This window comes from Bidens hawaiensis, unplaced genomic scaffold (assembly GCF_021521415.1).
Source record: "Bidens hawaiensis isolate Kalapana, Puna unplaced genomic scaffold, B.hawaiensis_p1.1 tig00042816_1, whole genome shotgun sequence".
Lineage (NCBI taxonomy): Eukaryota > Viridiplantae > Streptophyta > Magnoliopsida > Asterales > Asteraceae > Bidens > Bidens hawaiensis.
The window spans coordinates 73,007-135,553 of NW_027497577.1; the positions used below are offsets into that span (position 1 = coordinate 73,007).

Sequence of the window (62,547 nt, forward strand, 5' to 3'; positions counted from 1 at the left end):
ATAAGTTAAGTTTATACAAAAGAAATCCGAGCCATCGAATTAACATAGCACTTCGTCATTTCCAAGCGCTATCATTGTTCACTTGCAAAATGTAAGAAAATACGTCAGCAACGAATGCTGGTGAACACGCTGACGCAAAAATACTTTCTTTTACTTTATTACCCCTCGAGACTACGCCTGTCTCGGCCCAACGTGGCTTAGGAATAACAAAGTCAAATAACACATTATAAACTAGAGCCTTTACGCTAGGTCACCTCAGCAAACACCGCAACGTTCGACTTAGTTAAGTACCCGTAAATATACACATGAGGTCGTACTCCCTGCAGGAGAGCGTCCTACGACCAAGGGTGGTGCGATGTGCCCATTCACCGCATAGTACCACCTATGTAAGGATCCAGGCATACGTATACCACAGCCTGAGGGCTAGGTTCATACTCACAGTTAAAATGGTTTTAGGAACACATAGTTCCTTGTAAACAATTTCATATAACAAGTTGACTCATTTGAAAACAAGTTTAAAAAAGTTGGGGGCGTATTCACCTTATCTCTTTAGGATCGGCTTCACTCACCGTCCAAGGGTCTTTCCCTTTCTTTATCTCGCACCTATAGTACGAGTATAAATATTTGTTAGTCGGATACACAATCCGGCTTAAGACCTTTAGTCTTAACTCAATCCTCGATGAACCTTTAGTTCATTTTCTTTTACTTAAAAACCTTTAGTTTAAAAGTAAATTATAAACCTTTAGTTTATATTCAAAACCCGAAGTTTCTTCTTCTCCAAGAAACGTAATCATTTTCTTTATTATTTAAGAATACTCTTTATTCATTAAATAATATTATCATAACAAAAAATATATATGCATATATACTTACACACATATATATACGTAATTTTTCGATATGTTAATTTTCACTTTTAACGCACTCAATATATTAAATTTTCAGATAGCTACAATTGGATTGGCTGCAGCTGAAAACCCACTCGGTGTCGTTCTTGGGGGCATTTTGTATGTTAAGTCATCTTCACTTATTTATCAGTTCTCGACTAGCCGACTTCTGTAAACATAATATTGATATTTTGTTATTATTTTTGTTTTTTTAGAGGTCAAGCTTTGTGTCAGACTGCTGCTGTTTTCCGAGGGAAGAGTTTGGCTACACAAATATCTGAAAAATTTGTAATTTTCTCACTGATTTCTTCGATTTTTCGCTCTCGTTTTCCTATTTGTGACGAAAATAATACTTTTTTATTGAATCTGATGCAGATTGCACTATCGGGTGGCGTTCTGTTCATTGTGTTTGGAATCCAGTCATTCTTTGCAACTGTTGAATCATAATTTGCGGTATGCGGCCAAAACTTTTTATAGAGTTAAATGTCCTTATCATACATGTGGCTTTCTCAATTATGCAATTGTAGTGTCCTTTTTGAATTTATTGACTAGATACTTCACGTTTAAAAAAAAAAATACTATATTAGTCTTTTTTTCTAACCCCGTCTATTTTGTCCGTTAAGTCGGGGGTAAAACGGTCATTTTTTGTATTTTTTAAAATTTTTCATTTTTATAATTCTGGAGTTTAAGTGTCATTTTTATACCTGAGGATTGTCCAACTACGCAACTTCGATACATTTTTAAATTTTTTGCAACTGAACGCTTGATGTTTAAAGAATCATGCAATTTTCGTACTTTTCGCTAAGCTCGTCTATTTTGGTTGTTTAGTCTAGGGTAAAGCGATCATTTTGTAATTTGTTTTTATTTCTCATTTCTTTTAACCCTTTATATCAATTAACATGATAAACTGATATAAAGGGGTTAAAAGAAATTAAAAAATTCAAAAAAATAATTACAAATTGTTTGTTTTATCTCTTGGCTTAACGAACAAAATAGACGGGGTTAGCGAGAAGTACGAACTTAAAACGTCAAGTGTTCAGTTGCAAAAAAAATGAAAAAAAAAACGTACTGAAGTTGCGTTGTTAGCCAAATCTTAGGTATGATAATAACACTTAACTCCAGGTTTAAAAAAATGAAAATTTTTATAAAAAATACAAAATGATTGTTTTACCGCTAGACTTACAGACTAAATAGACTAGGTTAGAAAAAAAGTACTAAATAGCATGTTTTTAAAACATGAAGTATTCATTTGCAATAAATTCAAAACCGGTATTAAAGTTGCGTAATTGAACAAACCACGAGTATGAAAATGACACTCGACTCTTTTTTCAATTACCAAATTCAATGTTTCTTTTTTGATAAGTTTTGTGTTGCTTTTGTACAGATGACAGGAAACGGGGGTGTCGGTGTCGAAGAGACATTGTTTTGACATTCCATTAAGACTTATAATGTGCAAGTTTTAAAGAATTAGTTGAAATGATAATCAAAATTAGATTATGCAAAATATTAATGACATAATTATGGTGATTGATAACTTTATGCCGCCTTTGCCACCGTCACCTTGGTATTTATTTTAAACATTTTGTGCATGACATGTTCTCTAGCTTTTGATATACATGTATGCAGTAACGGATCAAGAAAATCATTTTATTGTCTTCACCATGTTATTGTCAGTAGGATCAACAAATATGGTAATCATATAAACATTGTGCCGATTCAACTTATGTTAAAGGTCTAAAACAACTTGAAAATCCCCTTCTCTTTGTTTTGTGCACGCTTTATAATCCCTACGGTGTCACTTGAATATTAGATACATATATAACATACAAATTCTGTAGCCGTGATAACGGTACTAAAAACTAGCTCCACCTCTCCCTACAATGCGTGTTCAAACGCTGCAAATTAACGACTTCTGTCATGTTCTATTATTTGGTCCTCAATAGCGAATCTGGCCGAATGTCCTCAAAAGCTGCGGGATCCATTTAGGGTAGATGCCTTAGAATACACCAAACTCATTAAACTCCTATGAACAAGTTTCGTCCCAAAGATCGGACATGGTGGGCCCCAAGAGCAAGAAAATCCATTCAGTTTGGGTGCCTTAAAATACACCTAAACATTTAACCCCCCCCCCCCTCTCTCCCGAGAGTGAGTTTTAGTTCCCAAGAGTGGAACAAACATCTCTCAAGAGTTGGATGATTCATTCAGGTTGGGTGTCTTATGAGTACACCAACTATTGAACATTGTAAGACTACCGCGAAAGCTTTATAAGCATCACAATGAGAAAGCCATGTTATAGTTAAAACATTTTTCGGGGCAAACCATCTTATCCGCTGAAGAAACACTAATCGACCCCGGGCAGATTACGGATAATCTGGGGGTTAAATAGATGTTTCCCATGAGGGGTTAGACCCAGCAAAGATGGTTCTTCCGATGACCTGCAAAACAGACACCGTGAGCTCGTCACTGAGAAGGGGGGGTTCCTCCTTGTGACCACCCTCCGGCGTGAGAATCAGACTAGATTGCTCTTGAATATAAATGTATATTAAGATATTGCTAGAGCAGATATCAGGTATATGATATAAGATATATGATAAAAGATAAGATGAGACGATCATACCATTTGGGGTATTTATAGCCGAAGGTAGGTTTCCAAGAAGGTATGGCCGGCTTCCCTGTTCACCAACAGTGGGCTAAGCACGAGCCATGCTGGTTGGTGGATAGGCAGCGGCTGACAGTGACAAGGCCAGCTGTTTACTGTTCATTTTCTGCCGGCTATGCACTGTTCCACCAACTGCAGGCTATACACGTCCCACAGTAAGGGTTGGTGAGTAGGCAGCGGCTAATAGTGACATACAGTACAGGAACATGCTGCTCGCCATACTGTTGTCAGTGAGCTGTCGTATCTCTGGTCAGATCTTTTGCCCATACCTCGTCATGTACAGTATAAAAGATCCTCCGAAGATACGGACTGGCTCATTTGGGCGGGAGTATTCCCCCTCCCGCCTCTGTGCGGGATTGCTCCCGGCTTTGCTCATTCCTTCTTCAGGTGACTACTGAATTATTATGAGAGCTAAGTCCTTGTGCGTGTAGCCTTGCTGCGCGGGTGGCCTTCCCTGATGGCTTGTATCCGCAGCTGCGGGAACAGGCGGAGTACTTTACCATTGGGAGGCATTTCCTGCGGGAACAGCTTGCGTACTGCGCGTAAGGACGTCACGTCTCTGAGCATGGTGGGTCCTGCGGATCCAGTTGGTTTCTGCGCAGACGTCTCTCTTCAAGGTGAGTCCTGCGGGTCCAACTGGACTCTGCTGGGACCTACCTCTTCAAGTCCCCCCAGTCCAATGTTCTTCTCATGAATGTTAAATAAGTGAGGTGAACTTTTGGACTTTAAGCAAAGGGTTTTGAAAAGGGTTTGGTTTTAAGGTTTTCCATGGGGATTCTTCCCGCGGAAGTCCTAATGTCACTTGCAGAAATTCCCGACTTTCCTGCTTGATCTTTGGGTGTGATGCGGGTAGGTCTGTAACCTCCTCGCAAGTCAGGAGCGTTGAGTTCCACTTGTGTAGATTCTCCCATGAGGTTTTGGTAGTTTTGAACATAGTGATCAATTATGTTAAAACAACCAATTCTATCTTGGAGCTTCAAACAATGTAGTTCTCGACGTTCCCGCTATGCGGGGATGTTTTTCTCGTTTCCGCAAGCACTGCCCAGAAGAACCTTCTTGGTTTCAATTCCCTGCGGAGCGCTAGGTATGTGAAGGGTTTTGCCTTGACACTGTACCCGCACTCGTCTTACGGTTACTTTACTTCCAAGGTATTCCTCGCGTCAATTCCCTGCGGGTGCTAAGTATGTGAAGGGTTTTGCCTTAACACTGTACCCGCACCCGTCTTATAGTTACTTGGTCGCCGAGGTACTCTTGGCTTCAATTCCCTGCAGGTGCTAAGTATGTGAAAGGTTTTGCCTTAACACTGTACCCGCACCTGTCTTATAGTTTCTTGGTTGCCAAGGTAAGGGGTATTTTCCCGCTTGCTTTTGAATCTTTTTGAATTTTTTTGAAATTCAAGGTAAGGGGTATTTTCCCGCTTACTTTTGAATCTTTTTGAATTTTGAAATTCGAAGAGTTGGTGAAAGGATAAGAACAGTGACCTGTTGAAGGGACGTCAGCGTGTTCTGACGGTTTCTTCTGACAGTTTTAGAACGTGCAGGAAGTTATGGCGACGTAACAGTATATGGTCATTCCAGACGCTTTTTCAGGCGCGTGGGCGCGACTTTTCGGGCGCGTGGCCGCGAATTTTACGGCACGCGTCCTGTCAACAGCTGTTGCCAGGCTATTCTTTGCCACGTGTCATAGTTTCATTGCACCTGCGATTTCTCTCTCTTCCGCATTAAATTCATCGCATTAATTGCGATTAGTATATAAAGGGGGAGAGGGTTCATCTTAATCCACACTTTCACCTTCCTCTTCTTCTTGCAAACGATTTCCGGCGAGTAATTTCTGCCAAGCATTCTTCTGAAATCACTTTTCTTTACCTCCAAACCATGTCTTCTCACGATTTTGAAGCTGCTGCCGAAGAATCTGAAGTGCAGATCCCGATGTCTTCGTCTGATAAAGACGATAAGAGCACTGCTGGCGAATGCCAGTGTGCTCTTCCGGCCGACCTCTATCGGTACGTCGTCCGGAAGTTCATGCTCGACCCGTTCGAGCCTGAGTTTCCGGAGCCAAACCAGACGGTGTACGATGCCCCCGAGGGCAAGATAGGGGTGTACGCTGCATTCTTCGTTTATGGGAATCTTAGGTTCCCATTGACGAAGTTTGTATACCGTGTCTTGGAGAGGCACGGTGTTCATCTGACGGAGGTACACCCGTTGGCGATCGCCAAGATCCGCCACCTCGAATGGGTGTGCCTCATTCTGGGCGTGGAGCCCCGTGTTGACCGCCTGATGACCTATTCTTGGAGGTGCATCCAGGGGTGGTATACCTTGGTCAATAGGATCAAGGGTCTGAAGATCTGCTCAACCGAGCGCAGTCTTCGGTCGTGGAGGAGGGAGTTTTTCTATATCTCTGCTCGCGCCATCCCCATTGCCATGAAGTTCAAAAATGGGCAAGCACTCCCCAGCCTTCACGCCTCCAACTACCAGGAGGCCGAATGGTTCTCGAAGATTTCCCGAGTCCAATATCCGGTTTACCGCTTTGCGGAGTCCGGGATGAGCCGGGTGTGGAAGGAGGCGTCAAAGGTTCCCATCGTCCTCGAATACGGTTTGAACTCTGTCCCTTACGGTATGTTCTGTCTTCTTTGTTTATATAGGTTTGTCTTCTAACTGTTTGTTTCTTTTATTTCAGAGGGGAACGATTTGCAGTCGCTCCTGCATCCGCGAGAGGCTGATGGCCCCGCTCGGATGGGTACTCGTGCTCTAGATGAGAACGAGTTGCCCATCCTTGAACAGACGGCGGATCGGTTCGTGGAGGCCTACCCGCCAGGCCATGAGATCCTGAGCGCCAGGCGGCCAGGTAAGGCGTTATTCAACCCTCGACCTCTGAATGCTGAAACCTCTGATGGAATTCCTCTAATCTTGTGTTCTGATGAGGAATCCGCAGATGGTCCTCCGTTGGTGCGGAAGAAGGCCGCTGGCGGGAAGGGCAAAGCAAAGGTTGCCTCCACTGCCGATCAAGGGGCCCGGTCTGACTCGGCCGGAAGCGAGGAGGTGGCGGGGAACCCAGGTGGTGTTGAGACCACTGATCCCCAGGCTAGGACTGCCGCTTCCGCACAACCAAGTGCGGCGACGGTGGCCGGCGTGAAGAGGCCGGCTCCGTCGGGTTTGTCCCCGCCCGTTCGCGCCTTCAAGCTCAAAAGGACCCGTGAGTATAAATCTTATAAATTTCTTAAACTGCATAGCTTTCTGTCGTACTTATACATCTTCTTTGCGTAGGCGTGGATGCTACAGCATTCCCGGGCGGAGCGGGAAGGAGCAGCTCCTTACCCATGACAGTAGGCTTGGTCAGCCTACCCGAGGTGGTGACCCAGGCATCTGCGCCTGTTTCAGTTGTTGGTTCAGTTGCTCAGCCGGTTGAGCCAACTGTTCCAACTGTAAAGACGTCTCCGCCGACTGTCAGTGCCATATTCACTGATTCAGTCACTGAGCCGGCGGTGAGTGTTCCTGCGGGTTCTTTCGCAGCGGCGGGCCCGGCTGTGAGTTCACCTCCTGTGAGTTCACCACCGGTGGTTCCCGCCACAGCAGCCTCCACCACGCCTCCTCCGGCGCCGGCTACTACGGCCGGCCCTTCAGGTACGTTTGGAGCTGGAGCGTATAGTCAATCCTTGCCTCCTTCCCATCTGCCTGACCTCTTGAATGGATTTCCCTTGGGTTCAGGTGATGGGTTTGGCGGCTATCGGCCTGTTATCGACCCTACAGGTGCGTAGGGTGAATTTGGCCTATTTATTTTTCTTTTTCTTTTTATATCATCTTTTCCTAACTGCTTTTTGTTTTTTGCAGTGTCGGATTCCAATGAAGTGTATGTTCCACGATGGAACATCCGCCGAGGAACAACCCTTCGCACGCCTGTGGAGTGCGTGGAGTGGGCTCGTCACGCAGCTTCCAGCGGTGCGTTGGGGGAAGCCATGGCTAGCTACCAGGAGGGTAGGCTAACCAATGAGCTTCGTGTTCTCCTGGCTCGGATGCAGCCGCGCGTCGAGCTGCTTTGTCGTGAAAACGACAAGTTAAAAGCAGCTCGCATTCAAGAAGTAGCTCAGGCGCGGGCTGTCCGAGAGGAGAACAAGAGGCTCTCCGCCCTTGCTGCGGAGAAGGAGAAGGCCTTCAAGGCCCTTGAGGTTGAAGTTCAGGCCCGTCTTGAGGCCCATTCCAAGGCTGCCCAAGCTGTTAACGAACAGCTTCGGCTGGCTAAGGAAACTGCTAGGGCTGAAGCTGTTGCTGAGCTTCTGCGCGCAGAGAATGAGGAGCTTAAAGCCAAGTTAGAGAGGCTTCAGCAGGCTCATGATGCCTTGGCCGTGGAAGATGCCAAGAAACTCCAAGAGATCCTGGACCAGAGGGGGTGCTTGACCACACTGAGCGGAAGCTAAAGGGCGTTGAAGAGGCTGCGGCTAAAGAAGTGTTGCTTGCCAACCTTAATAAAAGTGAAGCCGAACGCGCCCGTAACCAAGCTCAAGCTGCCCTCCAGGAGGCTCTGGTTTCCAAGGAATGGCTTCTACGAGAAGCGTTGCCGCAGGTAAGCTTAGCTTCATAATGTCTTCACGCTTTTCCTTTGTAAATAGAAAAGGTTTTTGATACTTGTATTTTTTCTTGTAGGTTGTGCATCGAGTCTTCACGGACACATCATACGACGATGCCATGAGCGCAGCCCTCAACGCTTCTTACGAGGAAGGGGAAAGGGTCGGTTTCCTGCTTGGTCAAGGGTACGTTGAGAAAGGCATCCCGCCTTCCAACTTCCCTTTATATAATGTTGATACTGGAGCTGCATATGACCAATCAGTGAATCGGTTAGCCGCCTTCCCGCATCCAGTGGTGGAGAAGGTGAATGAAGTTGCTGCTGCTGATGATGGGCTAGCTATCCTTAAAGCTTTCCTTGGACCGCCACGCTCTACTGATGGTCCGGGTCCAAGTGGAAGTGGTCCTGAAGCTTGATACTGAAGATCCCTTCCCACTGTTAGGATAGGTTTAGCTTGTATATATTTATATTCTTGTAGGCGGGTAGTTACCCGGCCATTCTTGTAAAGAATTATTATGAAATATAAATCTTTTTTCACTGGATTACTTGCTTTGTAAACGTTATAAGTTGCTCATGCATACTTTAGTTTAAATTAGCAATTGTCCAAGTGTTTAGAATAAGTTAACCTTTGAACGTGGTAGATAATAGGTTGAAGTTTTGCTTCCTCCTTCGTGATTGTGCGGGTAGGACCGTCACTTGCACTTGGTAGGATGGCTAAATTTTACCTATATCTGACCTGCGTGGAGGTTTTCCTCGTCTTTTTACTTAGAAATTTTCTAAGTGTTTTGAATAGGGTAACCGTTCGACGCGCGGTTGTCAATAGGTTAGTTTGGTTTCCTCTATCATGATTTGTGCGGTTAGGACCGGCACTTTCATTTAGTGGGATGACAAAACTTTACCTATGACTGACCTGCGTGAAGGTTTGCCGTTTTGTGTTTATGCGGGTTTTGCCGCCTTCCACAAGCAACGATTTCTTTACACTTATTTATGCGGTGAAAACCGGCATCCGTGTTTTGAATAAATTAACCGTTCGACGCGCGGTTGTTAATAGGTAAGTGTTCAGTTTCCTCTATCATGATTCGTGCGGGTAGACCGGCACTTTCATTTAGTAGGATGACTGAACTTTACCTTTAACTGACTTGCGTGAAGGTTTTCCGTTTTTTGGGTTTATGCGGGTTTTGCCGCCTTCCCCAGGCAACGACTTTCCACGTGATTATGCGGTGAATACCGACATCAGTGTTGAATAAATTAACCGTTCGACGCGCGGTTGTTAATAGGTAAGTGTTCAGTTTCCTCTATCATGATTCGTGCGGGTAGACCGGCACTTTCATTTAGTGGGATGACTGAACTTTACCTTTAACTGACCTGCGTGAAGGTTTGCAGTTTTTTGGGTTTATGCGGGTTTTGCCGCCTTCCCCACGCAACGACTTTCACACTTATGTATGCGGTGAATACCGGCATATCCGTGTGGAAAGTTCAGTATAAATGTAAAATCATCAGCGTCAATGTGATAAGGAGAATCATTTCCATTAGAAGTGGCTCTAGGCCTTTTTCTTTACAAAATCAGAATTGATCTACATGCAAACTGTGTAATTGAGCTCCCTTCCATGTTGTTGGGAGGGGAGTGCCATCGAGCCGATATGCACCTGGTTCGGGATCTTGTTGTTTACGCAGTATGTAGTTTCCAACATTGAAGCTGCAATTTTATTCCTGTTTTCCCCAACTGGGGTTCTACACGCATCAGCTTGCTCAGCGTTCGTTACGCCACGAGGTGCGAGAGCGTCCCATCTCTGACAAATGCTTCGACGATGTCTTTCAAGTCTGTGCATTCTTCAGTGTTGTGGCCTTTTGTCCTGTGAAAGTCACAGTATTTGCTCCGATCAGCATCGTGGCGATGTCGGATTATCGGAGCCTTTGGCCATGGGAGTTCCTCAGTGGCGAATATCTCGGTGACGCTTTTGGTGAGTGGCGTCCATCTGGAGTTCCGGTTCGACCGTTCGTTATCCCTTCCGCCTAACCGATGTTGCAAGCCGGATGAGGTGTCAAAGTTTACCCTTGACTGCCAAATGCCTTGCTTCCGCTTTTTGTTCAATCGGGCGTTAAGGACATTGTCTTCTCTTGTTTTCTGGGTGTAGAGGTTTGTGCTCTGTGGAAGATCTCTACCCAGTTGCTTCTCCGTTTCCGCGAAGCGTTTAGCTGCGGTCATGATGCCATCCCATGTGGATGGCATGCCATCTTTACCCGTTAGGGTGCGGATGAGCTCCGGATATTCGGCGCCCTGGATGAAAGCAGCGCGAACAAGATCTTCGCTGATGTTGCCCAGACTCAGCTTCTTTGAATTGAAGCGCGTGATGAAGTCTAGTAAAGACTCATCTTCCTCTCGAATGCATTTGAGGATTGTCCATTGCTCTTCGGTATACTTTCGTTGTTGGCTGAAGTGTTGGCTGAACTTCTGCTGGAAGTCTGCCCAATCGTAGATGTGGTGGACCGGCAGACGGTCAAACCACGCTCTAGCTGCCCCAACAAGCGTCATTTGGAACATGTAACACCACGTAGGTTCCGTCCAACTACTGACGGTTGCACCCGCTATGAACCTGTTCAAATGATCGTCTGGATCAGATATACCATCGTAAGTGCCGATGTTGGGCATCTGTTTGGCACTTTTTGGGGCGATTGCTTCCGCAATGTCCCTTGCAAATTTGGACGTTCCCGCCTTTGCAGCAGTTGGTGTAAATGTTTTGGAGAAGTCACGTGGGTTTTCACCCGTGTTTTTTGGTTTGAAGGTTTCTCCAAAACGCCTTCTTGGTTGGGAGTTCGTTTCCTTACGCTTCCCTTTCGCCTTATGGCGAGGGTTTACGTCGGTTTCGGATTCCTCTGAATCATCGTCCAAGTATTCTCCGAATTCCTCAGCCTGTTGGAGTGAACGTAAGCGTTCGTCCAACTCAGCTTGGAATTCTTTTTGATGTGCTTCTGCCCATGCTTTAACTTCATCGAGTGTTTGGCAGGGGAGCCTCGTCCTTTGTCTTTCCACCTGGGTATTGATGAATCCCAGGGGATGATTATTTACTGCACTTGCCCCGGCTTGGGTAACCGGGGTAGTGTTTGTAAAATTTACTGCACTTGCCCCGGCTTGGGTATCCGGGGTAGTGTTTGTAAAATTTATATTTTCGCCGGTGTTCCTCCCAGTAGCTGGGGTTGTGGTTACCGGGGTTTCTTTAACCATCTTTTCGGAAGTTTGAAAAAACTAAAAAGAAATGAAGTTCTAGCTTTTATGCACGGATGGCGCCAATGAAGAAACACTAATCGACCCCGGGCAGATTACGGATAATCTGGGGGTTAAATAGATGTTTCCCACGAGGGGTTAGACCCAGCAAAGATGGTTCTTCCGATGACCTGCAAAACAGACACCGTGAGCTCGTCACTGAGAAGGGGGGGTTCCTCCTTGTGACCACCCTCCGGCGTGAGAATCAGACTAGATTGCTCTTGAATATAAATGTATATTAAGAGATTGCTAGAGCAGGTATCAGGTATATGATATAAGATATATGATAAAAGATAAGATGAGACGATCATACCATTTGGGGTATTTATAGCCGAAGGTAGGTTTCCAAGAAGGTATGGCCGGCTTCCCTGTTCACCAACAGTGGGCTAAGCACGAGCCATGCTGGTTGGTGGATAGGCAGCGGCTGACAGTGACAAGGCCAGCTGTTTACTGTTCCTTTTCTGCCGGCTATGCACTGTTCCACCAACTGCAGGCTATGCACGTCCCACAGTAAGGGTTGGTGAGTAGGCAGCGGCTAATAGTGACATACAGTACAGGAACATGCTGCTCGCCATACTGTTGTCAGTGAACTGTCGTATCTCTGGTCAGATCTTTTGCCCATACCTCGTCAGGTACAGTATAAAAGATCCTCCGAAGATACGGACTGGCTCATTTGGGCGGGAGTATTCCCCCTCCCGCCTCTGTGCGGGATTGCTCCCGGCTTTGCTCATTCCTTCTTCAGGTGACTACTGAATTATTATGAGAGCTAAGTCCTTGTGCGTGTAGCCTTGCTGCGCGGGTGGCCTTCCCTGATGGCTTGTATCCGCAGCTGCGGGAACAGGCGGAGTACTTTACCATTGGGAGGCATTTCCTGCGGGAACAGCTTGCGTACTGCGCGTAAGGACGTCACGTCTCTGAGCATGGTGGGTCCTGCGGATCCAGTTGGTTTCTGCGCAGACGTCTCTCTTCAAGGTGAGTCCTGCGGGTCCAACTGGGCTCTGCTGGGACCTACCTCTTCATCCGCTTTTGGGCTAAACGTGATATAGGGATTGACATGTCGTGTGTATGGTCGAATATACTCTGTTGTTAAAGGTACCGTATTATTAAGACCCTAATAACTTATGTAGAGCTAGCTATTCTCTGATGTAAACAAATGTTATGAGGTAATTTAGCTAACATTACATATTTACATCATACTAGACTAGGATACTTTTAGTGTTACCTTTGTATTAAACTTATTTAAACCCAAGTTGACCCGGTTTCTTGTAAGCCGAAGTCAAGGTTGGCACATTAAGATTTAAGTCCAACGGACACTAGAAAAAGAAAACTCATTAAAAAGGTCAACTCCTCATTCCATACACACATGATTTATGGGTATAATATTGAAGTAGTACTCTCGAAGCAACGACTCTGGGGTCCTCTAATGAGTTTATTGTGGATGCAACGTGCACTGTGACCCGATGATTGGAGAAAAGAGATTACATCACCACTGAGACAGATCTGAACTAGACTACTCGCTTCCTTGCACCTACTACTCAAGTCCTTGGCGTTAGCTGCATATATTTAGATTTCTTTTTTAATGGATGTCTTGTTTCCATCTTTAGATGTCTCGGGAAACTTTTTTGGGTTGAGTCACCGAATAATTAGTGTTCACTCGAGGATCAACAAATAGATACGACGACCGTGCCAAGGACTCGTGTGGCTAGTGTCAAGGACTCAGATAGCAGTACTGAAAGGGAGTGAGTGGTCCGGTTTAGATATGTCTCGTTAGGAGTGTAATCTTTTTCTACCTCTATCATGTCACAATGCAAACAACGACAACAAACCCGTCAAAAGGTCTTGAAAAGGGCGTTCGATGCTCAATTCAATATTATACTAGATCACACACACACACACAATATATATATTTATATATATAGGGTCTGGATTAAATACAAATTAAATTATAGTGCTAACTGTGAGAATTAAGAATTAAGTAGATTAGTTACATATACAAGTAAAGTAATTATGTAATTACATCACAGTGATTACACTATGATACTATGATGTAATTACATAATTATTTTACTTGATTCTCACAGTTAACACACTAATTTAATTTGTATGTTAACTTTTCTCTATATACATATGTGTGTTTAGGGAGGGGGGGTGGGGAGGAGTAACCTGTGTTGTGGGCTTCTCGGATTTTTACAGGAGTCTCGGCCCTCGGGCATTTATTCTAGTGAACCATTCTTGATTTGGCCTTTGTAAAATTGATCCCAACCTGGGTTGGGCCTGACATGCATGGTGTGATCAAAGTATCTCATCTCCAAATTACCCATGGAAATCACAAATTTTATCCATTTTTAGTGCATTCTCATCAGAGTCTTTATGTCCATCAATCTATATAATTTAACTCAAAACACTATTTTCTTTAAAACTTAGATTTATTTTCTAGAAATCACGTATATCCAATTCTCTCTCTCTATCTTACTTGTAAACAATTATTTTATTGATTTTTTTCGGTTTTATACACTCGACAAAATTCTATATATTGATAAATAGTAACCCTTTAAACTAGAGAGTCACTATTGCTTTTATCAATTTTCACATTTATAATTAAGGTTTATTGGAGGAAGGTTTTAGATGCTTTTTTTATTTATTTATTTCATTCTCTATGCTATAGAGAAAATATAAGTTTAGTTGAATGTGAGAGCTCTTACTTCAATTTCAGGTTTCCCGTCCCTATATATTTATGACAACTACAATTAAACCCCAAATTTGAGGTGCACTATTCATCTACCGTGCATTTTGATCGTCGATTCTCTTTCAAAGTTCCATACCATTTCACCGTTTCTCTCTTTGAAACGCTGCTTCACTGGATAATGAATCCTCAGATGGTACAACCCCCCCCCCCCCCCTTCTAAAGGGAGGTTCATTTCTAATCAAAAAGTGGAGAACCTGGGAACCGTGGATAACGAACTCTGATTTCAATCATTCCAACGGGGTTGGAACTCAATCCAGTAGTGGGCATCACGAAAAAAAATCCAATTTGCTAGGTTTTGACTTGTCATATGTAACTCGTTAATGAACACATCGTGTTTGCGTTGAAACCTTTAATTTATTTCTATGAACAAAAAAATAAATTTGATACGGTTAAAAAGCAAATTCCGTTTCCGAGACCCGTTTAACCCCTTTATGACCGACAAACCCACTGATTAATACGTTTACAGTCCATTTGCAACACGTTAACATGTTTACAAGCCATTTGACTCGTTTATAAAAGGATTAAATGTCGGAATTTTGGATTTGTAACTCGGATTATCTAAGTGTCTCGTAGCACTTTCGTATTGAATCTTTAGTGGTTCTCTAAATAAATCATCCGGAAAATATTTTCAAATTCATTAAAATTAATCATTTTTCCAACTTATGATAGTCATGTGACAAATCAGAAACTTTATTTCCTGATGATTTTCGACATACTAAAACCATCACCAATGCAAAATATGTAAATGCATGCCACATAATCTATTATACCTTCTCATAACATCTCAAATGCAATTCCCAACTCATCCTTTAACTTTTTATGAGAGATTTTGTAAATTATAGGATATGGTTAAGAGTATTTGTGAATTAATGAGAGAGAAAAGTTAGTGATTTTTTGTAAATTTGGAAAAACTTGTTTTGCACCCATTTATTTTTTAAAATTTGTAGAAATTGTGAGTAGATGAGAGAAACTGTAATAATAAAGACTTAAAAATGTATTATTTAATTGAACAATAAAGACAAATGCAGTGTTTTTTAAGATAATTATAGATATAACGATGATGGACGAGCTAGGAAGCTCTTAGCCAAGGATTTTTCCTACACATTCTCTCTAGTCTCTCTCATCCAACTCAGCATCCATGTCACAAATGCAATCTAAATGTATTGAATTGTATTTGGTCTAATAATGATCGACCCCAGTCAGAGGCGTCAGAAGCGTTGCCCCTTGAAACCTGCTAGGGGATGTCGCCCTTTGAACCCTGCAACTAGGAGCACTACCCCCGGACCCTCGTCAAGTGGGGCAGCAATGGAACCTCCTTTGTTAGGGGCGCCCCTAACATTTTTATAAGCTAAGACAAGTGTGCACCCCGCATCTCTCCTAACTTGTTTAATGTGTATTATGATTTACATTGGTCGACAAGTCAATCCGATTACACTAAAATATCTAACATTAAACATGTCGTGTTGGGTAAGACAATTTCATGTTTATGTAGACGCGCTGATGTCCAGTGGCGTAGCCAGAAATTTTTTCCTACGGGTTCGGAAAATTTCGAGGGACAGACAACCGATTGTTTATCACTTAAGTTTGGGTTTTCTACGGGTTGATGTTGAAATACGGGTTCGATGTCAAAATACACTAATATATAAAACTAAAACAAAATTTTGTACCTGTTCGGCCGAACCCGTTCCCTTAAAGCTGCCTATGCCCAGGCCCGGCCCATGGGCCAGCCAAATAAGGCAATGGCTTTGGGCCTCCGCCTCCAATTTTATTTGGGTTATGCACTACATCTTTTAAAACTGGTTTTTTTTTATTAAGAACTTGTTGATGGGTCAAGTTGAGTGAGGCCCATATTATTAAATGGTTCATCCTTGTATTACGGCACCCATAGTATAAAAAATAAAAGAAAAATAACGACATAAGCTAATGATGGCCGATGGTTAGAATCTTGATTATTTATAGTTAGATTTTTTTATAATGTCAAATACAATTTAAAAATTTGAATCGGGTCAATCTGAAAGGTTAAAAAAACAAATATTTTATTAGTTTGTTATTGCCAGTCCCAAGTCCGGAAAAGGAGGAGGGTTTACACAAATGAATTTTTTAAAAAGGCCTTAACCTTTGTTCGCTTTAGACCTCCACAAACGTTGAGACGGCCCTGCCTACGCCCCAGCTGATGTCTATAACACGAATACATATATAAGTCGTATTCGGGTTTCTTGAGTCAACTCGTCGACCCGAAATTCACAAACTTGGCACGATTTACATGCCTATTTATTCAAAAATACACATACCATTTGTTGATCAAGAATCTCATGGATTTACCTGCAGGTTGATATTATTAGGTTATGTCATCTAAACAAACCCAAGTGACGTGATCAACAAGGATACAAAATTGCTCTTACATTTTCTCCTAAGAAACATGTTGATGGATATTAACGAATGTAGCTAATTATATCTACCCGTAATATAAAACTTATTGTTTTTGGAAGTTTATTATCTGCAAGATGATAAACCTAAGTTCACACAAATTGTTATATAATATTTTAGCTTATCTTTACCCACGAAAACGATAGTGATATACATATTTTTTTAAAGTCAGTTTGTACTAAGCGTTTAGATTAAAAATTAGCCGATATTGTCAACGAGCACTATGAATTGTTTCTGTAAACATGACTTGGTACATAATTATGAATTCTTCCAAGAAACACTGTTAAATACACTTTCGGGATATTCAAGATATTCATAGCTAAATGTTAAAACAACTGTTGTTAACATCGGATGATCTAACTATCTAAGGTTTAAAGAACCTCACATATTTGATAAAAACAATATATGTTTTCAAACTTTAGCTTTTTATCTTTGAACAACAATTACAAAATCTTTGTTACATGTGAACATTTGACTGATGATCAGTTTAACGTTTTATTTCATTTCCATCGTTTTTAATGGTTTCGCGTAGTTTACGAGTGAAAGTAAGGATTTGTTTAGTAACGATGAACCTAATGATCTCCTAGGAAGTAATGAACATTTTTCTTAGGACAACAATAAACTCTAGAAGCTCATGAGTACTTTAATGTCTACTTATTATGGTTTTTCGGAGGATACGAGGTTGTGTAAAAGTAGTTTGTGGACTAATTAAGAAGATGATTTGTGTTTAACAAATCTGTAGATTAATAAGTAAACACTGAAAGTATGCTGGTTTATTTATGGTATTTGCCATTAGGAAAAAAAAGAATAAATAAAATACAAGTCCGATTTGATCGAGATGGAAGGGAGGTGATCACGTGTGGACGGAGTATGGAGTATGGACAGTATGAGATTATTAGGTGCTGCGGCAATATTGCTGGAGCTGATTGGGGTCGGGAAGGGTCATTCGATCTTATTCTTTTTTGCGTTTCAGAACATAAATTACGAGAATTTCGAACGATCCTAAATTCATTATTCATTGAATAAATTTGTAGATGAAAAATGTTTTCCTAATGTATATAATATTTAATGATAAATTCATTAACAAAAATGAAAAAAAATCGTTCATCGACTACCAAGAATCTATTGATTATAACTATAGCTTAAAATGCATGGGTTGGTGCTATAATTTTATTTAGGGTTGGAATGCTAACTTGTGCCCGCTGCTACTAATTCGTGTTTAACCTTAATTTATATAAAAATATATGTGTACAAACTCAAGGTTCGGTAAGACCTATATTTCTAAGGGCAAAGGAGTGGTTTCCCATCCCGAAATGGCTATCCAATTTTGCTATGGTACCAATTGAGGCGGGATGGTGCTCCGAATCCATCCCATCTCATCCCATCCCAAAATTTATCTTTCATCTTGAAATTCATTTTCGCACACTTCCACTTTTATTTTGTTCTTTATGGATATCAGGATAGTCATGCTGACCGATAGGGTTTCTTATTGGGACGAAAGGGGTGGGGTGCTTGTTTCCGGCGGTCCAGATGGCATCTTTCCACCACCACGCACTCACTATCTTCACCCTAATACGATGCATAGTTTGAAAGAAAATTTCTCTGTTTAATCAATTAAACATATTACATTTACCTAATATGTAACGATTAATGTAAAGATTATAATAATTAATTAGATGAGCTAATCCAATGTCTTAACAAACCAACAATCTAGTTACACCTCTAAATATCCTCTATCTACGTAGCATGCCCAATTTAATCCTTTACTTGTTGTCCTCTTACATGTGCCATAATATATATATATATATAGGGAGAGGATCATGAGAGAACTTTATTTTATGGAGGGAACTAGAGAACAAATAATGAAGTATTTTTAATTTAATTAAAAAAAAGTTTTAAATTTTTTTTTCTTTCATCCTTTTTATATGTTGTTATTCTTCACCACAAAAAAATATAAAAATAATAAAATAATAAAAAAAATTAACGAGTAACGCATATATGCAATACACCGACTTTTTTTATAATGCATACGTGCAATAGTGTGCATTATGATATTTGAAATAATGTTGAATAGCATATATATAGTTGTTTGTATTGTTTATTTGCAATAGTATTATATTATATACAAAAAAATCGATATAGTGCATATGTGCATTAGTGTTGTATTACATATATGCGATAATGTATTTGCATACAATTATTAGTGTCGTATTTGCATATATTCAATAGTATGTATTGGATAATGCAATTGTGTCGTATTATATGCAATAAAACACTATTGTATATATGCAATATGCATTAGTGCACATATGCACTACAGTACTACACCGACAAGTTTTTTTTTTTTTTTTTTTTTTATCAATATCATCTTATTAGAAGGAGGAAAGAAAAAAAATCATAAAATATTTTTTTTAAATAGTTAAAAATAATTCTAACTAGTTCTCTAGTTCTTTTTTTAAGAGGAGTTCTCTCTAGATCTCACCCCTATATATATATATATATATATATATATATATATATATATATATATATATATATATATATATATATATATATAAGGGTTTAAATAAAAAGAAGAAGTTTCCTAAGAATGGTAAGAACCAATAGAATTTTGACGTTTGGCATTAAAACCTATGGTGAAAGAATAATTCTAGGAAACTATGTCGGTTATGATGCTCAAAGAGTGTTTCTAGGAAACTATGACGGTTTTTGGTAATTTTAAATCTCAACCATTGATTGATATGATCCAATAGTTATGATTTATTCCTAGTCTTCCTAGGAAACTACTTGTTTTTATGATAACCCTCCCCTATATATATATAAATATGCAAATGTATATCTGTGATATGCAGGTAAGGTTTATTTTAATTATAAATTGAGTACAATGTTTAGTTGTTGACAAAGATAATTTGGCCCTTTACTTTATCAAGGGACGTATTTAATTTTATTGATCTTCACAATAGCAAATCCTGTCATGTTCTTCCATGCCTTATCTATTTGCATTTTATATATTATCTTTCTCTCTATATATATATATATGCAAGTACAATTAAAAACCGTACATTTTAACACAAAAATTCTTTTAGTGGCTTGACAAATACAGTAATGGATATATTTAAGACCATTTTCACAACTGTAAATACCAGGTTTCATTAGCAAACAACGTACTACAACAATTAGGTTAACTCTACACACTAGTTCAAATATAGTCGAACATTTTAAAGTACAGAAATTATAACCAAACATGGAGAAATATTTTGTAACAATCTCTTAACATTTACACTTAAATGATCAATAAGTAGTTAAAAGGAGGTTGTGGCACTAGCTTGTTGTTCGTTTACCTGACTCTTTATGGTAATTGGATCATTTGTTAAAGTAATACCTAATCTCAACAACTTTAAGTTTTTAACTAATAGTGTTGATTATTTATTACCAAAATCAAGTACTTTTAATGGAAAAACTACCAAAATATTTTACTGAAATTCCAAGGGTAAATCACAAGTTGTTGTACGTAAGTGATGACATATGTTATATTTATTTTGAAGTACTATGTTTTTTTATAATTTACTAATTTAGTAAACAATATTCAATCTTGTAATAAAAAAGTTGTCCGGATATTCAATTCATGACTTGAATCTAGCATGAAGACTGCCGACATTTTAATTATAAGTACTATATAACCAAAACACAACATGCTCATTTTCATATGACCTCTCAGTATGTACAAAGATTCTCCCTCGAGATAACGACCCCTTTATGTAGACATGAATATAAGCCGACCCTTTACGTTGTACTGGTTCAAAATCTAAGCTTCGAAAGAACACTGTGTTTTTTTTAATCTTCTTTATCGATGTTTTGACTCACTGATATTACAATGGAATCGGTAGAATTTGAGCGATAAAAATTAGAACAAAATTAAGAAGTGGAATTGCCTTTATGTAGACATAAATATAAGCTGACCCTTTACAATTCAGAAGTATAATTGGCTGCTTGTTTCCGACGAACTCCTTTGGCCGTTAGTTATGATGGATTTTCGAAGGATTACCTGAAAAGAATTTAAAACGTTTATCAAAATAACGCCTCTTTTTTAAATTTTGTCAGTTGGTGGGAGAGCATTACTTGTGGACTATCCCTCGGAAGTCCTTGTTAATATGGGATTGGATTTTCAATAAGATTTCCACATGTTCTTTTTAGGTGGTTGTTGATGCGTGTCCAAGTGCTTGTAACTCCTCGTTGTTATGTTGGTAATCGAGGTAATTTGGATTTCCAATAAGATTCTAACCTAGGCTTTTTAGCCAATTGTCGGTAACCCATGCATTTTAGCCGGTAAGATTCTACCCATCATTGCAAGCATGGTTGGAGGTAATAATAATAATAATAATAATAATAATAATAATAATCCACCAACATTCATACACATCCATCTTGTTACATAAACAAACATTCTTTATTGTATCTTTAAAATTCACAAAAATTAAGATGTTACATAAAGGATTTTTCGTCAGAAAATTAGGGTTCATATAAAATACAAATTCCAACTTTAACCGATTATCTCTCTCTCTCTCTCTCTCTCTCTCTCTCTCTCTCCAACTTCTGATATTACCGCACAATTACTATCGCCGACACTGCTATAACACCTTTCTCTTCAACCAGCGCTATCACACTGACACTACCACATCGTTACCTATGACGTCAATGAAACCCTCTATTTTCAACATACTGCTTATTATCATCGTGAATGGTGTAAAAACCTGATAAATTTTAATTTTCTAATCCTTAAATTGTTGTTGATTTGGTTAAATTGTTAGAGTTTATGTTAAGTTATTAGTTGATTTCTTATATGTATGCATGTACTTGTATGATATGATATGTATATGTTAAATTATTAGTTAATTTTGTGTATGCATGTATGATACATATGTGTATTCGTATTTTTATGTGTATTTATTCGCATGCACATGCATATATGTGTTATGTATTTATATGATTATTGTAACACCCTTGGCAAACACAACATCGTCCCACTCTTAGACTATCCCACATCAGCCGTGAATAAGAGAGATCCTAGGTTCATAAGTGATGTCCTGCCTCTTAACATCACCAACGCGTTTTTGGCTTAGTTGACTGTGAAGCACATTAGGTGGAAGTAGTACTAGGATGGGTGACCACCTGGGAAGTCTCTACCAAGGCAACCAAAAACAAAGCCGTAAGTTCCCGGATGGGCAACCCATCGGGGGCAAAGCAGACAATATTGGTGGTACGAGAGGCCGGGGTGTTACAGGTGGTATCAGAGACACTCTTGTGCCGTTCGGGATGATGGGGCATGCCTCATCGAGGACGATGAGTCCAAGGGGGGGGGGGTTGTTTGTAACACCCTTGGCAAACACAACATCGTCCCACTCTTAGGCTATCCCACATCGGCCGTGGATAAGAGAGATCCTTGGTTCATAAGTAATGTCCTGCCTCTTAACATCACCTACGCGTTTTGGGCTTAGTTGGCTGTGGAGCACATGAAAACTCCACGGTTAAGGGCGCTTAGGTGGAAGTAGTACTAGGATGGGTGACCACCTGGGAAGTCTCTACCCGGGCAACCAAAAACAAAGCCGTGAGTTCTCGGATTGGCAACCCATCGGGGGCAAAGCGAACAATATTGGTGGTACGAGAGGCCGGGGTGTTACAATTATAGTGTGTATGCATGCACACATGCATGTGTATATGTAATTTTTTGCGGGAAATTTCTCTAAATAGCCATTCTAAGAGAGAGAAAGTGTGTTTTATCCATAAATCCTCCAATATTTTTAAACTAGCCCCAAAATTTGGACTGAGACGACACACTGAGAAAATATCTGACCAGATTTCTAAACTAATAGTATTTTGACACGTATAAAGATTTTTGAAAATTCAACCAAAAATTTAAAAATATTGAGGGACCCGTCCATATTTTCTCACTAAATCTTGTTCTCAAAATCAGTTTTGCCAGACGGTTTTTTAATGTTTCATATGTGATCCCTACAAATTCTAAAAACATGGAAAAATGTGTCTTTAAATTATGTCTTCCAAAACGCATTGAGATGAATATGTTCCAATGAGACGATATTTTGGTTTTGAATTATAGGTTGAAATCTCGTCCATACAGACAAGATTAATTTTTACTCCATCCACATCGACAAGATTTATGTTAATTCCGTCCACACCGACATGTTCGCCCATTGAATATAATTTTCATTATTTTTCTTTTTCATGTTTGTACATAATTTCTTTCATCTTCTTCCTCCTTCATCCATTCACCCATTGATAAGCCTTCATCTACGTCCATTTGAGTTGCCATATACCACCATAACAAACAACAATATTTTCAGCTTTTTAATTAATTTTCATAATTTGTATTAAGCTTCCAGATTTTTAATACATTTATATTAAATTTCCATATTTTGTATTCATTTTCATATTTTTATTTATTAAATTTCCAAAATAATATAAATACACTTTTTTAAATATTTTTATTTGAAATTATGAAACCGATGAATATGCCCAAGGGCGGATCTCTTTAAGGGCATGGAGGGGTTGTGGCCCTTCCTGTTTTCCTAGAAGATACCCAGTTTGGACTTTGGATCAACCTGCAACTACTTTAAGGAAGAAGAACAGTTTATCATCCAAATTTGTCTGGGAATATAATATTATAAATAAGTTTGTTTATTTAAGGCTCATTTGGTCTATAGACTGGTTTCAAATTTCGATAATACATCATAACTTGTTGTTGACTTTTTAGTGATGGTTTTATGTTTTTAACATTTCGATGAATATGTTGTCAAATGATGAATATGTTTTATTTTTTATTAATGTTATTTTTTTATCTTAGTTTTTATTAAAAGTGTAACTTTTACTTGTATTTAAATTACATTACATGTATGTATACTTTTAAAAAAAATATATGGGTGAGGTGAATTTAAAAAGCGTTAAACCATTTCCTTGGATGAGGTGGAGTAAAAGACATTAAAGTGTCTTGCTTATTATTCTCGTTTACCTGAGCTCTCGAACCTGGCATCTGAACAAGAATATCATTAATCGTTTTTGTAAGAATTAGTTATTCTTATTTCCTGATTTATGATGTTAATTTGGTGAAAATATTTGTTTTTTTTTGTGTAAAAACTTAATTTTTTGTGTAATATTTTGGCCCCTCCTGTGTAATTGTTCAAGTTCCGCCACTGAACATGCCGAGGGAATTTCCATCATTGTTTTCTTAAGCAATCCCTCGTTGAACCATTGGTAATCATTGGAATTTCCACCATTGGATTTGCCGAATAAGACTTTCCAGCCACCTAACATGTTACCGTGGGTAATCCTTCGCTAAAGTGTTCGTTGTTAATCTTTCGAAATTAAATTACCCATACCCATATCACCAGTAGACCTTCACCGGCCGACAAATACTCTTCAGTGATGACTTTTATCGACGAAAGTATCTGACTATCTGTCAATGATTGTCATTTGTTTAGTAGTGAACATTGAATCATACCAACAAAATACAGTAGAATTTAAGTAGATGCCATGCGAATATTTTCAAACAAGACAAGGTTGGAGAATTGAAAAATGGTTCTAACTAGAATGATAATGTAAACAATTGAAGAAGTATATACTTCTCTATATGGTAATTAATGACATTGACAAACATTATGCTACTTACCTTAGAATATCCGAATATTTCCTTACTTGTTTTTCATTTTGTTTACGATATGCCCCATATTGTTAATTTGATAATATTATATTTTCTTCCGGCTTAGTAAACAATAACATAAACAAAAACAGTAAACAATAAAGTATTAACTGTTACATTTGTTTATTCATTATATTCATCTTCTAACATATGATATAAACATAACAGTAAACAATAAAGTATTAAGGGTGTATTTGGTAGCCTCTTAATGTTCTCATTAAGAGGTTACCTCTTAATCGTTCAGAGTTAAGAGTGTTTGGTTCATAAAATAAATATATCTGAATGACTGAATGGGCTTCTTACCCATTCAGCTTCAAAAGCACGCTGAATGAAAATAAGACCAAATATACCCTGCCCTTTACCATTCCCATCTTCATTCACGTTCATACCATGTCTGCCCTTTACCCTTCCCATCTTTATTAAACTCCATAGCAGTTCCACGGCACAAGGTCGAGATTAATTTCTTTCTCTTCGAACGCAAATAAGAGTAGGTCGACGGTCGATTTCCGGCCTACTACGCACGCAGCGGCCGTCTCCAGTTGATTTCCGGCCTCCAGGTACTATCTCTGCTCGATTCTAATCCCTATCCACGTTGATTTTTGTTATCAAAGTAAGGTTTGGGTATGGTTTGAATGCATATATGTTTCTGCTTCAAACCTTTAGGGTTTAGGTATGGCTTGTATACATAATTTTGGTATGATATCAATAATTTGGGCTTCATATATGATAGTTTTGAACTGTGTATATACATAATCTTTTGCATGTGTATATGCTACTATCATGCGTGCTACTATCAGGCGAAGAAGGAAGAGGATGTTAAAAACTGACTTTTGTTGTTTTGTAAGGTAAAAGAACAAATGGACATAACATAATATGTATACTATAAAACTGACTTTTGCATGTGTATGTGCTGTAATCTTTTGTTGTATTATAAGATAATACTCAATATTAAATAGAAGTAGCTACAGTACTACTCTATAAAAGTACATGCAGTCCATCAACACTTTTAATACACAGATATGCTTTTAATTTGTTTGGTAGAATATATGGTTGGTATAGAAGAATAATATGTATAATCTGTCATGTATTTGGTAGAATAAAATAATAAATAGACCTGACATAATTTTCTCAATTCACATATATTTGTTTGTTTTAAAGTTTGTTTCTTTATATTGGATATGTGTATTCGTATATGTTTCCGTGTGAGTGTATATAAATATGTACAAATATGACAGATTCATAGTCAAAAACAATATAGAGAGGCTGAATTTAATATTTTCATAGTCAATTTGTGTTTATATATTTGTACTTTTGACTTGTGTTTTACTTATTTCTTCAAAGAAATGGCACAAAAAAAGGGTAGGATTAGTTGGAAGCAGGATGGTCTTGAGAAAACATTTCTTGAAGCTTGTATTGAGCAAATAACACTCCATGGACGTGAAGGAAGTAGCCTTAAACTAATATCATGGAGGAATGTGGCTGAAAAGTTGAAAGCGGAATACAATCTCATAGTTGATCAAAGACAAATGAAGAACCGTCATGATTATATAAAAGCAAAATTTGCAGCTTGGTCAAAGCTCAAAAACAAATCTGGCAATGTTTATAATCCCATAACAAACACTTTTAACTTGTCGGAAGAAGAATGGAAAATAGAGATGAAGGTATTTGTTTATTTTTTTAATACTAGTTTTTATTATAAGTTAATAATCTTATAGTATTTATAATATTTCCTCACAGTCGAACAAATATATAGAAGCTTTGAAAAGTGCACCATTTTCTTATCCCGAGCTTTGCATTCAATTGTTTGAGAGCTCTACATCGAATGGCTTTGACAGTTGGGGGCCATCTTCTACACTTCTTCATCCTTCTGAGGAAGTGTCTGATCTACCATTCACATGGTATTGAGCATATTGAATGCACTCAAATGGACCCCCCAACTCAAGTTGTTAGTGAGGATTCGCCCGAGCCGTCTAAAAAAAGAAAAAAAGAGGAGAGAAATGAAAAGATAAGGAGACCATAAATTCGAAGCTAATAGAAGTTGGGGAGCAAATTAACAAGGTGGCGAAGATGTTGATTGAGAAACACAATCTTTCTAATGACATGGATGCATGCATGGAGAAGTTGGAGGCATTGGAATGGGGAGAGTTAGATGCGAAATATCAAACGGCGCTTTTGCTTTTTGGTGAAAGTGCTGATATTAGAAAAGTGTGGTTACGACTTATGCCACACACTTGTGAGCTATGGGTTAAGAATGCGGGAGCGAAGTATGGATTGTTTTGATTTGTGTTAGATTGGATTTTATGGGTGTTATGTTTAATATGCTTTTTAGATGTTAGGTTTTGGTTGTTATGTTATGGATTGTTTTGATTTGTGTTAGATTGGATTTTGTGGATTTTATGTTTAAGATGTTTTTTGGATGTTAGGTTTCGGATGTTATGTTATGAATGTTTATTTGGATTTTATGTTATGAATGTTTATTTGGGTGTTATGGTATGTTATAAATGTTTTTTTTATCCTATGTTATGTTATAAACATATATATTTGGGTGTTATGGTTTTTCCATCTTAATTTTAGGTTATTTTTATGACAGTTAGCTTATGGATTCGGACGACGAGATTATAGTTCTCATTTTCCTTTGTAGGCATTGGCTACATTTAGCTTCAGGAAGAATTGAAAGGATTAGAGACCTTAATTCGGCGTTGACTGGTCATGCATACACGCAAGAATTGTTGCATGGATCTTCTACACAATGTCATGAGATTATGCGCCTTTCGCGTGATACATTTGTACTATTGTGCAATCATTTTAAACAAAAAAGTTGGTTGCAAAGTAGTAGCGCAATAAGCGTTGAAGAAAAGTTGGCTATGTTTTTGACCGTCTTAGGACATAATGAACGTTTCCGAATGGTTAAACGAAGGTTTCAACACTCAACAGAAACGATTCATAGATGTTTTCATGAGGTCCTAAATGCAATGATGAATTTCGCAAGAGAAGTTATAGTTCCAACATCTTCTAATGCAATCGCAAATACCTCAGCTAGTCATAGAAGGTTAAAACTAATATTTCCCGGAGCAATAGGTGCGCTAGATGGAACTCTTGTACATGCGGTTGTGCCTGCTGATAAACAGACTCGTTACCGGGGAAGAGGTAAAGGTGAATGCTTTCAAAATGTCTTAGCAATTTGTGATTTTGATATGATATTCACGTTCGTATGGGCCGGATGGGAGGGCGTTGCACATGATTCACGAGTTTTAAAAGAAGTTGCATTTAACCCAACTTCCGGCTTTCCTTTCCCACCACCAGGTATTTAATCTTAACTTTAACTATTAAATAGATTATTTTTTTGTAATAGTTATGATAATAACTTACAGATAAATATTACCTTTGCGACGCTGCATACACCAACACTCGTGGATTTATGGCTCCATACCGGAATACGAGGTATTGGTTAGCCGATTTTCGACGACAATGTGCGTTAACTAAGGAAGAAAGATTCAATCATGCCCATGCACAACTTAGAAATGTTATTGAGCGCGCATATGGTGTTTTGAAGGCGAGATTCCCAATCCTAAAGCTAATGGCACCCTTTCCTTTTCCAAAACAAAGAGACATAGTGATTGCTTGTTTCGCCGTCCACAATTTTATAAGGAAGTGCAATATTAATGATCAGATATTTATGAATTATGACGAGAGCTCTATATTTCTTGAGACACAAGGTGGAGAAAATGATGGTCAGGTCTTTCACGATATAGAATGGGGTTCACAAGAAATTGAGTATATGACTGCTTTGTGTAACCTTATAGCTAGTCAACTAAATTCAAATAATTAAAACTAGAATTTTATGCAAAGTACTAATCTTTATTTGAATTCTAGTATGTTTTCAAGGGTTTTGAAGGATTTATGTGTAATTTGGATTTCTATGATGTTTTGTAGTTTTCCTTTAAAATTATTCATCATTTGGTATTTTGATCAAACAAATACATTTCATTTGGTACAAAACCGTTCATATGGGTAAAATAGTCATTCTGCATGGTTATTCAGATGTCCAACCAAACAGCTCTTAATGGTTCAGAACTTACTGGCTCAGAGCCACTTTGTAGGTCCCAAAACGACCACCGAATGGTTTTGCTCTCGATAAACGCGTTGAGACGGGTGCGGTAAATCAAACGATCGAACAAAAATATAAATATTATAAGTATAGTGAACGACTCCGTAATCGATAAAAGATTAATAAAATTAAACTAGAACCGACCCACCCAAGGTGATCTCCCCTTGGGTGGTGATTTACATCTTACAAAAACACATACAAATGATACATAAAGCCTCTATATATAGTAAAACATAACATATTCTAGAAGCCTTATCCCGTTGAAGTTAAACGCATGTTTCGGAAGCTCTCGTTTCATGTTTGGTTTTGCTCGCCGATATTAATAATTATCTTGACCAAAATATATAACGGGTTTCGTCATTTGATATCGCAAGTCACTAAAATTGGCATTACAATCACCCCCTTGGCTTGTGATATCAAAACATCGTCGAACCGTGTCTCGCATCTTCACGAATCAACCCATAAAGCCTAAGCCTCTTCAATCACCCCCTAAAGGCATGATCCACCTAATATATTCATGAAGCAATATAGGTTTAGAAGAACTATCGGGGATAACGATCAAATGAACAAAGCTTGTTATTTCCTCTTTAAGTCCAAATTCGTATCCAATTTGTTCAAAGTTCATCAACTTCTCGAACGCCTCGAAAATAACATAAAAATAACATGCTTTGAACATGGTCCAACAATGATAAAAACCCGAACAAATTTGACTTTCTTCCGTTGGTCAACCCCGAACAATAATTATTCCTTCAATTAATTATCTTTGTCGAAGAGGCCAAAATAGAAATTTAAGACTAGCAGCCCAACTTAAATGACCAAAGCCCATTACAATAGACTAGTGTGGAAATATAAGATAAACAACAGGCCCAAGTAGTATTTTTGCCCAGCCCAACAATGAAGCCCAATATGAATATGAATCTGCCTAAAAAAAAACTTAGCTGCAACTTAATCAGCCGCCACCCATTTCGAAGATTACCGGAAAATCAGTGTCCCACTAACCGAAAATCGTAATCCGGTCATATGTCAACATCTAATCATCATGCTCCCGATATAAACCACCATAACAGGTTGGTACGCTGAAGAACCCAAACATGACAACCCAGATCTGCAATAAACATGCCAAACCATCGCCGGAAAGTCTCCGGCGTTATCATGGTGTCCGGAAAATTGTTACACCACCGTAAGTAACCAGCACTCCGCTACCCAGCTTCAATAACAACCCCCGCCATTACAGCCGTCAATCATTATCAGGTCTACGGTGACCTCACCGGAAAAACGATTCCGGTGACCGGCCATCCATACCAAAAAATTTTTACGGTCAACATCAAACGCCGTCATGACTCACACCATAACCACATGTCACCGCCGCTACGACATAACAACCTGTGGTCGGCTACCCATTGCCGGAAAGACGAGACGCCGCCACACAGATCCAACATCTCCAACTCCACCGGAAAACCAAGCTCCTTGAACAAATAGAGATAACCGACACTCATGTCGGAGTTTGATTTTTTTTTCATCTCCAATCTCTAAAATCATCGCCGGAAAAGAGGTCGCCGGATTTTTGGAGAATGGCTGAATGGTCCCGAAACGCCCAGATCGGGCACTTGTATATCCCGAACATCCGGATATACAAGGAGAATGCTTCAAACACGCTTATTTCCAACTTTATTTCCAACTTTGTTTCTAGATCTAGAAACTTTATTTTCTAACTTCAACGGGTTTTAACGTCTCGGTTCGGGTAATAACGGAAATAGAACCCGAATATCAAGAGCAAAGTTGAATCATAAGATTCGACCCGCTCTGATACCAATTGTAGGTCCCCAAAACGACCACCGAATGGTTTTGCTCTCGATAAACGTGTTGAGACGGGTGCGGTAAATCAAACGATCGAACAAAAATATAAAGATAATAAGTATAGTGAACGACTCCGTAATCAATAAAAGATTAATAAAATTAAACTAGAACCGACCCACCCAAGGTGAGCTCTCTTTGGGTGGTGATTTACATCTTACAAAAACATACAAATGATACATAAAGCCTCTATATATAGTAAAACATAACATATTCTAAAAGCCTTATCCCGTTGAAGCTAAACGCGTGTTCCCGAAGCTCTCGTTTCGTGTTTGGTTTTGCTCGCCGATATTAATAATTATCTTGACCAAAATATATAACGGGTTTCGTCATTTGATATCGCAAGTCATTAAAATTGGCCTTACACACTTACCCAGACAGACCTCTTATTGATTCAGCACTTATTGACACAGAGGTTGCCAAACAGTCTGTTACATAATTTTGATCAGAGTCTGACTACATTTTGTCTCGCATGTATAATGTATTGTGAAAGTATTTACGTTTATTATATTTAAAGTTGTCATTTAAAAAAACTTTAGTTGAAATACAACTCAAACGTCCTCTTGTAGTCTTGTGTATATATGGTTGAATTTTATGATTCAATTCATGTATAAAATACATATTAAGATTAACTTTATATATGCCATTGTAATTTGCTCTTTTAGTAGCTTTTTATGTTCTCGCGTACTCCAGGTCCGGCTCTACGAATGTGGAGGCCTAAATCAAAACAAGATTTTGAGGTCTTTTCATAACAATTGTTAAGAAATAAATTTGATTATTACAAGTTTTGAACTCATAACCTATATTTTAGTAACAACAAGCTTATCACCACATCAATACATTACTTTAAGTTTACTATACCCATTATAATATATCTATATACATTTTTATTTTTTTTTTAATTTGAAGACCTTAACTAAGTGAGGGTCTAAAGCCCTAACTTGTTTTCGCTGTCCCACGGGCCACCCCGGACATACTCAAGAGTCAAGACTCTTTTTCCTTTAGTTTATGTGGGTTGTAGATAACATTATATGCATAGGCGTTTTTGTTCCTATAAATTATTTAATTTCAATACTTTTATGAGAATATTGCATTTTCACATTTAGAGTTTGATCTTGTTTTCCTTTTTTTAAAATATCTGGCTTTTTGTTACACACTTACACCTGACTTCCATATTTCTTAGTTGCAGGTTTGACATTTTTATATTTAAGTAAAAAGATATAGCTAAACAAGTTAACTATTTTTTTTAATGGATAATAAGATCAAATATGAAATAAATAATAATATATATCCTTTTCTTTAAGGAAATTAATGAAGACAACTTATATTTGACTCGCCCAAATCTTGGTAAAATAATGAAGAAACACTAATCGACTCCGGGCAGATTATGGATAATCTGGGGATTAAGTAATGTTTCCCACGAGGGTTAGGTCCAGCAGAGATGGTTATTCTGATGACCTGTAAAACAGACACCGTGAGCTCGTCAGTGAGAAGAGGGGGGGGGGGGGGGTTCCTCCTTGTGACCACCCTCCGGCGTGAGAATCAGACTAGATTGCTCTGAATATGTATATATAAAGAGAGATTGCTAGAGAAGATAAGATACCAGATGATCATACCGTTCCAAGGTGTTGGGGTATTTATAGCCGAAGGTAGGTTTCCAAGCAGGTACAGCCAGCTTTATAATATTCCTGTTCTACCAACTATGGGCTGCGCACGTGCCATGCTGGTTGGTGGGTAGGCAGCGGCTGATAGTGACAAGGCCGGCTGTGTACTGTTCCCTTTCCACCAACTGCAGGCTATGTGCGTGCCACGACAAGGGTTGGTGAGTAAGCAGCGGCTAATAGTGACAAACAGTACTAGAGCATGCTCCTCCTCGTACTGTTGTCGGTGAGCTGTCACCCTGTGATTGGTTCATGGGCTGCCTTGGTCAGATCTTGTCTATTTTGTCCATACCTTGGCAGGTATAGTACAAAAGATCTTCCAGAAGCATACGGACTGGCTCATTTGGGCGGGAGTATTCCCGCCTTGCTCACTCCTTCAGGTGACACTGAATTAGAGTTAGTGCCTTATGCGTGTAGCCTTGCTATTAGTGCGGGTAGCCTTCCCTGATGGCTTGTATCCGCAGCTGCGGGAACAGGCGGGGTATTTCACCATTGGGAGGCTTTCCCTGCGGGAACAGCTGGCGTACTGCGCGTAAGGTCTTCATCTCTGAGCATGGTGGGTCCTGCGGAACCAGTTGGTCCTTGCGCAGACGTCCCTCTTCAAGGTGAGTCTTGCGGGTCCAACTGGGCTCTGCTGGGACCTACCTCTTCAAGTCCCCCCAGTCCAATGTTCTTCTCATGAATTGTTAATAAGTGAGGTGAACTTTGGACTTAAGCAAGGGGCTTTGAAAAGGATTTAGTTTTAAGGTTGTCCGTAGGGATTCTTCCCCCGGTTTCCCTAATGTCACGTGCAAAAATTCCCGACTTTTCTGCTTGATCTTTGGGTATGATGCGGGTAGGTGTGTAACCTCATCGCAAGTTAGGAGCGTTGAGTTTCATTTGTGTAGATTCTCCACGAGTGTTTGGTAGTTTTAAACATAGTGATCAATTATGTTAAAGAACCAATTCCATCCTGGAGCTTCAAACAATATAGTTCTCAACGTTCCCGCTATGCGGGGATGTTACTTCCCTTCCGCAAGCATGGCCCAGAAGATCCTTGTTGGTTTCAATTACCTGCGAGTGCTAAGTATGTGAAGGGTTTCGCCTTGACACTGTACCCGCACTCGTCTTATAGTTATCTTACTTCCAAGGTATTCTTGGCGTCCATTCCCTGTGGGTGCTAAGTATGTGAAGGGTTTTGCCTTGACACTGTACTCGCACCTGTCTTATAGTTACTTGGTTGCCAAGGTAAGGGGTATAGTCCCGCTTACTTTTGAATCTTTTTGAAATTCGAAGAGTTGGTAAAAGGATAAGAACAGTCCAAACTGTTGAAACGTCGTCCGACGGTTTCTTCTGACAGTGTCAGGACGTGCAGGAAGTTATGGCGACGTGACAGTATATGGTCATTCCAGGCGCTTTTTCAGGAGCGTGGGCGCGATTTTTCGGGCGCGTGGGTGCGGATTTTACGGCGCGCGTCCCGTCAACAGCTGTTGCCAGCATGCTTTTTCCACGTGTCATAGTTTCATTGCACCAGCTCTTTTCTCTCTCATCCGCATTAAATTCATCGCATTCATTGCGATGAGTATATAAAGGGGGAGAGGGTTCACGGTAATCCACACTTTCACTTCTTTCTTCTTCTAAGCGATTTCCGGCGAATACTCTTTTTGTCGAGCATTCTTCTGAAATTGTTCTTTACCTACAAAACATGTCGTCTACTCATGATCCAGAAGCTATCGTCGAGGAGTCTGACTTGTATGTCGAGAACCCGACATCTACGTCGGATAAGAACGATAAGAGCACTGCCGGCGAATGTCAGTGTGCTCTTCCCATCGAGCTTTACCGGTACATCGTCCAGGAGTTCATGCTCGAGCCGTTCGAGCCTGAGTTTCCGGAGCCACACCAGACGGTGTACGATTCCCCCAAGGGCAAAATAGGGGTATATGCCGCCTTCTTCGTCTATGGGAATCTTAGGTTCCCGTTGACGAAGTTTGTATACCGTGTTCTGGATAGACACGGTGTGCACCTGACGGAGGTACACCCCATGGCGATCGCCAAGATCCGCCATTTTGAGTGGGTGTGCCTCATTCTTGGCGTGGATCCCCACGTCGACCGCCTGATGACCTTTTACTCCTGGAGGTGCATCCAAGGCTGGTACAGCCTGGTCACCCGGATCAAGGGTTTGAAGATCTGCGCTACCGAGCGCAGTCTTCGGTCTTGGAAGCGGGAGTTCTTTTACATCTCTGCCCGTGTCGTCCCTATAGCGATGACATTTAAGAACGGGAGAGCTCTCCCCATCCTTCACGCCTCCAACTACCAGGAGGCGGAATGGTTCTCCAAGATTTCCCGGATCCAGACTCCGGTTTACCGCTTTCCGGAGTCCGGGATGGTGATGCTCGGTATGAGCAGGGTGTGGAAGGATGCTGGGGCGGAAGCGCCACAGATTCTCATCGTACTTGAATACGGTTTGAACTTTATCCTTACGGTATGCTCCGTCTTCTTTGTTGATTTAAGGTTTTTTCTAACTGTTTTTCTTTTTATTTCAGAGGGAAATGACTTGCAGTCCCTCCTGCATCCGCGGGAAGCTGACGGTCCTGCTCGGTTGGGTACTCGTGCTCTTGACGAGAACGAGTTGCCCATCCTCGCGCAGACTGCGGATCGGTTTGTGGAGGCCTACCCTCCAGGCCACGAAATACTGAGCGCCACGCGGCCAGGTAAAAGACTATTTAACCCTCGCCCTCTGAATGCTGAAACCTCTAATGGAATTCCTCTAATCTTGTCATCTTCTGATGAGGAATCCGCAGATGGTCCTTTTCTTGCGCGGAAGAAGAAGGCTGCTGGCGGGAAGGGCAAGGCGAAGGTAGTCTCCACTGCTGACCAGGTGAACCGGTCTGAGTCGGAGACCGAGAGTGAAGAGGCGGCGGGGAACCCTGGTGGTGTTGAGACCACTGCTCTGGAGGTTGAAACGGCTGTCACCTCCGAGCAGCCCAGGACAACGACGGTGACCGGTACGAAGAGGCCGGCTCCATCGGGTTCGTCCCCGCCCGCTCGCACCTTCAAGCTCAAAAGGACCCGTAAGTATACTTCCTTTATCTTAACTGCATAACTTTCCGCCATTATACTTATATATCTTCTTTGTGCAGGCGTGGATGCTTCCGCATTCCAAGGTGGAGCGGGGAGGAGCACCTCCGGACCCATGACGGTAGGTTTGGTCAACCTACCTGAGGCGATGACCCAGGCGACTGCGCCTGCTTCAGTTGTTGGTTCAGTTGCTCACCCGGTTGAGCCAACTGTTCCAACTGTGACGACGTCCCCGCCGGCTGTCAGTGCCATATTTACTGATTCCTTCACTGAGCCGGCGGTGAGTGTTTCTGTGGATTCTTCCACAGCCGCGGCCGCGGTTGTGATTTCACCTCCGGTGAGTTCACCTCCGTTGGTTTCTACCACGGCGGCCTCCGCTATGCCTCCTCCGGCGCCGGCGACTACGGCCGGTCCTTCAGGTATGTCCGTTGTTGGGGCGTCAAGCCAATCTCTGCCTCCTTCCCATCTGCCTGACCTCTTGGATGGATATCCGTTAGGTTCGGGTGATGGGTTTGGCGGCTACAGGCCTGTCGTCGACCCTACAGGTGCGTAGGGTTATTTTGGCCTTTTATTATTTTATTTTATATATATATATATATATATATATATATATATTATCATCTTTTCTTAACTGCTTTTTGCTTTTGCAGTGTCGGATTCCAATGAAGTGTATGTTCCACGATGGAACATCCGCCGAGGAACAACCCTTCGGACGCCTGTGGAATGCGTCGAGTGGGCGCGCCACGCCGCCCCAAGGGGGGATCTGGGGGAAGCAATGTCAAGCTACCAGGAGGGTAGGTTGACAAATGAGCTCCGCATTCTCGTAGCCCGGATGCAGCCGCGCGTCGAGCTTCTTTGTCGTGAAAACGACAAGTTAAAGGCAGCTCGTATCCAAGAAGTAGCTCAGGCGCGGGCTGTCCGGGATGAGAACAGGATGCTCTACGCCGTTGCTGCGGAGAAGGAGAAGGCCTTCAAGGCTCTTGAGGTTGAAGTTCAGGCTCGTCTCGAGGCCCGTTCCAAGGCCGCCCAAGCTGTTAATGAACAGCTTCGGTTGGCTAAGGAAACTGCACGGAACGCAACCGAGAGGGCCACCAAGGCTGAAGCTGCTGCTGAGCCTCTACGCATCGAGAATGAGGAACTTAAAGCCAAATTAGAGAGGCTCCAGCAGGCTCATGATGCCTTGGCCATGGAAGATGCCAAGAAACTCCAAGAGATCTTGGACCAGAGGGGGGTGCTTGACCACACTGAGCGTAAGCTAAAGGGCGTCGAAGAGGCTGCAGCCAAAGATGTGTTGCTTGCCAACCTTACAAAGAACGAAGCCGAACGCGCCCGTAATGAAGCTCAAGCTGCCCTCCAGGAGGCTCTGGTTACCAAGGAATGGCTTCTCCAAGAAGCACTGTCTCAGGTATGCGCAGTTTCACAATTTCTTTACGCTTTTCCTTAGAAGAGTTTTTGATATACTTCTGTTTTTTAGGTTGTGCATCGGGTGTTCACGAACACATCATATGACGATGCGATGAGCGCAGCCCTCAACGCTTCTCATGAGGATGTGGAAAAGGCCGGCTTCCTGCTTGGTCTAAGGTTTGTTGAACAAGGCATTCCGCCTTCCAACTTCCCTCTTTACAATGTGGATACTGAAGCTGCGTATGACCAAGCAGTGAATCAGTATGCCGCCTTCCCGCATCCGGTGGTGGAGAAGGTAAACGAGATTGCTGCTGCTGATGATGGGCTAGCTATCCTCAAAGCTTTCCTTGAACCGCCACACTCTACTGATGGTGCGGGTCCAAGTGGAAGTGGTCCTGAAGCTTGATACTTTAGATCCCTTTACACTATTAGAGTAGATTTTTATGTTTGTATTCTAATCTTGTATGCGGGTATGTACCCAGCAATTCTTGTAATGTTTGAATGTTGATGGAATAAAGATTATTTGTTAATGCCTTGCCTTGTTTATTTCGCGTATATTTTGTTTTAACTTAGCAATTTCTTGAGTACTTAGATAAGTTAACTTTTCAACGTGGCAGATAATAAGTTAAAATTTTGCTTCCTCTTTCGTGATTGTGCGGATAAGACCGTCACTTTCACTTAGTAGGATGGCTAAACTTTACCTATATCTGACCTGCGTGGAAGTTTTCCTCATCTTTCCCTTTGAAATTTTCTAAGTGTTTTGAATAAGTTAACCTTTCGACGCGCGGTTGCCAATAGGTTAATGTTCAGTTTCCTCTATCATGATTGTGCGGGTAGGACCGTCACTTTCATTTATTGGGATGACCAAACTTCACCTATAGATGACCTGCGTGAAGGTTTTCCTTATCTTTTCCTTAGAAATTTTTACCGTTTTATGTGTTTATGCGGGTTTTGCCGCCTTCCACACGCAACGACTTACTTCTTCCCATATTTATGGGGTGAATACCGGCATATCAGTGTGGGAAGTTCATAAGTATAAAGGTAAGGCTATCAACACAATGTGATAAAGGATAATCATTTCCATTAGAAGTGGCTCTAGGCCTTTTCTTTACAAGTTTGGAATTGATCTACATGTAACATTTGCGTAATTGAGCTCCGTTCCATGTTCTTGGGATAGGAGTGCCATCGAGCCTTTCGAGCTGGTATGCGCCTTTTCCCAAAACTTCTTTGATAATGTACGGTCCTTCCCAGACCGGTGCCAGTTTTCCTGAACGCTCTTGGTTTGAAGCCTCGTTGTTACGCAATATGTAGTCTCCTACATTGAAGTTGCAGAGTTTTACCCGCGTGTTGTAGTACTTTTGCATTTGTCGCTTGTAGTTTTCTTCATGCGCTGCGGCTAAGTCTCTGCGTTCCTCGGTTAGCATAAGGTCTAACCGTCTTTCCGCATCATTGTCTTCTGGCTGAATCAAGACCCTTGGAGAGGGTAAACCAATTTCGACTGGGACCATGGCTTCAGTGCCATAAGTGAGGCTGAACGGGGTTTCTCCCGTACTGGCCTTTTTTAGCGTTCTGTTTGCCCAAAGGACGTGTGGAACTTCGTCTACCCAGCCGGATCTGTGTTCCAGGAGTCTTTTCTTTATGCCTTCGACGATGCTTTTATTTGCTCTTTCCACCTCACCGTTACCTTGCGGGTGTGCCACTGAGGTAAAGGTGTGGGTGATTTGAAGTTCTTCCAGCCACTTTTGTAGCTTCTTGTCAGCAAAGTTGGTGCCGTTATCACTCACCAAAGTCTGTGGAAGTCCAAAACGACAAATAATAAATTCCCAAATAAATTTTTTAATATGTTTTGCGGTTGTTTGGGCTAAAGGTTTTGCTTCTATCCACTTGGTGAAGTAGTCGATGGCTACCACTAGAAATTGAACGTTTCCTGCTGCTGTGGGAAATGGGCCTGTCACATCGATGGCCCACTTCTGAAATGGCCATGAAGAGGTGACTGGAACAAGTTCATTCTTCGGGCGATGCGTGTTGGGCGCGTAGAGCTGGCAAGACCTGCACTTTCGAATGTATGCCAGCGCATCCATATGCATCCCCGGCCAAAAGTATCCCGCGTTGTTTAGCTTAGCTACAACAGCGCGTGGACCTGCGTGTACTCCACAGATGCCTTCGTGTACTTCCCTTAGGAGGTAATCGGCATCTTGGTTGTCCACGCATCTTAAGAGTGGGCCAAGAAAGTTACGTCTGTAAAGGATGTCATCGATGAGTTGATAGTTTAATGCTTTACAACGTATTTTTCTTGCCTGTGTTTTTTACTCAGGTAGTATGCCCGCTGCAAGGTAATTTATTATCGGTGTCATCCACGTTTCTGTGCCGGTTGGATGACACAAATTTCCTTGTGCGGGACTGATGGTGCTTCAAGGAGTTCAATGCGGATGTCCTTTCCCAAATGGGTGAAGGCTAATGATGCAAGCTTGTTTAACGCATCCGCAGATTTGTTTTCGCTACGCTTGACGTGTATGACTTTACAATCATTAAAATCACGCATAAGGGTTTTTGCTTGTGCAAGGTACAGGGCCATTGTGTCGTTCACGGCCGTGTACGTCCCGTTTATTTGGTTGGCTACTAACATGGAATCCACGTGGGCTTCCAAGTTTTTCACTCCCATCTTACGCGCAATTCTCAGCCCGGCCAAGAATGCTTCAAACTCGGATTCGTTATTTGTACTTGGAAAATCCAGTCGAATAGCGTAAGTGTATTCTTCTCCTGCTGGGTTGGTTAGTTTCAACCCTGCGCCTGAACCCTCGTTGCTGGCTGCTCCATCAGTGTAGATTCGCCAGACATCATTGATGTCCTGTGCTGGGGGGGGGTTGAGCCTCCTCCTGGCACTCTTTCTCCCGCGAAGCGGGGACTTCTGCAATAAAGTCGGCCAGGACCTGGCCTTTTATAGCTGGTCTTGGCTTGTACTTTATCGCATATTCACCCAACTCAATTGCCCATTTGGCTAGACGTCCCGATAGCTCGGGTTTGCCTAGAACGTTTGCGAGTTTGAAGTTGGCGAGAATGGTGATTGGGTGACCCTGGAAATATCGTCTTAGTCTGCGTGAAGCTTGTACAAGTGCTAAGACTAATTTTTCCAGGGTGGAGTACCGGGTTTCTACGTCTGTTAGGACACGGCTAACATAGTAAATAGGCATCTGGATACCTTTTCGCTCTACCAGCAGGACTGCCTTGGTTGCTCTATCTGTGGCAGAAAGGTATATGATTAATTCCTCCCCCGCTTCTGGTGCTGTGAGCGTTGGGAGTTCGATCAAGCGTGACTGAATTTCCTGAAAAGCTGCTTCCGCTTCTGGTGTCCAGCGGAAGTGCGTTTTCTTTAAACAGTTTCTCAATGTTGACACGAATGGGAACTGCCTATCCGCATGGTTTGACAAAAAACGGTTAAGTGCGACTAGGCGTCCATTCAGTGTCTGAGCTTGCTTGATGGTAGTAGGTGATTCCATTTTGATAATGGCTTCGACCTTTTTAGGGTTCACTCTGAAGCCATCTTTAGTAACAATGACTCCCAAGAACTTCCCTTATTCCATCCCAAAGGAACACTTGCTCGGGTTGAGCTTCATGTTTATCTTTCTGAGCGTGTTGAAAGTTTCTTCGATGTCTTTCAACATCGCTTCTGGCTCAGGGCTTTTGATGACCAAATCATCCATGTAGACTTCCAAGTTTCTCCCAATTTGGGCATGAAACTCTTTGTCCATCAGGCGTTGGTATGTGGACCCTGCATTCTTAAGTCCGAATTGCATCATTTGATAAAAAAATGTGTCATCGGGCGTCCGAAATGCGGTTTTGTCCTGATCATCTACAGCCATGTGGATTTGATGGTACCCATTATATGCGTCAAGGAAGCATTTAAGGCGAAACGGTGCTAATGAATCCACTTTGAGGTCAATTTCGGGTAACGGGTAACAATCCTTGGGGCATGCTTTGTTTAAATCTTTGAAATCTATGCACATGCGCCATTGTTTGTTAGCCTTCGGTACCATAACGGGATTTGCAACCCATGTTTGATATCTACTAACGCGTACGATGCCCGCGTCAAGGAGTTCCTTGACTTGGGTTCTACACGCGTTAGCTTGTTCCGCCCCCATTACTCTGCGCTTTTGTATGACTGGCGTAAAAGCCGGGTCACACTTGAGCTTATGCTCTGCCTTACTTCGAGGTACACCAGTCATGTCAGCTGGTGTCCACGCAAAGATGTCAGCGTTGTTCTGTAGTAAGCGTTTGAGCAAGGTGCGCGTAGGATCAGTTATTGTTGGGCCAATTGTAACAGCCTGGTCAGGGTATTTGCCATTGAGGGCCCATTTTTCTGGTTCGGTGATGGTTGGTTTAGCCATCTTTGGTTTGGGTTTAGATGAGACGGATGTGATGCATACCTGGGGGATACCGGTGATCATCGCTACACCCTCAGCAGTTGGCCATCCCATCATGCCGTGAACTGAAGATACCACAGCGTTGAATCTTGCCATCCCGTCTCTCCCGAAGAGAATGTCGTATGTGTGATGTGGCTTCCTCATTACGACGAAGTCCACGTCTTCTGTGCGGGAGTATTTCCCGTCCGTGAGAATGACGGGAAAAGATAGGATACCCAGGGGGTGTTTGTGCTGCTGTCGAACCCTTCCATCAAGGCGTAAACCGTTTCCAGGCGTTCTTTGTCTTCGTCGTCTAGCTTGTCGAAGAACTGCCTGTACATAACCGTTGACGAGGCGCCGTTGTCAGCAAGAGTGCGGGAAGTTATGTAATGCCTCAGCTGGCTTTTGATGACGATAGGGCCTTCTTTGCTGGGTCTTCCTGGCACTCGCGGGAAGCGCACCTCAGCTTCCTTCCATGCGCATGGTTCTGTCGTTCGTCTTTTTCTTCCTCTGATGTTGCCATGAACCATGTGGATGCTGATGTCAACGGGCTTTCGTCCATTGCCTCTATACCGGTTATCATTCCTTCCTCCATTCTTGATTGATGCCACAAGGTGTGCAAGTCTTCCATCCTTGACGAATGTTTCAACAATATCCTTCAAGGATGTACACTCCTCCGTATTGTGACCCTTTGTCCCGTGGAAGTCACAGGATTTGCTCTGATCCGCATTAGGTCGCTGCCGGATCATTGGAGCTTTTGGCCATGGAAGTTTTTCGGTGGCAAATATCTCCGTGACGCTTTTGGTGAGTGGCGTCCACCGGTGTTTTCGGCTTGAAGGGTGCGTGTTATCCCTTCCGCCAACAAGAGGGCGATAGCTGGATGAGGTGTCAAAGTTTACCCTTGACTGCTAAATACCTAGCTTCCTCTTTTTGTTCTGCCGGGCAATCCGAACATTGTTTTCTCTGGTCCTCTGCGTGTAGAGGTGTGTACTCTGGGGAAGATCCCTACCCAGTTGCTTCTCCGTCTCGGCAAAGCGCTTGGCCGCCGTCATGATGGCATCCCATGTGGATGGCATGCCGTCCTTACCCGTCAACGTGCGGATAAGCTCTGGGTATTCGGCGCCCTGGATGAAAGCGGCGCGAACAAGATCTTCACTTATGTTGCCCAGACTCATCTTTTTGGAGTTGAAGCGAGTGATGAAGTCTAGTAAAGATTCATCCTCCTCTCTAACGCAGTTGAGGATCGTCCACTGTTCTTCAGTATATTTCCTCTGTTGACTGAAGTGTTGGCTGAACTTGTGCTGAAAGTCCGCCCAATCATAGATGTGGTGGACCGGTAAACGATCGAATCACGCCCTGGCCGCTCCAACCAGTGTCATCTGGAACATATAACACCATGTGGGTTCCGTCCAGTTGCTGACGGTTGCCCCCGCTATGAATCTGTTCAAGTGATCGTCTGGGTCGGATATACCATCATAAGTGCCGATGTTGGACATCTGTTTGGCACTTCTCGGGGCGATATCTTCCGCAATGTCCCTTGCAAACTTGGACGTTCCCGCATTTGCGGCAGTTGGTCTAAAGGTTTTGGAGAAGTCACGTGGGTTTCCCCCCGCGTTCCTTGGTTTGAAGGTTTTTCCAAAATTCCTTCTTGGTTGGAAGCCCGTTTCCTTACGCTTCCCTTTCACCCAGTAGCGAGGGTTTGCGTCGGTGTCGGATTCCTCCCGATCATCGTCCGAGTACTCGCACTCACTGTTCATGTTGAGCTGTTGTCGAGTGCTTCCGAATTCGTCGGCCTGTTGGAGTGAACGCAAGTGTTCATCCAACTCAGCTTGGAATTCCTTCTGACGTGCTTCGGCCCACGCCTTAACTTGATCGAGTGTTTGGCGAGGGAGCCTCGTCTGTTTCTCCAACTGAGCATCAGTGAACCCCAGTGAAATATTGTTTACTGCACTTGCCCCGGCTTGGGTAACCGGGGTAGTGTTCGTAAAATTTGTGTAACCGCCGGTGTTCCCCCCAGTAGCTGGGGTTGTGGTTACCGGGGTTTCTTGGTCACTTACTGGCCTTGGGACCGGAGTAACGTTAACCATTTTTTCAGAAGTTTTGAAAAAACTGAGAATTAGTTCTAGCTTTTGTCCCACGGATGGCGCCAATGAAGAAACACTAATCGACCCCGGGCAGATTATGGATAATCTGGGGATTAAGTAATGTTTCCCACGAGGGTTAGGTCCAGCAGAGATGGTTATTCTGATGACCTGTAAAACAGACACCGTGAGCTCGTCACTGAGAAGGGGGGGGGTTCCTCCTTGTGACCACCCTCCGGCGTGAGAATCAGACTAGATTGCTCTGAATATGTGTATATAAAGAGAGATTGCTAGAGAAGATAAGATACCAGATGATCATACCGTTCCAAGGTGTTGGGGTATTTATAGCCGAAGGTAGGTTTCCAAGCAGGTACAGCCAGCTGTATAATATTCCTGTTCTACCAACTATGGGCTGCGCACGTGCCATGCTGGTTGGTGGGTAGGCAGCGGCTAATAGTGACAAGGCCGGCTGTGTACTGTTCCCTTTCCACCAACTGCAGGCTATGTGCGTGCCACGACAAGGGTTGGTGAGTAGGCAGCGGCTAATAGTGACAAACAGTACTAGAGCATGCTCCTCCTCGTACTGTTGTCGGTGAGCTGTCACCCTGTGATTGGTTCATGGGCTGCTTTGGTCAGATCTTGTCTATTTTGTCCATACCTTGGCAGGTATAGTACAAAAGATCTTCCAGAAGCATACGGACTGGCTCATTTGGGCGGGAGTATTCCCGCCTTGCTCATTCCTTCAGGTGACACTGAATTAGAGTTAGTGTCTTGTGCGTGTAGCCTTGCTATTAGTGCGGGTAGCCTTCCCTGATGGCTTGTATCCGCAGCTGCGGGAACAGGCGGGGTACTTCACCATTGGGAGGCTTTCCCTGCGGGAACAGCTGGCGTACTGCGCGTAAGGTCTTCATCTCTGAGCATGGTGGGTCCTGCGGAACCAGTTGGTCCTTGCGCAGACGTCCCTCTTCAAGGTGAGTCTTGCGGGTCCAACTGGGCTCTGCTGAGACCTACCTCTTCAAATAACAAGCAAACATATAACATTTGAGCAACCAAAAAGTGACTCGTCACATTATCTACAAGCAATATAGTCCATTCTTTATCCAAATAGTACTAATGGGAATGCCTGTGATGTTCATCATCTTGCCTTTCTCGTTCTAAGTCATAAACATGTGGAAAGTGGAATTCCTGTTTACTTTTGAACGCAAAGTAGGAGGAATCACACTCGTGATGGTACCATCTTATGCATTTCTAGTTTTTATGTGCCTAGCTTTTACTTGTTGTAATCTCATTTTGTTTGTATATATAAGAGATATTTTGAGCAATAACAATGGTTAAAGTTTTATAAACTAACCATATTAATTTGTAACAGTATTATATTCAATTTCTTATAAATATATGCGAAAGTTAACGTACAATGAAATTAGCGTACCAATGGTGAGAATCAAGTAGAGTAATTAATTTATATATACAATTATACACAAATAGAGTAATTGTAATACATCATACAGTAATAGTTCACCAAAGTATTGTTATTTCTTGAAACCAAATCAAGAGCTAAGGTTGCAAGTTGTGTGTGGCAAAACATGCATATTAGTTGATACTACAAAATAGAAGAGCGCCATTAACGATGATATCCGTTGTTGATCTGTCTAGTTATCTACAGAAAAGGGTGTTGGATTTTTGTTAGAGGGTTATCTCATTTGTGACGGATATTACCGAGAATCCATTGATGGTCAAATGCCGTTTTCTTTTATTAATTCGTCGGTAAAGATATATTTAATCATAAGAATAACTGTTGGTAATCACTCGGTGATTACTATTACTTAATTTACACTTTTATTTTGTTTAGTGGTGTAATTATTTCCATAAAAAATCGTTTGGTAATTATCTATGAAAACGAATATTGTTCGTTTTTAAAATGTTTAGTTGGTGATACTCCTTTTTCTATAAATCTTAATTTCAACTATCAACTAACTAATTTAGTTGAAATGAGCATAGTTAAGTGTGTGTTTAACTAGATAAGATTTCATGAATTAAGGATAGTTAAAAAATTGGTTTTTAAAGGAGGAAAAGGAAAGGAAAACTAAGGATAGTTAAAAAATTGGTGTTCTTGAATTTTTTTTTGGATGGAAAGGAAAAGAGTATGAGGAGTTAGAAGTGATTAAATTAATGTATTTTTCCAATAAGTTATCCTCCCAAAAATGGGATGATTACTAAGGATAACTATTTTTTAACATAGTTATCCTTTCCTTTTCTCTAATTTCCTTCTAACTCAAGAACACACCTAATTAAAAAAAATTTCCTTCCCTTTCTTTCCCTTTCTTATCCTTCCCTCTCATTTCCTTGATTAAAAAACTCACGAACAAGGCGTTAAGGTTTTGTAAAAGCAAGAAAACTTGTAAATTAGTGGTTTAAACAAAGGAAATATAAGTCTCAATAAGAGAAACTAAAACCAACATTGTCATGCAACTTACCAAGACTTCATATTACATTTTATCAAATGTAATCTCAAAACACCAAAACTACAAAATAAGAAACAATAACGCACAATAAAATGTAAAAATGATGTATATTTATGGAATCTCATACGTTAAAATTTTTTTACTACAAAAGAAAAGATGATATGAAAACAACCATTAAGAGTAGCCTTGTACACAAGAGTATTTCACAAAAATTTAACATTAATCTATAAAAGACACAATTGGAGGTAACTTGCAGCTAAATAAACCAGAACAAGTCTGGTGACTCGGTGGTGATCAGCACGATTATTGTTTAATTGCATTGTTTCGTTTTGTAGGAAGAAGCCGTTATAGACCGTGGTAGAGAAGCCATTGGAGCATATACTAGCTTTGCATTATTGATCATGTCATTTGCTAGCGGAGATGAAGTGACATTGGTGTAATTCAGTGGCGGCATCCATATTCGGCCAACCAACATTAGCTGGGGAGTGTGTGCGTCGCAGTTGTTGATTGTAGGATTCATCCTTCTTATATGCAAACGATATTTCTGTTTAGAATAAAATATAAAAGAATATGTGAATTCTTCAATCATGCACCAAATGATGCTAAAAATACTAACATATATAATGTAAAATACAATTAAATACAAACCTGTAAATGGCTTTTAATTTCATCAGTTGTTAGCCCATTGACCTTCATTAGCTCCTAAATATGTTTTGGTGTTGCAACTGCAAAGAAAACACATTATCATTAAAACATTCTTTTGCTCTTATATGATTATGGGTATGTGATAAGATTCAGTAAACAATATTAAATTATTACGAAATCAAATAAATTATTTTAACTTTCATATCAATGCTTCATATTTATATATTTCTTGCATAAAAAAATATGTATGTTTATGTACATAAAATTTATTCGTATATTTTAAAATTTTAACAGTTTAATAACTTGTATAGACAATATCACAAATTCACAATAAAACCTACATGCACATATAAACTGACATAATTTTGTTCACATTTTTCTTTAACTTTAGAAATGATAAATAAAACATTATATCTCTATCATTTCTTTTTATGTTAAAACAATTTTGATATTGAAAAGATAAATAATCCATTATACAAGGAACATAACTTTAGGTACCTAATTAAACTTTTCGTTTGTGTAATATAATCAAGTCATGAATTAACAATGTAAAATTAATAATAATATAAAACCATACCATGAGCACCACCAAGTTGTTGAAGAGCATGAAGAAACCGTCGGTGCAATTCTGGAGACCAACACCTCCTTTCTTTCTTATTACACCGTCCTTTATCTTCATCATTACTTCCACCATCGTTGCCATCGCCACCACCACCACTGTCTGTATCCGTCGAAGAACTTATGGCCATTTTATTCTTCTGGAAAGGTTGACAAAACTGTCACACCTATCTTTGTGTTCTTCCATAGTCAACTTCTTTAGAAACAAGTCCTAAAATCAATACAAAAATAATAATAATAATTCCAGTTTTTAAGCCAAAAATAGAGAGTTTTATTTATTTAATGTATAATATAATTATTACCTCTTGATCAATTGTTGGATTTGGGACTTGAATTGAGAGTTGAGTAGATGCAAGCCAATCTTTATTACCTTTGAAATTTGATTTATGAGATAACTCCTCATCAATATCTTCATGTGTAGATGAATTTGATTTATGAGATAACTCATCATCAATATCTTCATGTGTAGATGAAGTTGATTTCAAAGGAATAAATTCTTCCAAAATTAGAAACTCACTCAACGTTTGATCAGATGGCAACTGATCAAACATCGATTAATCATTAACAGACTCAGAGATCGTCTCAGACATTTGTTGCCTACATCTTTCAATAGCTGCAAAAATATATATCAAATTTAAGTCCCAGAAAGTAAGAAATTTGCCGCTCCCAGGAACTAAAAAAATTTGCCGTTCAAAATAGGAAAAAAAAAACGTTATAACATTAATATTAAATAACAGTAACGATAATATTAACACGCTTACCTTGAGAAACAAGTTCAAGACAAAGCGGAAGCTCACGTTCGAATACTTGAATCTTTTTACGTTCTTCATCTAAAGCTCCAATATACTCTTGACATTTCTTCAATTTTTCTCTAAATTTATCACTTGGATTAACTTTGAAAGTAACCATTATTTTCTTTCTCTAAAAAAACCAACCCACACGTACTTTTGTTAGATTAGATTGAATGACAGTTATATGAACATAGAGAGATCCGGTTTGTTCGAGAAAACAAGGATCTAAATTCTAAACTGGAATTGAGGATAAGAATAAACTTGGAATACGAGATATTTATACCTATAATAAATAATAAAATTAATTAGAAAGATAGTTTAGTGGATTATTTTTCTTGGGGAAAAGCTTCGAAAAAATCGGAAGGTGTCGAACTCGAGGCGTCGCGTACAACGGACGTTTTAAAGCATCCACTATATATGTACGATAAATTTAAATAAAATTTTATACTTATTGACAATATATATCTTTATGTAATACTTCAGTTCATGTATTCCTCACTCGTGGTCTAATGATAGCAGGTTTAGGTTCTTCAGTGGAGACTCAAGTTAATCCTACTTAAATCACATTTGGGTAAATATTGACAATAAAGGATTTGAGCTAGACCTTGTGCGCGCAATGTTTCTCAGTTCGAACCTGCGCCCACCCGGGTTTTCGTCCCACCATGTGTTACGCCAAATAGTTATGCTCTTGTGGTGACAAAACGGTTGTCAAGTGGCAGTTGGCGGTATGGTTTCCCGGAAGAATGGCCAAGCCAAACTCTAAAGCCAACGTAGCGTGGACCCGGTTAAAACAACATAGTCTAGCTAGAGTGGGGCATTGAGACTCTCCAAATTTGAAGAATGCGATAGCATAAATACAAAAAAATCGTCGTTCTAAAAGAATTGTAATATTTCATGTTAAATGTTAATATTTGACAGATTAATTGTCGTTACTTTCAATTTGGTCATAAAATAATACAAAATACAAGCTAAGGGACTTTTAGTATTAGTAGTCTTTTTTTTCCTCCAATTAATAGAGCTCACCCATGACTATTTTTATTTTGACAAAAAGAAAAATCATAAAATGGTTATCATATAACATTCTGAAAATGCCATCTTCAACTTAGTAACACCGATTAAGGAATATGCATATCTAATTTAAACCGAACCATGATAAGTTATTAAATTTGATCAGTTATACCGGTTTCGATTAATTAATCAGTTTTGTAGTTTACACAAAGTAACAGATGTCATAAAAATTTGACAGAGAGTAGAAGCAAGAAAATAACACAAGAGAAATTATTCTCGAAGAGTTGAAGAAGAAAACACCTTTATTAAATTTCGGATGCTCATATATTGTTGTCATTGTAAAGGGGACTTCTAAATTTGGTTCGTCAAAATTTTGAAATTACAAAACAATAACGGAAAACTATCGTTAAAAAAACTATAAAGTAATAATGGAAAACTAAAATTAAGACATTAAGAGCTTATAGTGCGTAATTAAGCTAGAAAATACGTAAAATCAAATTTGGGAAGGTTTAAATGCTGTGAGAATTGTGGAAAAGGTCTTTTTTGTTGGAATCGATGGCCTACATGATAAAAATTGGGTCTGATAGTTGGGTAAAACCGCGTAATGTGTTTGCCACATGGTCTAGCTCGTTGAGGCTCTTTTGCATCGACTGGTAATTAATGGGCCCCATAATTTAACTAGTAGCCCAAGTTGTGATTTTTTTAAGTGCGTGTTATTCTTTCCCTCTATCACCCTATCAAGCTTTTGCTAGCTTTTGAATAAGCTCATCATTAGTTATACTATAACTAATGATGAGTTTTCTTTTATGGCATTATATGGTTGGTATATACGTATATATCGTTATTTAAGTTATGTAATAGATTGTGGAAATAAAATATGATAAGGTTATAAACGTCAAATGCACTCAAGAACACTTCTTTGATAAAGGAATTGGTTATCTTGTCGAATAAGATTTATTTAAATGTTGATATGGAATTGTCCAAGTGACCATGAGTTTACTTGCTAAGTTTTACATGAACAGTAAACTCACAAGATTATTTATATAAATCATTTAAAAATACTTATGGCTAGAAACTCGTTGAAAATATCTCGCTCAAATCAACACCTTCATAAAAGGGTCGAGAGCTGAGTTGGTTGGGTTTATAAACAAACTGAGCTCCAGCGATATAGAACTTCCTCGTTGACTCACCTATTTGATATAGAACTTCCTCGTTGACTCACTTTAAGTCGAGGTCAATTTTTTAATTAAACATTAACTTTTTGTTCCAAAGTCTTACGCTCTCTTAACCAACTGAGCTACACGGCGGGGACATTAAACATTAACTTTTATTTAAGTATTAAAATATATATTATATCATATTATAATTTACCCGAGCCGACTCAAGTTTAAATTTCACTTTTTAAGAACATGGGGAAAAAATTCTAAGTGTTGTTTAAGTCCAATAATCGTTTGTACAAAATGTTAGGAAAAATAAACTGGCTGAAGAAAAAAAACTGTTATAATGGGCTAAAAATAATTGGCGTGGCCCATTATCATTAAGATGGATGTCGTGATGGGTTAATTATCCAGTAACTTTGGGCCTATATTCTAAAACCGATTGATGATTGAATGAATAGGGCTAAACTAGGGTCAGTGGGTCACACCATTCGCTGAAAGCCCATATAATTAAGTGACAAGATAGCCCACATATCATCCTTCTAATACTAATTGCGTTGCGTGTTTTACGAGCCGACAAATATATCCCTATTCTACTTTACCCTATTAAGGTATTAATCTTAAACCACTCACTCGCCCAGATTGAACCAAGGACCTCCCTATAAGGCTAAGGGTAATGGGGCTTGGTTGAGCCCCGAGTGAGCAAAGCAAAATCTGACACGTAGGCGTTGATGTGGTACAGGATCAAGCCCCTCAACCAAGCCCCAGAGGGTGTAGTGGTCCAGGTGATCAGGGGCTTGATTGATTTTTTTTTGTTATATACACAAATATAAATTAAAATACTTCATTAAAACATAAATAAAAATGAAAATAAAAAGGAAAATAAAAAGAAAAATAAAAAGGAAAATAAAAAAATACATATAAACAGCGCTTTTATTTTTGTGTTGTCAATTCCTTCCGAATACGTTCTTTTTCTTCCTCCATTAGCGCTTGGTCGTATGGCGGTAGGTGGCTAAAGTCTTTGGCTAGAAAAGCCAAACTCTTGAAACGGTTTATTTTGTGTCGAGCTTCACCAATCGAATGGATGCCACTTGACAATTCCTTAATTTCTTTTTTATAGTCGCCATCAACAACCGTTTTTTTCCCACGATCCCTACCCGGAGGGCGGCTACAACCTTGGTCTTTCAAATGACCTTCGAACAAGTTTAGGTCGAAGTCAATATGATTCTCCGACCCGCTCGAAGAGACGTATGTGCCGGACGCACTAGTTTTTGTACGTTTTGCCCCATCGCCCATGTCCTCCGCACATAGTTCAATCCATTCGAGCACTTTCTTAACACCTCCCACAAGTAGCCATCGTCAAACGTCTTCACCACCCCATACCTCCGCAACACCTCTTGTTTCCATTCATCACAAGTGAATTGGTAAACCGCGAGATCATCGGACCCACTCGGCCGCATTCGGTTAGCATTGCAGTTATGTATGTTGGTAAACAATCCTACATATTTACGAGTATCGGTCCACCGACCCGATATCATATTTTCGGTACGAGCCCTACTCCCCACTTGTTCATAAAAACATTCCCGAACCTTGGTCCAAAAAACTCGAGCTTTTTGAAAGTCGGCTACAAAATAAATAACAAAAAATGTAATAAGTACACATAAAACTTAAAAGAAATATCAAACAATAAAATTCACGAAATAATTTACCCGCATTCCGATCTTGGGATATTTTAATCCAAGCTTTCGCCAACGCAAGCTTCTCTTCTTTAGACCACGGATTAGTCTTCCGCTTCTCCGGTGCCGAGGGACCATCCGCTTCGCCGGTCTTCTTCCCCTTCTTTTCTTGGGATCGTTTTGCCGGCTCCGATTGTGTTTCCGGGACCGAAAAATCAGGTTGTGACATCCCAATGAACTCTTGAAACGAATCGTCGTCCATATAGTTACATTCCTCTGGAAATTGAGTGTCGTTTATGTTGCCCCAACCAGACATGGTTTGTAACTTGATAAATTCTAAATTATTAGAGAGAAATGAAGTGAGAATGGTGTGTTATTGTTATAAAATGGGGTAGTTATTTATAATGTGTTATTTAGTAAAAAAAAACAATTTAAACTAGCAAACGGCTAGTTTTTTGAACCCCAAAAGCCCAACGGTTATTTAGTGTCCCGCGACCATAGTCACGCCGCCCAACCGCGGCCCGGCTCACCGGATCGGTGTAGCGGTGTTCGCGAGCCACATCACCGGCCACCTGGACCGCGCCCCACCCCTCACCCCCACTACCCATAGTCTAAGAAGCATGTGTATGTATCAAGTGGGCTAGCTCTAGATTGACATAAAGAAACACGCAATTTATTGTATATTTTGTAACTTAAAAGTTATTTTCTTAACGATACTATACAATTAATGTTACAAACTAATAAAACATATAATCCAAGTATCTAGCTAGCAAGTCGCCAGCCAAAGGAATAATAAAAAATCTAGCAAATCAAAACTAAACAACAACAATAAACATACCCAATATCCAATGGAATCTCATCACTGACAAAGTTATTGGTAAAATCTATAGAGAGTGAGATGTAGGCATACCATACTTATATCTCATAGTATAGAGATGTTGCTTTCAAAGAGACCAGCTTCAAAATCCATTCTTAGACTTGCAAAGAATACCATAACATAGAAACGGAAAACATAAAGACTAAGAAAAACTCAATACATAGGATTAATCTACATATCAAACAACGGATACATGGTAAAAGAACAATACTAGCAGATAAAATGTCATATAGGAAATAAGATAATAAAAAAGTGACATGCAAAGAGCATAAGCTCCTAAAACCACGCTATGACATAAATGGTACACGCCCCTACAAATCCATGACCTTAATCCTACATCTTCACAAAGAACTATCATCGACTATGTCCTTAGAGCGACACAAATCTAACAAAGCTTTTCTAATCCACTCATCTCATGCCAAGTTGTATCTACCCATGCTACTCCCATCCACAAGAGAGTTTAAGTGGCTCTAATGGGTGCCATCTTACATTAGTCTTTCTTCACATGCCCAAACCATCTAAATCGACACTCTTATCTTATTAGCACACTAGCCAACCAGTAATCTTTTCCAAATAACTTTCTTTCTTATCCAGTACAACTTTGTATGTCCACACATCCACCTTAGCATCATCGTCTTTTCTGGTTCTAGCCTACACGCCCGTGTCTTCTTGATGGCCGATAATTTAGTCCATATAACATAATCGGTCGAACTGTAGCCACAATAGAAGTACTTCATCTAAGAGCGACTAATCCTTAAACATCTGCTTTCTAAAGCCGATCACCACTCCTCTAGCCTTGCATCCAGGCTTTGTTTGCTTTCCGGGACACAATGTTGTCAACGAAAACATACACCACGGCACTTCCTCTTGAATGGACTTAATTTGACAACTCATAGAATTACCACAAACAAAAAACGGGCTTAGTAAACAAAACAAATAGAATGTATAAATAAAGGTGCATAAACCATGACATAGTTAGTCGTTAGTAATCAGTAGGTAATTATCCAAGAATATCGTTGAAACATGGACTTTATTAATCGGTACAGTCCATTGGTTATACTCCCATGGTATATTTACTATCATTCTTGTTATTTCTCTTTACAATCATACTTGTTATTTGGCTCTTGCAGTTCTTAATATATTATGCTTTCATAAATGAATACGTTATCTAGATACATTTATGTATATACTCACTACCATTCTTAAAATCTTGTCAAGAAACACACAAATTAAATCGTGTAGTTCAATAATAAGTTTGCCTTTTTTCATTCTCTTGTGACGTCAATGCTAGACAAATTAATGGGAGTTGGTTTTATTTGTTTAGTCGAAAGGGTGGTAATTAAAGTCCATGGGTGTTGGTAAATTTTAACCTTTTAAATTCATCGTTTATTATAGTGAAGATAAGTTAAGCTCAAAAGACATTACTAAACTATTCTTAATAGTTGTATTTGTTAAAGAGAAATCTGCATTTTGTCTCCCTGGTTTATATCCACATTCGATGGGTTTACCCCTGAAAAAGATTTTGCAAAGTTTGGGCCCCTGTGTTTCTCCGGCGGGTTCCTCTGACTCCTACCATCAGTTGACCCGTTGTTGACGGTTAATGTCGAAGGGTAATATAGTCTTTTACCTATTTACACACCCCCGATTCAATAAACCCCTGAATTAGGGCTTTTTTCCCAAACACCCAAATACAAACCAACCGTTCGAACATTGAACCCCTAATTTTTCCGATCACCATTAAAATCAAACGTCACCTGCACACATCGCAATGTCATCCTCGTATTCTATTTGGCCGGACAGTGAGTAATGTGACCCGTACGACCTATATGGTTAGGTGTTACTGTGTGTTCAAAATTTTTGTTTTATTTACTTGTGTATTGTTAACGGTTTAAATGTTGTTATAGGTGAAAATTATTCACATGCGTTCACCATAAAACTTTTCCATGGAGGGTATTTTGCTATCGAGGGGCAGCGAAGATACGAACGAGGGAAGATCACTTATGTTGATGAAGTTCAAGTTTCTGAATTTTGTAAACTTTGTTGCTTGGAATACTTTGTAAGTTACAATATGGTTGTGGTACAGCTTGTTGTTTTCATTACAAACATCCGCGTATTAGTTTGGACTTGGGTTTAAAGTCGTTGGTTGAATATTATCATTTTCAAGATGTTTGTGATATGATTAGAGGTAGTGATGGTATAGGTACTCACATTGTTGAGATTTTTGTAGAACGTGGCAGGACTAGTGGTACTGAAATTGTGGTCTATGATTATGGATTTGTACCTAGTTTTGGTTTTGAAAGTGTTCATGAATTGAGTGGTGAAAGTGTTGATGAAGTGGGTGGTGAAAGTGTTGATGAAGTGGGTGGTGAAAGTGTTGATGAAGAGAGTGCTGAAAATAGTTCTAGTGAGGAATATGATGACAGTTATGATAGTGATCGATCAGATGAAAGTGATCCTGAGTATACGGCTGCCTTTCAAACACCCTTGGAGGATGTAGAAGTTGACATGAGGTTGTATAAAGCTATTGTAGATTTTGATGTGGTAGAAGCAGCAGCTGATCATATTAGTGATGATGATGGTTTAAATCCTTGCATGGATACCTATGAGAGCTCTGATGATGAGCGCTTGAGTGTCTTGAATAGTATGCTAAGAAAGTTCAAGGGTAAGCAAAGGAATAATGATGATGAGTGTCCATTTTATGTTGGTCAGTTAATACCATTAAAGGAAACATTGAATGAAATGGTTAAGAGTTATGCTATTCATGCTAGAAGAGATTTGTATATCAAGAAGAATGATCCTTTAAGGTTTAGGGTGATTTGTTTGGGACCAATCCTAATGGTTGCTGGTGAGGGGTCAAATGTGTCAAGTCAGGAAAAGTTGAAGGTAAAAAAAAGGGAAATGAAACCCACTTGCCCTTGGACGATGCACATCTCAAGACAATCTGTTGAGGATAATTGGTGTGTGAAGGCCATTCCTAGAAAACACGACTGTCTAAGAAGTAGAACAATTGGTTTGTACACAATGTCTATTATTGCCAAAGAGATTGAGGTTGAGCTACAAACCACCCCCAACTTATCTACCAAGGAGTTGAAGGCCAAATTCCAGCAGATGCATCAAGTACAACTTTCTGAATCCAAGATGAGAAGAGCAAAGACAATAGCCTTGCAAAGGATGTATGGTGACCACACCAAACAATACACCCACCTCAGATCCTTTATTGATGAGCTTCTTAAAGCAAACCCAGGTAGTACCATTAAATTAGATGTTGAACCATGTGCTAACCCTAACCTTAAAACAAGGCAATTTAGAAGGATATATGTGTGTTATGCTGCTTTGGTTAAAGGATTTAAATTGCTTGGTAGAGAACTTCTTGGGTTGGATGGTTGTTTTATGAAAGGGAAATACCCCGGATAGATTTTGACTGCTGTCGGGACAGACGGTAACAATTGCTTGTATCCTGTTTCCTTTGCAATAGTGGAAGCCGAATGCACAGACTCATGGAAATGGTTCTTAGATCTCCTTGGAGATGATCTTGACTTGCCTCATGATGCCAATTTTACTTTCATAAGTGACCGACGAAAGGTATGTACACGTAGGATTATTTGTAATAGGCTAACTCATGTACACTAATTATGGTGATTTGACTGTTGTAGGGACTTATTCAAGCAGTTGAGAGTGTTTTCCCTATGGCAGAGCATCGGTTTTGTTGTAGACACATCCATGAGAACTTGAGGCAAACCTGGAGGGGGAATTTGTATAAAGGCTTGTTTTATAGGGCATCATCGACCACTTCTGTCCCCTACTTCAACATGGCAATGGAGGAGATTAAGAAAACAAATCTTGATATGTTTCTCTGGCTTAGTGAGATCCCGGCAGCAAGATGGTCAAGATCACATTTTTCAGGAACGGCAAAAAGTGATATGTTGTTGAACAACCTTTGTGAATCTTTCAACAAGCAACTTGTTGGAGCAAGAGACAAGCCGATCAATACATGCTTGGAGTATATTAGAGAGTATTTGACCATGAGGATTGTGACTGTGAAGAAGATGCAAGCCACTGCAAGGGGCCCATTAACACCACAGGCAACAAAAGCATGGGATGAAATCCAAACAGAAGCAAGCAAATTGACGGTTATGATGGTTGATGATGTGACTTACAAGGTATGAAAATTTGCATGACTATGATATTACAATCAATCTTTTGTTAATATGCAAATATGTTCATAGGTTAAAAGTCTGAGAAGCCAATGTGTGGTGAATGTGGGGGATAGAACTTGCACATGCAGGAGATGGGACTTGAAAGGTATGCCATGCAAACATGCTGTGGCAGCCCTATATAACATGATAGAAAACAACATGTATGTCGGTCCATTGGAGAAGTGGGTTGATGAAGCTTACTGGTTAGACACTTGGAAGAAGGTGTATAATCACCAAATCAGGCCCATACCAGGCCCTGATATGTGGACACCCTAAAATTGCCCAACAATAATAACTCCTCCTAAACATCATACTCAGATTGGTAGACCGAAGAAGAGCAGGAAGAAGGCACTAGGTGAGAAGAAGAAATTGGCAGCTAGCAAGAAGAGGAAGAGGAAGATTGAAGAGGTTCAGGAAGTGTTTTCTGCAGGAGGAAGACTTACCAGGTTGGGGCATGAAAAAAGTTGTGGAAGATGTGGAGGTTACGGACACAACATCAGAACTTGCAGGGCACCAATTCAACAATAATGATGTCAACCATAAAGTTGTGTTTGAGTTAGATTGATGGTGTGTGTTTGAGACTATTTAAGACTTTTGTTTGAACTTGTTGGTACCATGTCATGGTTTGTGTTTGAAACAATTTAAGACTTGTGTGTTTGATTTGGGACATGATGGTTTGTATGCTATGTTTGATTTGGGACATGATGGTTTGTATGCTATTTTGACAGTATTTTGTTTAATGCTTTTAAAACTAGTAGCATGTAGGCAAATAATGCAAACATTACAATAGATTTAATCATGTCAAATTAAAGTACAATTCAAATGCAAACAATACTAGAAACCAACTACAATGTAACTTCCAATGACAATTATCATTTGACCAGTCAGAGTCCCACACTAGATCGTCTCCATATGGATCATGATAGTAATCTTCTTCCGGCTCACTGGTGTACTTGAAAGCTGCTTTCACAACCTCAGGGTCATAATCATCACCAGGATCCATTTCATGTTCTTCACTTGTTCTAAATAAGTCATCTTCTTGCACTAAATAAGCCATCAACTCATCTTCACCCAATTGATATTCCTTGTCTTCCATTTGACTTTTGTCTTGGTCAAACTGAACATTCTGATCATCCTTCCCTAACTCAACAATCTGATCATCCTTCCATAACTCAACATTCTCAGTTTCATCATGGCTGCAACATGACTGATAATGTGGAACACAAATTTAAAGTAAATATATGAAACAATAAACACTAAACATTTAACATAAACTACAATAACAACAACAAAGATTACATTATCCAATACTAAAAATACAATGTTAACAACTAATCAATAACCCAAACATAAACAAAGAACAAAAACCAACTAATTCCTAGCAACATCTTCAAGCTTGTTACTTCTTTGGTTTTAATTCTTGCAAAATCATCTTTCTTGTTCATCATCTTCACCATTGCTTGAATTACCTTTTCACAACTAGGGCATGTGGGATCATCAGCCCATTTTAGTCATCCACAACTCCCCTTCTGTAACGGACTAAATATATCAACAAACAAACAATCCTAATTCGATTCGCAATTCACAGATTACCCCTAAAATTGACCTAAGCAACACGACAGACCAAATCATCATCGATTAACAGACTAGAACCCTAATTCGTGAGTAATTAAAACTTACACAGCACAAGAATTGACGCCCCGGGTTTGCATCGGTCCTGGATATCCGGTAACATGTCGCGGCACCACATGAACATCTCACACAAAGCTCATCTGCACGGCAAGGCTTGGAAGGTGAACCTGAGGAGAATTGACTTGACTTGGATTGAGACATCCGTCAATCGGGTCGCCGGATAATGAAATATTACAGGGTTGAGAGAATCGCCGGAGATGGTAACATAAAGGGAAAGAGGGTAGATCGATTAGTTATAAAGGAATCAAGGGTAATAAAGTAATTTCCTTTTTTTAACGGGTCAACTGACGGTAGGAGTCAGAGGAACCCGCCGGAGAAACACAGGGGCGCAAACTTCGCAAAATCTTTTTCAGGGATAAACCCATCGAATGTGGATATAAACCAGGAAGACAAAATGCAGATTTCTCTTTGTTAAATGTTAATTACCAATGATGTAATTACTATGGTGTTAATTAAAATTTATTATTATGTGGTCCAAAGTCGTACACCAAAACGTGCTACTTAAAGCAAATAAAGAAAATGAAAGTTGGCCATTTGTCAGCTTTTTTTTTGAGTTTTGGAAGAAAATAGAAAAAGTAGTTGAATTGTCCAAATTTGACTCGAACTTTGTCAACATTAGCTAAACACCTTGACTTTTGAATTCTAAAAGTCGAACTTATCATCTGTTGATGGCAACTAATTAAATATTTATTTATTAGTCTAAGACACATGTGTCCTTTAATGCATGATCTGAATCCAGAATCTCATATATATATTTTTTTAAACAAATATGAGAACTTATTATAAAAAAAAAAAACACAAGGAATCATACCAAATTACCAATGCATGCTTTCTCCGTTAGGGAGTTGATGGGACTTCACTCGTATGTTGTTTTGGAGGGTCGTGAGAAGGACGTGTTATATAGTGATTATTGCGTGTTGAAGAATATTAAACGAGAAACGAATCAGTGTTCCAAGCATTGACGAATCTTGGACACAAATGTCGGGTCGGGGGCTCAAAATGTATTATAAAAATCATAAACGAGGGGGGGGGGGGGGCGGGCTCGAACTTTTGGCCGAAAACATGTAAAGTTACACTACGTATAAAATTTCCAGGCGAAAAACAACTAAATTTGCACTAATGCACGGAAAAGCAGGAGGGGCCGATGCCACCTCTGGCCCTTGATATCCTTCGCCAGTGGTTCTAAGATAGAGCGATATAAAGGTAGTGGGATTCTTATGGTACAAAAATTGGTCTAAAAATAAGTTTATAGATTGGTCAAATTGGTGTAAGTTTGTCTTGATGTAGTTTCTTGGTTCGTGTCTGTTTCTCCTTCCTAGCGGATATGGGCTGCTTGAGTTTGTGTTTGCTTTTTGCTAGTGTGAATAATAATTGCATCTTAAAAAAAATATTAGTATCCTGCTAATTATCATTCTCGATTTATTAAAAACAAATAAAACAATCCAATTACAATAAAGAGTTAGGTATAGAGAGTCAGGTAAGCGGGTAATAAGCGGTTAAACAAACAAGATTTAGTGAATTTCAGATTCTGCAAAACAAAACAAATTTGAAATTTGTGGTATTATATACTTTGTATTATAGAATTAAATTACCATACGCCCACTAGGGTTTTTAAAAGAACTAGTGGCTGTGGCTACTGGCTGCCCTACAGATACCAAAGTGTAAACCTGCATAGACCTACCAAATATAGGAAGGTAGTAGTTACTTGCACACAGGAAAGAGAGAAGATGGCATTTGACCTTGCTGGTTAGGCTGAGGGGTGTGGGGGGGCGCGAGAGGGGGGCGCGAGTGGGGGGCGCCAGCCAATAATATTGTGACGTGTGGCAGAGAGAGAAACTTGATAAGATGGGTGTTGGTTGTGGTGCTCGCGCCCCGGGGACCTGGTGTGGAGGGGCGCGAGAGGGGGCGCGATCGGTTTATTTTAACATTCCCAAGCGAGTTAAAAAGGTGTAAACACAAATATATTGTTCAAACCCACCCAGGGTGTCCAGGTTCATCCTCCCAACAAAGTTAATATATTAATCACCATTCCACTAAACCAACTAACCCATTGTCTTGTTTGTCTTCCTCATTCTTCCTTCCAAGGTGCATCAATGGCGGCCATGACCCATCTTTCAATCAAAACCCAATTTCATCCCAAGACCCACTTTAATCTCATTCAAACAAAAACCAGGTGAGGTGCTGATAACCAACTCAACCCCACTCTATCTCAATCTATTCTACACTTTCTTTCTTTCTTTCATAGATAGATACACACATATATATATATATATATGTATCTATCTCTCTGTACACACATATATATGTATCTATCTCTGAATTTTTTTTTTTTTAATAAACAAAGAGCCCAACGGCTCTATTTACGCATTCCCAGACCTCCTTCACGCTCCCCCCAGCCGCTAGCCCATCCGCGCCTGCCTCTTTTTCCGCGCTCGCGCCCCTTTCGCGCCCCTCTCGCGCCTCGGTGGTGTGGTGCTCGCGCCCCGGCTGGCCTCTTGCGCCCTTTCTCGCGCTCCACACCCCTCAGCCTTAGGCTGAGGGGTGCGGAGCGCGAGAAGGGGCGCGAAAGCCCTTCCGCTCGCGCCCCGGGGCGCGAGCACCACACCACCGAGGCGCGAGAGGGGCGCGAGAGGGGCGCGAGCGCGGAAAAAGTGGCAGGCGCGGATGGGCTAGCGGCTGGGAATGGCGTGAGTGGGTCCTTGGGTTGCGTGAATAGAGCCGTTGGGCTCGTTTTTTATTAAAAAAAAAGTTAAATGACTTACAAATTTATTTATGCATTTTGCAGCGGACTACCAAAAGAGCAAGGTCTTTTGGACAAAGGTTAGGGAGACGTTCTATTCGCTCGTTGGGAGTACAGAGCGGAACGCCGATATGATTTCGGGTCGGTGGACCGAAATCAGAAAATTTGTCGGCTTGTTTACTAATCTGTTCAACAGGAACGCCGGTCGTATGAGACCAAGTGGCAGTGACGATTTGGCGGTTTATAATTTCACTGTCGAAGAGTGGAGGCAGGAGTGCCTGCGGAGGTATGGGACGGTGAAGACGTGGGACGATGTAAAGGTGTGGGAGAGGTTGAGAAGGTGTTCTAAGTGGGTTGAGCTGGTGGCGCCGGACGTTGATGCGGAAGTAGGGCCGAAACGGACTAAAACTAGTTCGTCTGGAGCGTACAGCACTTCCGCCGGGTCGGATTGCCGGGTTGGATTCGACCTAAACGTTGCGGGGAAGGAAACGTCTTCACCGCCGAGGAGGCGGCCATTGGGAAGGGACGCCAGGGGCAAAAAACCGGCTGAGGGGGAAGCCGTAAACATCAACGATCTTGTTGAATCCCTCAATAAATTCAACAAAACCATGGAGGTGGTCTCTAATGACAAAAAGGAAAAAAAAAGAATGAGAGATTTGGAATTCCTTACAAGAGACTTCAGTAACCTAAATCCGGTCGACCAAATGCTGATGGAAAAACAAAAGGAACGTATCCGGAAGAGGTTGATCGAAGAAGACCAAGCCGAAGAATAAGAATAATGTTTTTTTTTTAGTACTTTAATTTTTTTTTAGATATTAATGTGTTTTTTTAATTAATGTGTGTTTTTTAAATAATTTATGAGTTTTTTTAATAATACGTTTTTTTAATACATTTATAAAAAAATAAAAAAAAAACCGCTCGCAGCCCCCTCTCGCGCCCCCTCTCGCGCCCCTCCACACCATGTCCCGGGGCGCGAGCACCACAACCAATACCCATCTTATCAAGTTTCTCTCTCTGCCACACGTCACAATATTATTGGCTGGCGCCCCCACTCGCGCCCCCTCTCGCGCCCCCCACACCCCTCAGCCTTATACCATATTCTAGATAGGTTCAGATCTTGTCACAACTTGCACCCAAACAAGGTTAATATGTAGTTAATATTAATTATATATCAGGTTTTATATCTCTATAATTTAACTAAATATCGTATTTCGTTGAATTTATCTCTAAATTTTATTTAACTATCACCACATCAGGTTTTTTATTCTCTGGCTTAATCTCACTCACAAACACTTAATTTATTATTTTTTCTCTTGCTTATATACTTGTAAATATTTGTAGAGATGATGAATATATAGTACATCTCTATATTTAGAGTATACTACCCATTAGGCCGTTAAACTACAATACTGATTTAAAGTTGAATAATGCGCGCACTTGATTTTACCGTATACATTACTTCTCTGTTTTATTAACCTTTGAAGAGCTTTTGAATAATCTGTTAAAATGGAATATTTCAAGGTATCGCAGAAGATACATGAAAATTATTGAAGTCAACTGATTAAATTCTTTGTGGAAATCAAGCCTCAAATGTATTAAAATGACATGACATGACATGACATGACATGACAAAAGTTGTTTTGTAAAATTTATTACCTGCAAAACAATACAATTATAGTCGCGTCAACCAAATAATATATATTAAAAACAAACCTTTCCAAAATAAATAATCGATGGTTTTTTTATTATTTATTATTTATTTAATTTTATTTAATGTCATTTAGTTACACATATAAAAAGGTCACTAAAAGCATAAATAAAGCATCTAGTTATACCTTATATATAGAATTTTGATAAGTAGGTCATTTATT

The 62,547-nt window shown here is 40.2% G+C and overlaps 2 protein-coding genes, 1 long non-coding RNA gene and 1 pseudogene across 4 annotated transcripts; 3 read left to right on the forward strand and 1 right to left on the reverse strand.

Moving 5' to 3' along the window:
- The first annotated feature begins 931 nt into the window (after positions 1–931).
- Positions 932–2,440, forward strand: LOC143593799 (uncharacterized). The gene is made up of 4 exons (XR_013146192.1): positions 932–1,007; positions 1,103–1,175; positions 1,263–1,340; positions 2,272–2,440. It is a non-coding gene; the product is annotated as an uncharacterized LOC143593799 (long non-coding RNA).
- A 23,152-nt stretch (positions 2,441–25,592) lies between these two features.
- Positions 25,593–26,154, forward strand: LOC143593797 (uncharacterized). Its single transcript, XM_077073307.1, has 2 exons — positions 25,593–25,847; positions 25,987–26,154. Exons 1-2 carry the CDS (start codon positions 25,593–25,595, stop codon positions 26,152–26,154), a joined length of 423 nt encoding a protein of 140 aa, XP_076929422.1.
- A 195-nt stretch (positions 26,155–26,349) lies between these two features.
- Positions 26,350–28,078, forward strand: LOC143593798 (uncharacterized). Its single transcript, XM_077073308.1, has 4 exons — positions 26,350–26,513; positions 26,673–26,739; positions 26,844–27,552; positions 27,621–28,078. The coding sequence occupies exons 1-4, from the start codon at positions 26,350–26,352 to the stop codon at positions 28,076–28,078; spliced, it is 1,398 nt and encodes a 465-aa protein (XP_076929423.1).
- A 17,318-nt stretch (positions 28,079–45,396) lies between these two features.
- Positions 45,397–47,710, reverse strand: LOC143593800 (transcription factor HHO3-like; annotated as a pseudogene). The gene is made up of 5 exons (XR_013146193.1): positions 47,301–47,710; positions 46,842–47,152; positions 46,499–46,750; positions 45,925–46,001; positions 45,397–45,820 (listed from the first exon to the last, which is right to left on the reverse strand). The product of XR_013146193.1 is annotated as a transcription factor HHO3-like (transcript).
- Between the last annotated feature and the right edge of the window lie 14,837 nt (positions 47,711–62,547).

Excerpts from the sequence above, each read along its gene's own strand:
- LOC143593797 (XM_077073307.1), top strand. The coding sequence starts at position 25,593 with ATGGCACAAAAAAAGGGTAGGATTAGTTGGAAGCAGGATGGTCTTGAG. Across the intron at positions 25,848-25,986 it reads TCAAAAACAAATCTGGCAAT|TCGAACAAATATATAGAAGC; the intron begins GTTTATAATCCC and ends ATTTCCTCACAG.
- LOC143593798 (XM_077073308.1), top strand. The coding sequence starts at position 26,350 with ATGGATGCATGCATGGAGAAGTTGGAGGCATTGGAATGGGGAGAGTTA. Across the intron at positions 26,514-26,672 it reads GTTAAGAATGCGGGAGCGAA|GTTTCGGATGTTATGTTATG; the intron begins GTATGGATTGTT and ends TTTGGATGTTAG. Across the intron at positions 26,740-26,843 it reads ATGTTTATTTGGGTGTTATG|CTTATGGATTCGGACGACGA; the intron begins GTATGTTATAAA and ends TATGACAGTTAG.